The 63819-nt window shown below is 40.0% G+C and overlaps 6 protein-coding genes across 11 annotated transcripts; 2 read left to right on the top strand and 4 right to left on the bottom strand.

The window, feature by feature from the left end:
- The first annotated feature begins 4940 nt into the window (after window positions 1–4940).
- LOC145433667 (uncharacterized) lies at window positions 4941–19435 on the top strand. Its single transcript, XM_080310829.1, has 26 exons — window positions 4941–5203; window positions 5477–5732; window positions 6640–6670; window positions 6729–6832; window positions 6901–7077; window positions 7535–7667; window positions 10428–10671; window positions 10733–10862; window positions 11269–11347; window positions 11406–11578; window positions 12258–12399; window positions 12463–12549; window positions 12844–12905; window positions 14396–14484; window positions 14570–14622; window positions 14681–14771; window positions 14843–14931; window positions 15370–15670; window positions 15961–16096; window positions 16351–16474; window positions 16536–16638; window positions 16700–16896; window positions 17465–17577; window positions 17641–17762; window positions 18670–18799; window positions 18860–19435. Exons 2-26 carry the CDS (start codon window positions 5478–5480, stop codon window positions 19337–19339), a joined length of 3645 nt encoding a protein of 1214 aa, XP_080166955.1. The 5' UTR covers window positions 4941–5203; window position 5477; the 3' UTR covers window positions 19340–19435.
- Window positions 19200–21763, bottom strand: LOC145433674 (HAUS augmin-like complex subunit 7). The gene has a single exon (XM_080310839.1). The coding sequence runs from the start codon at window positions 20397–20399 to the stop codon at window positions 19344–19346; it is 1056 nt and encodes a 351-aa protein (XP_080166965.1). The 5' UTR covers window positions 20400–21763; the 3' UTR covers window positions 19200–19343.
- A 1158-nt stretch (window positions 21764–22921) lies between these two features.
- On the bottom strand, window positions 22922–24503 carry LOC145433672 (aminoacylase-1-like). Its single transcript, XM_080310837.1, has one exon. It carries the CDS (start codon window positions 24444–24446, stop codon window positions 23247–23249), a length of 1200 nt encoding a protein of 399 aa, XP_080166963.1. The 5' UTR covers window positions 24447–24503; the 3' UTR covers window positions 22922–23246.
- A 785-nt stretch (window positions 24504–25288) lies between these two features.
- Window positions 25289–30491, top strand: LOC145433670 (carboxylesterase 5A-like). 2 transcript variants are annotated; one of them, XM_080310833.1, is made up of 9 exons: window positions 25289–25471; window positions 25805–26000; window positions 26695–26891; window positions 27000–27163; window positions 27224–27369; window positions 28235–28459; window positions 29403–29553; window positions 29616–29862; window positions 30167–30491. In XM_080310833.1, exons 1-9 carry the CDS (start codon window positions 25323–25325, stop codon window positions 30351–30353), a joined length of 1662 nt encoding a protein of 553 aa, XP_080166959.1. In that variant the 5' UTR covers window positions 25289–25322; the 3' UTR covers window positions 30354–30491. The 2 variants fall into 2 exon arrangements, with proteins under 2 accessions (XP_080166959.1, XP_080166960.1); XM_080310834.1 differs by lacking the exon at window positions 25805–26000 and having other exon boundaries at window positions 25336–25471.
- Window positions 30492–31023: 532 nt separating this feature from the next.
- LOC145433669 (condensin-2 complex subunit H2-like) lies at window positions 31024–33210 on the bottom strand. The gene has a single exon (XM_080310831.1). The coding sequence runs from the start codon at window positions 33110–33112 to the stop codon at window positions 31433–31435; it is 1680 nt and encodes a 559-aa protein (XP_080166957.1). The 5' UTR covers window positions 33113–33210; the 3' UTR covers window positions 31024–31432.
- A 4682-nt stretch (window positions 33211–37892) lies between these two features.
- Window positions 37893–63184, bottom strand: LOC145433676 (tetraspanin-18-like). 5 transcript variants are annotated; one of them, XM_080310840.1, is made up of 9 exons: window positions 62831–63114; window positions 62648–62765; window positions 62305–62514; window positions 62171–62245; window positions 61991–62098; window positions 54541–54655; window positions 54356–54459; window positions 54201–54284; window positions 37893–38081 (listed from the first exon to the last, which is right to left on the bottom strand). In XM_080310840.1, the coding sequence occupies exons 1-9, from the start codon at window positions 62887–62889 to the stop codon at window positions 38025–38027; spliced, it is 930 nt and encodes a 309-aa protein (XP_080166966.1). In that variant the 5' UTR covers window positions 62890–63114; the 3' UTR covers window positions 37893–38024. The 5 variants fall into 5 exon arrangements, with proteins under 5 accessions (XP_080166966.1, XP_080166967.1, XP_080166968.1 ...); XM_080310841.1 differs by having other exon boundaries at window positions 62669–62765; XM_080310842.1 differs by lacking the exons at window positions 54356–54459; window positions 54541–54655 and having other exon boundaries at window positions 62831–63184.
- Between the last annotated feature and the right edge of the window lie 635 nt (window positions 63185–63819).

The following is a 63819-nucleotide window of genomic DNA, read 5'->3' as shown; positions in this document are numbered from 1 at the left end:
TTGCTGTTTTCTGTCGTCTGGTATTTATTAAAATGTAATTAAAAATTTTACCACCTATATTCTACCTGGGCGGCCCGGTCCGCGTAGGAGGTTTATCTGAGCTCCTCTTCCTCCGCGTCGCTGTTTTAACGGCGACAAAAAAGACCCGATGGAAAGAGCAAGAAAGAGCCGCCATGTGTCGGTAGGCGATATGTAGGGTAGGTCGATATGTCAAGTTGTGGTCCAGTAATCTTGAGGGTTGAGTAGTATTTGATATAGAATGCTCGACTTTCCAGTTCTTTGCTAGATACTGACGACTAGGGCTTGGCACAATGATTCGAGTACTCGAATCTGAATCGAGTAATTATTTTAATGATTCGAGTCGAGTAGCAAAATACGATTTTTTCGAGTACTGAAAATATACGCTCCTCGCCACTGAGAGCTATTTTATCGCCGAAAATTACGGTTTTGATACTATTTTCCACTGTGGAAGCCTTGGAACCTTGATAGGCCGTATAGCAGCATACGACTCATAGTACAAAGCTACGAACGTTACTGGAAACAACATAGTTCCGAAGTCATGATCCTCCCACAACATTGTCACAAAGTGAAATGAAATCGGCTGAGTCGAAATAATACGAAAGTATAAGTAATGTGACGAATAGCTGGCATTATATTCTTTGTCGTGGCATAAAAGGTAGGCCTAAATATTTGAAGCATGACATTTTATATGCTGTTATTATGTCATAATCAGTGATACTGTAATACTCACTCGAAGTATAATACGTGATTTAGAATCGAATCACTCAGGTACTCGATTTTGGCCAGCCCTACTGACGACAACCCATGACGAGGTGTCAGCCGAAAAAAGTCGTGTTCAGTTTTGTATACTGAATTTCTGTACCTCCAAGAAGTTCTTGAGTTATATATTAGGGTTGCCATATTTTTGTGAAGCAAATTCCCGACACTCTTTAGCGCCCACTAGCGGGTTTTAAAATGAGGTGTCACACATTGACCGTCAATATGACGTCACACTAGCAAAGCATTGCTCATCGACTGCATACACTATACAGTATACAGGAATGAAGTGAAATATAGGTCTTGAATTGGGCCATCTGTAATGTGAGCTCTGGTGATTGCTACTTGCTAGGGTTTGTAATAGATTCTTCCACGGGCCGGATGAAATCACCTGGCAGGCCGTGTCTGGCCTGTCAGGATTGTGTTTGACAGCCCTGCTATACAGTTAGGTCGGTGCGGCTATCTATTTATGTGTTTTAATCAGATCCGAAACAACACCCCCCCCCCCCCCCCCTTTTACCAAAAAAACACTGATCTTGGGTCCACCATAGGGTAGTCCATAACTTCTTCGGCACTTACTATATGCATTTGGCTGTTAAATTTTATGTTTGCATTCTGTCAATAATATTGATTCTTTGATATATTAGGCTTCTATAAAATGTACCAGCAGGTTGCACATCAGGTGATTTCCAACCTTTTATGCTCGCGACCTCATTTCCCACTTGAAAATGTTCCGTGGCAAAGCTCAAAACTTGATAAGCTGATTATTAAAAAAAATGAGCTTGCTCAAACTTACTCACGGCCTAGGAAGCTGATTACGTCCAACATCATCGCGATCTCCAGATTAAGGCGGACGACCCCAAAATTTGGAACCACTGTCTGTGATTGAAGCATCCAATCGGCCTTAACCAACTTTAGGAATATACCGTGTTAGCTTATAATTGCGATTACAATCAGACTTATGTCAGTAAATGATGGTTAATTATATTTATTTTGATTGCATTTTTTAGCGAGGGTGGTGCCTGGAGCCCATACTAATATCATTATACGTTGCATTAACTCGCGCGCGGCGCGAAGAACAATTTTGAATAGCATAAATCTGCTTGAAAATAATATTGTTTATGTTGATTTGCGAAAAACTTTTGAGCCTGCTTCAAGCCCTCAAAATTCCGGACATTTAGGCATATTTTAGAAATTCCTCCCGGACGCAGATTTTTCAGTGAAATTCCGGACATGTCCGGAAAATTCCGGACGTATGGCAACCCTATTATATATATAATAGGCCTACATGTCGAGTAGGGCTCGGCAAAATCGAGTACCTTATAGTGATTCGATTCTGAATCATGTATTACGCTTCGAGTCGAGTCGAGTATCACTCATTATGACGTCACAACGGAATGTATTATGTCAAAGTTCAAATTTGCACCTTTTATGGCACCATAAAGAACATAATGCCTGTTATCCGTCACATTAAAGATACTTTGGTATTTTGTCGACCATATACCGATTTCATTGCCCTTGTTGACAATGTTGTTAGATCAGTGGTTCTCAACCTGGGGGGCGCGCCCCCCTGGGGGGGTATGGGGTATGAAAGCATCTGAAGGGGGCGCGAAGAAGCGGTCAACTGACAATTTTTTTCGCGCTCTGCGCGATTTACCTCCAATTCACGCGTGTTTCTCCATAGACTGAATTTCATACTTTTGAATTCTCTCATCAGCAGTCATAACCTTCCATGCCATTCAACAATCTGTTGGGGTTGCTAGCATCCCGGTTGGATTTTGTGATATGACGATAAGGGGGGGGGGGCGAAATTTTTCCCTATCATAAAGGGGGGCGTGTCTAAAAAAAGGTTGAGAACCACTGTGTTAGATGATCATGACTTCGGAAATGTGTTATTTCCTGTAACGTTCGTAGATTTGTACTTGTCTGGTATGCTGCGAGACGGCCAATCAAGGTTTCAGTGGAAAATAGTATCAAAACTATAATTCTCGGAATTTCAGTTGCGAGGAGCGTATAATTTCAGTACTTGAAAAAATCTTCTTTTACTACTCGTCTCGAATCATGAAAATTAATACTCGATTCAGATTCGAGTACTCGAATCCATTGTGCCCAGCCCTATTTGCGATGGGCCGATGCCCCAAATGTAATGCAAAGCAAATTCATTCCTCTACTGATCATAGCTGTTATGTATTGTAGGGATGGTGTGAACGTGAGGTTCACGTTCGTGTTCTGTGTGTGAACCTCGGAAATTTAGAGGTTCGCGTTCACAACAGAACCTTGGTAGGTTCTGCACTGTGAATCATAGCTAGGGCCCCAAAGGGGCCTGGCTGCACATCCAATAAGTCGCTGCTGAAGAGATTCGGCGTCCTAAACTTAGAAGATATGCAGAAACTAGAAATCGCCAAGTTTATGTATCAGTTTCACTGCGGTCGTTGCCCCGAATATTTCAATGACTTCTTTACCTCTGAATCAAAAGCGCACAAGTACAACACACGCGCGTCCACGTCGTCCAAATATCATATGATCGACCGAAAAGATCATCGCTCCATCAAATATGCCGGACCTGATGTGTGGAACAGTATCCCGCCGGCCATCCGACAGTCGACGAGCATGTCCACATTCAAGTCGAAATACAAGCAATTACTACTAAATAAATACAGTCCATCCTCAAGATTACCGGACCACGACTGACCTATCGATCTCGCTTCCCATGACATGCCGCCCTATTTCTTGTCGCATTCTTTTTCTATACTATCTTCTTTACTTTCATTCAGTGTGCATGCCTCCTCTTTACATCGCCTAGGCCAAGGTGGGTGTCAGATTCCATAGACTACTCCTTGTCGCTTCGACATCTTCCTGTCTTTTCATTGTATCGCATTTTTGTGGTGTATTGAACTGATAAAATTGCTAATAAACCAATGATGATGATGAACCTTTTTGGTAAATTGTAATTTGCACTTCGTTATAAGATCTCTTTGGTTCAAGTTTATTGCATTTCAACTGCGGGTCACTCTATGCATGGCGCTGGCAGCATAAAAAATAAACACTAAACGAGCATGCACCATGACAACCTTAAAAGTTTTACTTGCTTTTTTGTTACCAAAAATGTCTCGAAATATTTAGCGTTCCGTTTTGAATATTTAGTGACTCTCCGCTGTGAACTTGACCCGCAATCACACAACGTCACGAGCGATATACGTAGTCAGCGAATGATGCTTATTCAACCAATCAATGACATTGATATCGTTTTCTGATGTAAAATATCGAATGGGCGTACGGGGTCAATCTTGACCAAATATCTTAACTGTATCATTAAAACCAAATCCGTGCGATTAAGGTGCTGGCTACTGCTATATAACTTGTTGTTTATGGTATCGGTAGCGAGTATAGAAACCCGTTTTACACTCTGCTCAACATCAATGTAGCAATACTCAGACTCCGAACACATTGTCCGGTCTGGCTAAGACCATTGAGGCGTAAGCTTATATTTCATGGTAAGTCCTCGTCGAAATTGTTGGCAAAGCGACAGAATGTATTGATTTTATGAGATTATTATATCCTTTGATAACCGCGGTTGATACATTAAGCGACGTTTATAACGCCAATATGTAGCCTACTACAGCAATGCGACATTATGTGGCCCGAGTCTTCGCTAGGTATCGTGTACATTAATATAGGCTATCACTTCATTGAAAGATAGGGTTGGAATTAGCAATATGGCGTCACGAGGTTCACGTTCGTGTTCACACAGAACCTTTCAAAAAGGTACGCGTTCACACGAACCCGAACCTTTCAGAGGTTCACACCATCCCTAATGTATTGTGCCCAGCCCTAATGCCGAGTGATTCAAATTTATGCATAGCGTCATCTAGCGGATGCAGTTGGGTAAATGAGTGTGTAAAGTGGAAAAAGTAACCGCTCGGTTTCAATAACCTATTTGCTTTTTGTATATAATCGTCATATCCGCAAGCTGTTGTCAATAAATGGTTATATACTGTTATTCTTCTATCATACGTGTGGCCTTTTGTAAACCTGTATGCTTCAGGTACGAGTGAGATTCCTTCCGGAACCTATGTGCTTAAGTAAGACGAAAACTTTCAAAATAAAAAAAAATGTATCAACACATTGATAGCTATATTGAGTTTATCTCAATGCTGGCGATGGCTGCACTCGGTTTCTCATTCTTAGCGGTTCATATCATTTCTTCGCGGTCCGTTATCGTGTCGCCTGGTTCCGTGCTTTATAGTTTACTTGGAAGATAATTTATTATTATTATCCTGATCCTGTGAAGGGTAATCGTGACTTTTTGAATGCATATTTTGAAATGGAAATCCTCTTTCGGCGTGACAGGATATGAAGTGAACGTTCACCTGAAAGTATAACTCAAGGTTCCTTCTACAGCTGTACCAAGTCGGAAGCACCCGAGGTACCGCTAACGTAACCGTTTATTTGGTGAATCAAAAATATATAGCTGCAAACGGTAACGACTAGCGAACAATTTTATTTCTGCAATCTATCCAGTCTGTCTCTGCATTCCTATAATGTGGGTGAAACCGTGCATTGCGCAGCCGAGTTTTCGGGCTTTAGCTGAATTCATTGCGCATATAAACATACAAATTCATTTTATTCTATGCATTGCTAACGGACTACTATATTAGCAACAGGAGCACATTTTCATGATATCAAATGATTAATTTAGAATGTCCCAGCAAAAGCACATCAAACGATGCCTTGAAAGCCTTTCAACTTGTGACTCTGGGAATGACTCAAAAATTTGTGAAGCTCTATTGAAGATAAGACCTTACTCGAAGAAATGGACAGGCATCAAAACGATTATCGAAAATGATGGGATAGAGGTGCTGATACCATTCTTGCAAAAAACGAACCAAAGGATTATTGACATGACGATAAGTATTCTCGCAAACTGTGTCACGCAGGATGCTGCACGGCAAAAGGTGAGTCAATGAATATTGTGATTTGATTTGAAGTTTCACTAACAAAGATTTAGATGCAATCGTTGTAGTAGAAGTACAACTACGCGATTTACCTCGAATTCATAGTTACTGCTCTGCGTACAGTCCGATTTTCATATTTGAGAATTCTCTCATCAACAGTCATAACCTTCCATGCCATCAAGCTATCCGTTGGGATTGTCAGCATCCTGATTGCATTTTGTAAAATGACGATAAGAGGGGGCACAATTTTCACTATCATAAAGCGGAGCGTGTCTTAAAAAGTTAGAGAACCACTGGTCTAAAATATTTCCGGAGTGCAGCAGTCATTAATCTGAGTACGGTTGGTGTCATTTTAAAGAAGTCACTGATGACGATGTGACTGCAGTGAAATGTCCTATCATGATCTTGTAACAACTTGTTCATAAATTCTGTACAAAGGCCCTTATTTGCATCCACTATTGCTGGGCTGCTCATAGGATCCTTGAAGCTCAGGAACAATATTTCACTTTAAAATTCTGATAATTTCAAAAAATGTTCACAGTGTAGAACCTACCACGGTTCTTTTGCGAACGTGAACCTATGAATTATCAAGATACCGACACTGTGTAGATAGCCAAGTAGTATTGCAAGATTTTCAATCTCTGATCGACTGGGTATTTTTATCGCGTCAGCATCATTTGATATCTTCTGATATAGATTGATTTGAATACGCCTACTGACGATGAAGTTGTGTACCATACCATATTTTCTGCATTCCATCTTTGCTACTATCCAGTTCAATGAAATATATGCACTAGTGACTCTCGGTCATCCAATCAAGTCTCTGCCAAAGCTACATCGGAAACACCCTTAAAAGATGTATCTATCCACCCTGATTTATAACAAATTGAATTTCATGTTTTTGCAGATATGCGATGGCAACGCAATATCTCATATAGGTATGAATCCGTGGTATTTGACTTGGGTGCTTATTTCACTCTTAACATTTTACTCTAGTATGGATCCTACAGTATATAAAATGCCCAAGCATAACGTCAAGAGTTTGTCGTGCTATCGCAAATCTTGCTTACAACGAAGAATGCGCCGAGGCTCTGCATAAGGTGAGCTGATTCGGTTAATGAGAAGTTATTTATAGTGAGAATATAATATGTATATTATACGATTTCAGGCTGCAACTGTAAGACTACTTGTTCACCTGGTAAAAAATTCATCAACCTTGCCCCACTGCATATGTAGCGCATTCCGTGCATTCAAGAACTTGGCAAATAATCCATCTCATCGTAAAAAATTAGTGCAGCACGGAGCAGTAGCAGCTATCAACGGATTGATGCCGTTCGAGTCAGATGTGAGTGTGAATGCTGTGGTCAAAGATTTTAATTGCAGAGTCGTTTGTTTTATGTGATGTCGTCCTATTTAATAGCCTATTTTGCGCCATTACTTTTTGAATATTGCCTATGTGGTTAGGCTACAATTGTACTGCGCTTGGCTAATACCTGAAATTTTAGACAATATTGCATCTGCTTGCCGTCAAAGCCAGTATTTTCTACCGAAATAGAGATGTGACGTCATTGGACCGGCTGATAAAAATTGACCGTATTATCCATTTTTCTAAGGACAGATATCGGAAGGGCTCGAATTGCAATGACACTGCTATCCAATTGCTACCATTCGAAAGTTGGCATATCTTGATGCCTAGTTTGAGAAATATGACGGCTGAATTGCCTGGCCAGAATTTCTGTTCTCATTTGTCAAGCCTGATTCCCATGCATCATATTCTCTTCTGAAAATGATCACTGTTTTAGGAAATAGCCTCGTCGGCTGTTAAAGCGTTGAGTGCGATCAGTCTTTCGAAGAGTATCGAGTTTGCGGATCATATGCTCGCGAATGACGGTGCGGCTATCGGGGAACTCGTGAAGATAGCCAGCGAAAGCGCAGGTGGCATTTTCTCTTTCAAATAGGCTTTTAGTGATACGAACTGATGATATAGCGGTGAGGAATAATATCAATTGCCACAACGCGCATCTATCATCCCGAAACGGACGTTGGGGCGATGTTCTGCAGAATTATTTTTTCGGAATTGGAAGGGTGCAAAATGTCCAACATTGCCATGTGCAGGCCCAAACATGGGTCATGGGTTTGTCTCCTGGCTTTTTAGATAATTAAACCTCCAAGACTACTTGTATTTAACAAAATCCATAGAGTAGAGACCGAATAGTTTTACTCTGAAAGTTGCTGAAATAGAATGGGAGTCATAATAATCGTCAGATTACATATTTTCATCTGATAAAGATAATATGATTCATAAGACACAATGCGGTGTAATGAACAGACAAGATAATTTGAAACGACCAGTTGTGGTCTCTTAACTGGCATCCACCTTGGCCTAGTGCCCAAAGTCTCATTTTTTTTATGTTAGTCATTATTCGGCGATATTTTAGACCAATGGTTCTCAATCTTTTTGACGTCGCGTACCGGTAAAACTTCAGAACAAATGTTTCGGACCAGTGAATCTTCAAAAATCAAAATGAACTCTAAATTTAATCACGACTGATGTATCCAACCCAAATGTAATATTGGAAACTTCATTTAATGCCGCATTTTTTATGTTATACGTGGTTTTATTGAAGTTTCTGCAAGGCGAAGGTCACGAAGTCCAGTAAAAAAACACTAGCTTGATTTTGATTGCTCGGTTTCCATTGAAAGAAACATGACTTTGTTTGTTGCTATGACCTCTATTATTCTCCCAAGTGTCGCACTGTCAAAAAGTCTCCATAGCTTTCACAGATAACATCTCCTAAACAAATTGTGCGCTACTTTCAAACAGTTCAACAATTGCACTAATGTGACGTACGCCCAAGTAGACCACAATCTCTATTACGACACCATACAGAAAATTCATTCCAAATTCCTGAATCAATTTGAAAGTAGATGTTGTATTTCTTAAATTCGAAACAGTTTTTTTTTGCTCGTCCATTCACTTCTTTTAGAGTACGCACTTCATCGGGTCTGTGCTTTTATTGTTGCCGTAAGAACGGCGACACAGGAATGAGGAGCCCAGATAGCCTCTGACGTTGAATTGAACCCGAGCTGCCTGCGTAGCTAGTGCTCTCTGAAGTCGTTTAAATCACTGCTATCCAACCTTTCTCGGAATGGTACAGCCTTTTAACATTTTCACAAAAGTTATACACCTCAGTTATGATGAGTAAAAAACAGATCAACATCAGTTGCAAGTTGCATTGGGTCCTAATCAGCGTATCTGGTGCAAGGTGCAACCCTTGAAAATTTCTGGTACACGCTAGGGAAGGTGTGGGCAAACTACGGCCTGGAACACCGTTTAGTGCGACTCGCGAAAGCCTCGAAAATACGATGAGTAGTAAAATGTAATTTTTGCAGCGACTTCGCAATACTTTTTCTCAATACATTTACCCATGGCAATGATAATAATTTATAGACTTACTATGATGGTTATTTTATTGCTGGCGTAGTAGCTTGATCTCAAGGCCTACGCATTTTCAAAGGGTTCAGTTGGTAAACATCACAGAAATTTAAAACGGAAATAACATAATTGACTCCAGTAATTCTATTACTTTTGTTACCGTATTTGTGACACCGCTTCGCACGTGTGTTAGGTATAGATATGTTCTCGATATGTGTAGAAGTATTTTAGTCTTGCCAGAACGATAGGCAGCGAGAAAACCTTGGCCGAAAAGGACTGCTGTTATGCTGACCAAAAACTTTGATATGTTAAAATGTCCCTAAGAGCCTATAAATGGCTGGCGTCAAATGTTCCTGTCCTGGCGATCTACAAGACAATAAATGCCATTCCGCAGAGACAAATTATTTCCCAGTGAAGAAATACCAATTTGAAATCGTGTAACGAAGTCAGTATACCGTCGGGGACACCCGAATATGTTAATTATTATTAACAAGCCCAACATTTTCCAAGGAAACACCTCACCCAGCGCTTCCGGTAAATCTGATTACGTGGACAGAGAAAGAGTATAATAAATGTATAGCAATATATATACGATTCCCGATATTATTGACCGATTCAATCATGATGGCGCATGGCGCGATCGAAACTGACATAAGTTTATCACCCTATGGGGCCTTGTAGAAGCGTAAATTGAAGGTAGCATGGTTATGATGCTGTCAGGATTGTCTGTCCGGAGGTAAACCAAAAGTAGTATCTGCAAATCTGTGAAGAGGTCGTTCCTCAGATTCAAATTTACATCCGCTTATAAGAATCGGCACAGCAGCCTTTCATCCCAAATTTTACCAAATTGGTTATTGAGGATGACCAGCTTAGAAAATCTTGTCATTATTTTTGACGCGTGTACGTTATCATTAAATTATTGTTAGATTTTTAAAAATACCGTATATACATAGATGTCATCTCCATAATTCCCCGGTCCCCATACAATTACATAATAATATTGCGCTTTAGCTAATAATCCCAATTTGAATAGTGTGACCCAAACCCGCGGATGGATTCAGATGTCGAATGTGGCCCGAGAGCTGAAAAGTTTGCCCACCCCTGCGCTAGAATGTATGGCGTATCATACACCTAGTAGAAGACTACTGGTCTAAAATCATAACTATTTGAGCATAGAAGTACAAAAGCGAGGATAAGTATACTTGAGTGCTCAAGTAAAAAATAAAAGTAGGCCTACTCTACTCTATTCTCCATTTCAGATCCAGTGCCTTCGGTCAAGGGCGATGTGTTGACAATACTTCAAAACCTGACTTGGCAAGCTTGCGCGAGACCCACTCTTGGGACGCTTGGGGGAATCGAAATGATAGTCGGAGAAATGAAAACAATTCTATATCCGTATACTGGTGTGAAAACATCCCAAGTACTCTATGAAGGGCCGCTGCCCGAGGCCGCGCTATCGCTGATCAGCTCGTTATGCTACTGTTGCAGAGAGGCTATCAATAGGTGATTGCAGAAAATTGTACTTTGACTTCTCTTCTTTTTATACCCCGTATTTCATCCGTAGGGCTCGTTTGCGATCTCTTGACGCTCTGCCTATTTTAATCTACGTTCTAAACGATGCGCGGTGGAATGGCGTTCATTTGTTTCTGATTGGATCTTTATTAAGCTTTGTGTATGATGAAGAGGGCTTGAAGGTATGTATTTGATTCTTTATTGACGCCAATAACTCCAATCTAGTATTATTGGGGGAGGGGTCGTAACAATTTAAATTCGAATTGCAAATTACCAACGGTTTGATTTATTAATTAGTAGTTTGGCCAAATCTACCTGGTGTTCATTAATTTCCGATGCACGAGCGACGTCTTGCATAATGGCGGGTTGAGTCAAGTTGAGTCAAGTTCCAAAACTCGAGGCAGACGAATGGGAAATCGCCGCATAACGAACTATGCGAAGTCTGTATTGTATCGCAATACCGCAGGGTTTTGAAATGAAGAAATTATTAATAAACTGAACAGAGCCAACAGGATCTAATATACGTACAACAGCTATTGTGAGCAAAATAAGAGAATGATCGATCCAGCCTAACTGTTATTTCCTCAGATTCTTCACGAAAACGGGATTTTCGCGGCTTTGCTCGACAAACTGACGGAATACTGCATTCTTGAAGCCAATTCACGAGGTCGTACAAATCTCCGAGCAACGGCAGCAACATTTATAAAGAGTTTTTTTCTCAATAGGAGACGACGACAATCACATGGTGTGGGATAGCCAAGGCGCAGAAGAGGGAGAAGGTTTCGATCGAAGGCAGTCTCTCTCCTACGATATTCCCACCAAATTTAATGAGAGGCCGCAACTGAAAACAGATGACACGGGAAGAGGAACTTCTTTGTCCAGACTCGGAAACTCTTCGGTACGCAATTGCGTTGTAAACATTCGTAATGATTTCACAATGTGCACAATGTAACGCGACGCGATCTCCGTATTTGATTTCCACTTATACTTACACGTAACGATCAGAACATGTGTGTCAAGGCTTGAGGTATAAAAGATGAGAAAGGTTTGAACCACCTGAAATCGGTGCCATTATAGAACAGATTCTATAATATATTGGACATCCTGACTAGTACAATCGTCGCCGAGGTTATGAAATACGCGTTGATAAGCGCGTGCATTTAATTGTTTGCGAGAGATCAGGTACTCGCTAAGTGATAGCACTTCCGTACTCGTTGGCAAGCTTATCATACGTGTAAGTTATTCAACATGGGGAGATTGTATAATCGGCATTTACGTATGTACTTTACCCTAATTATCAATTTTGTCACATTATGACGTCATCGAACCCGCATACCTAAGGAAAATTAGCGTCCGATGCCTACGCCTGCCAGTGTATGCCGATATTGTAAAACTTCACGGTCTGCCTCCATCATTGTTATCACTCGGATTTCTCGGACCATAGCCGCTTTTTATGTTCTGATACAATTTTCATCACGGTAAAGAGTACACTTACCGATCAATCTACTGTATGTCTTGCCGTCATGCTTTGCGGAATTTAGTTCCTTGCTATTTTAACAAACCTTGGTATTGAATAGGTATTTCATGAAGACACACCAGTCTATTCCCCTCAGTGGTCGCCAATAAACTCGGATTCTCTTTTGGATGAACTGGCAACATTTGCTTCAGACTGTTATGATGACTCGACCAAGACAGCTCAGACACCAGTCGTCAGCCACTGTAGGGATTGATTTGTAATAATTGCGGCGTTTTCCCTGTCACTCTTCACCGTTGTTTTTATAGTGTTACCCGACGATGTTCATGACGATAGTTCTTCCTCCAGGGATGGCTTTGATCTCATGTTCTCTCCTGCATTGCTGCCTGCGACAGGTATGCGCATTACGTATATTGATAAGCAGCTAATTTCCTATACAAAGTTATGTGATGCATGGATTTGAGTAGAATTTTGATGTGCAGACATTGAAGTTCTAGAGATACTCGCCGTTGAGTCTAGTTTGTCTTATATGCAGTAATCATGAATAATCTCAACTACTTTTCCAATTGTTTCCATATTGGATTCTACTGAAGTAGTCGTAACCACTTAAACTGATACTCTAAGATCCCAGCGTCAACAAGTACTGAGAATGCTTCGAGAATCTATTCTCAAATCCGGTTCCTTTCCAGGAAAACAACATTCTGGTCTAATCAAACGAGGGTGTGAGGATTCTCCGGGATCAGATGAAAAGGTGACTGTGTTTATGTGGCTTGTGATGGTGGCAGCAGAAGTCATTGTCTAGCGCAGACCTGGGCAAAGTGCGGCCCGCTGAGCTATTCTGTGCAGGCCGCGAAAAGTTGCTTGAAATTCAAAACAAAACCTACTTTTTAATGTTACTGCGTTGACTAAAACCATGGGCTGTATAAACTGTACCGAAAATTCGCTTACTTTCAAGCCTGTTCAATAATATGGTGCGATTACACATGCGTAATCCAGATAGAAAATAAAGTCAACATAGCAAATTATGTCGTAACAATTAAAGTCGCAAGAAGTCACCAAACCTTCTTTGCTGCCATTGTCGCATTAGGCTACAGATTACGCGGTCAGTCCGTGCTTCAACATTGTTATGGGATACATTTCCAAATCCCTAATTCATGAAACAAGTCATTCAGTGCCCGCGATTACCATGTGTCGTCATCACTGATAAAGGATAAACGAGCATGTCAAAAGAAGAAAGCCGAAATTCAAAGATGGATTTGAGCACTAAATATTTGCTCACTAAAGTCAGGGATAAACCCGTCGGCCGTCATTTTACTAGTTAGTGCCGAGCAGGTCGTTGCGTTTAAGGAGTATAATTCAAGTCGGTCTTATAACAAAAACACGAAGACATGAGTTCGGTCAACGTAGGGCGAATTTCAAAGGAATTGCAAGCTTCGCTCAACAACAAGCCTATTTTGCCAAGCTGCAAACTACTTGGAAGGCAGCGACCAAGACAAAAAGCTTTATAGTATCCCAAAGACATTTTAATGTCTTCATAGAAAAACGCAGATAAGGGTTTAGAGAAAGTTCCAAATGTATCATGTTTAACATTGTATTGAAATATAACATCAAATAACTACTATGTTTTGCTAATCACCCGTCACTATCTGATTCCCTAATATCAATACATCCACTGTGGCGACTGTGCAGCATTTCTTAGCTAACAGCGTAATTCACTGCTTTCAATTTAAAAATAAAAATAAAATGCTTAAGGATACATGGCTAAAATTATTACTTGGCCCACCAACGTATTTTCTGCTTCTCATATGGCCCGCAGAGAAAAATAATTGCCCGCCCCTGATCTAGCGCGCGTGTCCTAATTTGATAGACTATGTGCTCTATCAGTTTATTCTGCGTAATTTGCCAGAGCAAATTCGGGACCGAAAAGCCTGTAGAGGCCTTTTTATTTGGTGACAATGTCAAGCACGGATCCTTGAATAGGTTATGGATTTCCAGCTCTCTTCTAGTTCAGGGGTTCTTCACCTTTTTTGAGCGCGGACCCTTTAATTTTGTGGGCGGTTGCGCGTATCCCTAAATTTTAGAAGCCGATGACAAAATAGAAGAAAAAGGTCCCACGTCAAGCTCTCCTCTATTTAGGCCATTCCATGCCTAAAAAATAAGATAACTATAATTATAACAGTCCCCCTTGTGGCGTCATTGTCGTTGACACTCGTTCACAACAACTTTTATTTGTGCGCTTAGCATGAAGTTGAGCAAGCGGATACACGAATGCAGAACCCATTGAAAAAAGCCAAGCTCAATAGCCAGAACTGTGAAAAGACCAACTCCAGGTTAATAGCATTGTGTTACTATTGTATAGCACCAAATCGTAACGGGTATTGCATGGGCGCACAACCAACTAAATCTTCTCTCTAGATCTCGCTCAACGGAGGATGTCAAAGACAAAGAAATTTCAGGTGTCAATACAGGTAAGAAAATTTTTGTTGGGCGTTATCTTTTATCTACTCAAGAATTATTTTGTTGAAGCATTTCAAACGCCACCTAGAGAGAGTTTTCTTCAAGCAATTGCCGGGAATTGCAGTCCCAGTTTCTTAAGATTTGTGAACGAAACTTGCAGGTTGGCCATTACGCTGCTGTTATCTGCCATTTCATAATATACATTATGCAACGTTACGTTCATGTGTTTAGTGATGAATCAAGTGTTTTGCTGCATGCCGGGTCCAGTACGGCAGCTTCAAAGCAACCAAAGAGGAAACTGTCGGCAATCACAGCTACAGGTGGGTCAACTGTTCTTTACAACGTTTATGTAATTAGTCTAACATGCCAAGACTTTATCACACACTTGCAATCGCTAAAACACCGAGCAGTCTTCAAACATAATCCATTTCCATGTAAGGTATTCACAATAAAATTTGTCAAACATCATTTTGATGCTCAATTGCACAAGGACAATGCATATGCCCTCGGCGCATTAGAGAATATCATGCATATGATGGGCACTGGGCAGTAGCAGTGTAAGAATTATGGCACCATTTAGAAATATATATCTTTCACTTGACCGTGCATGGCCAAACAGTCGACCTTCCTCCTTAAAAACACACTATGTATAACGAACCTATGCAAGACACAAAGTACCGTATGCTGCGGTTTTTGCTCTGTGTAGCATCATCTCTACTGACCATCATTAAATTCTATGACGCCTTCAAAATTTTTAGACAAAGCCGAAGCTGTTGAAGGCATATCGTCTGGTCTGAAAGATGTGTCTGCGACTCTTCAAATTTCGGTATCATCCCCAGTTACCGAATTAGTTCATAAGACACTGTCGCGAGAACGACATCTCGACGAAGAAATCGACAGCGCAACTTTAGAGCGACCAACCCCGACTCAGGTTGTTCTGTTGATACTTTGTCATTACTGTGAAGTATCGGATAGCTATGTCGTCTCGCTGTGCCAGCAAGATAATTGCGTAAAAGCCATTACTACTTACTTGCGTTATTGCAAGTCGTTGGATAACAAGTGAGTAGACCCTGGATTTTGAGCGTGTGAACCTTGATCTCTGATTATGACACCCTATATTTTTGCACTGTGGAATTCTGTGGTGGTAATATCATTATCAAAACAAGAAACGTTTCGTAGGCATCAATTTGCAACTGCAACGCAGCGTTTTTTATTTCATCTTTGAATAGAATCTGATCCATTGAATATTCAGTCAACTTTTTTTCGCTAAAACTGTATGCTGCTGTCATCATATTTTCTTATCTGCAGCCACTTATACTTTTCCAAATCATTTGGAACGTTTGTTTCAGAATCGAACGAATCGTCGAGAAAATGACGTCTTGTCCCGAATGTTTCAATCTCAATAACACGAGTTGCCTTGTGTCGACAATAGCATCTGTTTGCTGTACGAGAAAGGAAGACGCGGCTTCGGACCTCGATTCCAAAGTGAGTTGGAACTTTCTTTGGTGCTCACAAAGCAAGTTTAATATTTTCAAATTCAAATGGTTTTGGGGTTGAGATTAAAGAAGATAGTAAATTACTAAAAATTTCATGTCTAAGTCATAATCCAGCTTAAAAAATCTTAGAATCCCAATTCTAACCTATTCCGCCCAAATTTTCAAATTAGTTTTTTACTAATCGAAACCGGCGTTCCTCTCACTGCTCTAAAGCCACATATTCTCATAATCTTTCAAATTCAGGAGACTGGGAACCGTGAAATATCAATCAATTGGAAAGATTTGCTCGATACGATGTGGCGTAACGTAGCGCTTGTGCAGTCTTCGACATACGGATCCAATTTGATCGATTTCAATTTGTCTAAGTGTAAGCTTTTTCCCTGGTGACCGTCCAATTACCACTAGAAACAGTGTTTGCTTCAACACAGGGAAGCTGCCAGACTCGAGATCTACTACCGTGATGACCCTGTTGCTGGCCATTTGGTACGATGAGACGGAGAAGCTGTACAGTGTTTCCGGGCATTTCCGGAGGTAGGAATGTCCAGTGATTTTGAGTATTGACTTCGCAACAAACACGCTTTCATTTTCCCAGAAAACTCTACGCACACACAGAAACTATTGCAAAACGAAAATTCCTTTTACACATTCTTCAATGCTTATCAAGCGATGATGTGGATTCCGAAATCTTCAACGCTACCTCATACCTTTTCCACAAGTTAGCATCAAGAGTAGATCCAAATTCTCCAGGGAAGTGTTATGAGACTGATGCAAATGCAAAATCTCGCAAAGGTGTGATGTGTTCATTGAAGGGGCACTGCACTCTAAAAATGATGTGGTCTCAAATGGAAGGGCGAAACGAAAAAAAAATTTTGGCCGCAGCCGTTTTCTCCAGAACGCCACCGTAATGGAGCTGCAATGAACTGAAATTTCCACAAACACATTACGCTCCAGCAGTCACGCAGAGATTGAACTCTATATAGTTGTCAGCCGATGTTATGAAGGAAATATGTCGGACACGCCAAGGCGGTTTAGATACAGCGTTCAACGGAAGATGTTCAGTCAGGAGATTTATGTCAAAATCGGGCCTAGTGTATTCTATTTCTGTCGTGTACGACATATTTCCTTCATAACATCGGCTGACAACTATATAAAGTTCGATCTCTGCGTGACTGCAGGAGCGTGATGTGTTTGTGGAAATTTCAATACAATGCAGCTCCATTACGCTGGCGTTCTGAAGAAAACGGCTGCGGCCAAAATTTTTTTTCGTTTTGCCCTTCGATTTGAGACCACATCATTTTTAGAGTGCAGAGCCCCTTTAACTTTTGTGACTGTGGTTTAATTCATAACCAACACACAGGAAAAGGCTACCTCGGGGGTATAAAGAAATGCTATTACGAGGACTTACGCAAATCTCGGGTGCCAGACAAGGAATTGCTCCCAGATGCAGATATTTCATCGGAAACCATTACGGTGTGTTTGTTGTTTGCTGTAATTCTGATTTAGGTCACATTTCAATTCGCTGAACTTTTTCAGCATTCATCGGATATTGGGAACGAAGGTGAGCCATCCATTGAGGAAAAGACGATACCAGTTCACAGCGATATGTTAGTTTCAAAGTCGCCGATGTTTGAAGCTATGTTTCTTGGGAAATATAGGTATGTTTAACTGCGTAAACGATGCTGCATTGTTTGTGGTCGCTGGTCAGTTTTCGACTTTCATTGTTTCTCTTACTTGTGATCCATTTATTATGATAACGAAATAAACTATAGAGCAGTGGTTCCTAACCTTTTTCGACTCATCGCCCCATTTTCAACCTCCACACCGATCATCGCCCCCCTCCCAAATATTGGGAACCGAAAAATGCGCATGCAAACTGTAATCACCGGCGAGTTGACTAAAAAAAATCATCTTTTCGGCTCGACCTCAAAATTACACTTTTACAGCTAAATTTGCAAGAGTTGACTAAAAAAAGGTCATTTCTCCGACTTGACTCAAATATAGCCGTTTTAACGCGCCATAGCTCCCTTCGTCCGTTTTCACTCCCCTATCGCCTCCTTTGTTATTTTCACCCCTCTAGACCGCCAAATCGCCCACGTTGAGAACCACTGCTATAGAGTGATTGAAAATTTATTCATGTCTGACCAAGCATTTTCCGGATGTGCCGATGGCTCACATTCGATTAAGAAATTGACTTGGATATCCAAGTATCTAGATTACTAACGTAAAAAATGTAGCAGCCTACAAGGTCATGCCCTCAGTTCAATCATGTGGCAGGCAGTGGCACCATTTATAAAGATTTCAAGTAACACTCTGTTCATGAGGTATCAGTATGATCCTAACAAGATAACATAGGCCATATCACAAACCAGTATCCTAATATTTAAATACTTCTTAGTTTTATGTAGAGTCCTTGGTTAACTATGTTTGTACGGATGCTCATTCCGAATTGAGGAGCGAGGACCCGAAGATTATTCCTCTGATCTCTTGTTGCGGCAATAAGACCGCACAATGCTCCTTTGACATTTCTAATCCAGTGGCGGTCATCATCATATATATATTTAGGGAGTCAAACGAAAGGATCGTGAGACTGATGGATACATCACACTGTTGCTGCATGTTCCTTGTGCATTTAATGTACGGTTGTGACATGAGAGTCTGTCCATATCTGAGCAAAAAGATATCTGAGATGCAGGTACATTTCATTAAACGCATCATCTTTAGTACTCTGATACCCATCCGATTGTCTTTACAGATTAATGACAATACGGGCCCTACCACGAACACCGGCTCGGTCGTGAATCAGAAACTTGAACTTGAACTATTAAAGACAATGGACTTGTGGCTTCTGCGTGTCGAGAAAGCTACTTTTTTGGACTATTTCAAGAATTTCTTCATGGAAAATTATGTCAAGTCCGAGATCTTGCAACACGAGAATGTTACCTCTCATCACGTGAACGCCACCGAGCAAGACACCCGGAGGGGAGACCATTCCTCCTATTTCTGGGACTACATTTGTATGCACAAGTACGCCGATATCGTTGAAAACTACACTCGACTATTCTGCACATCTCGTTCGTTTCAAAATAATCATATCATGCACGCAATCGCTTTTGTTCGGCTCTGCGGTAAATTTAAAGAGCATCTCCTGTTTTCACAAATTGTGTGCGAACGGTTGAATTCGGTAATAGAAGACGATTTACTGCCAAAAATTTTAAGTTCAAAGCAAGAGTGAAAATTTACAAAGTCATTAACGTAACTGGTGACCTTTTCAAGTCGACCGCCTCACTGTCATATTTCTGTTTTTCTAATACACATGATAAAGATTCTAGGCGCTTCGTTGCTTCGGAGAGAAATGGTTTGGAAGCGAGGAGGCCTATACTTCCCAAATCTTTTGAGCATTTATCAATGATGTCACGAGACTCGGTAACAGCAAGAAGGTCATCGAGAGTTTTTGTGACATAAGAAAACTGCTTCATGACAATTTGAAACAAGGGTCCAACGTTACCAAATTCTTCCTTCTCTTTATCACAGTAGGGCAGGTAACTGTTGATAAACACTTGCTCGAAGGTTGTGATCATTTGATCGAGGTCAGCAAATGTCAAATTCAGTTTGCGAGCGACGCTTTTGGCTGCGACCTCATCGTCCGCGGTAGTGTACATCGAGTCTCCTTTTAGCATATTTAGACGTGACGTGTCCGTAGCCAGGCACTTAGATAGTTCTTCCAACTCTGACTGAATGTGATCAATAATATTCGTTGACTTACGAGGGAGCTGCATCTTGCTAATTTCCTCATCCAGATTTGGCGGTAATAGGTTGGTCACGACTGTACTGACCTGTTTCGGTACATTGCTGTCCGTTGCATTCACTTTGTTTAAGATTAGGCAGTCATTGATGAATGAGCTGCGGAAGTGCTTGTTCGAGAATTTCAATATTCTTGTGATCGTTCTCCAGAATGAAAATTGAGAACTGGCTTGTGCTTTTCCTCTTATAAGATCCAAGTCAACGGCGCGACACAATCCTATCGTGGAAGCCAGACTCGTCAGTACTTGAACTCTTTTATCAATTATGGTACCTGTCAAACTGATAGTTCTCTCCTCCAAGGATCCGATCACCTTTTCTGCACTTGTGTCAATTTGACTAAATATCCACATGAGAATTCGGAGTCTGTGATCGCCCGGCTCCATCAATAGGTCGCCGAGGTATGTGCTATCGATATCAGTGGTGTAAGGGCATCCACAGTCTTCGAGAATCTGGTGAACTTCGGAGAAAATCCTTGACTTCTTATCACTCATTATATATCAATTTTGGTCAGGACTTGAAAAAAGGCACCGTCAACGCAAACACTGATCTTGAAAAAACATTGCCAAAATTTGAATGGATCAGTACAAGTAGTTACTATATTACAATCTAATCTATCCAATAGATATTAACAGCGCACTGGCATCAGGCTATCTGATCTTGAGTAGGCCCAGATTCAAAACAATAATGTAGAAATACAAGGAAATGACTGAAATTCCATTTCCTGTCTATTTATCAAGACATTCAAGAAGGGTTGGTGTGATGGAGTGCACAAAATCCATATCTGAAGTTTAAATCCAAATTTAAGTTTTTGCCATCATTCGTAAGTTTGATTTTTAGAGTAGAATCAACGATTTCAAGACATGATTGGTAGAAAAGTAGGGTTCAATCTTTTTCATCAATTTCTCGGGTATTTTCCAGACAATTCGTTCACAACTACTTTTTACGTCTTTAAATTAGGTGATGTTAATCTTCAGACCTGAGGTTTCTTAGTCAATCAAAAGAGCATTGAAAATAAAAAATATGCCTTCGTGATAAACGCACAATGACTACAGTTCCATATATGTGGAAATTGTAGTCAGTTATTGCAAGCCAGTGGTGCAAACTCATGATATTACTAATATCCAAAGAGCACCGTGCACCGTAGCAATGGTGGCAACGTCACATACAACTTTCTGTTCACTTGTTCAATGCAAGAAACCATTCTGTCACATACAACTTATGTAGAAGTAGTTTGGCTTCGAAAACTGCTGATATATGGCACTCTCCTATCTTTTCATTATCGCAGTCATGTGGTGTTATGATTTGATGAAAATTTTAATGACATGATGATAGAAGTGGAATTGTTAGTCTAAAATACCTCCCACTTAAATGAGTCAGCACTACAATTTTCAGGTATGCCATAATCACTGGCCTGATTGTACACGGCGAGGGCGCGAGACTACGTTTAATTTTACACGTATACTGAGATACTGTCCCTACTGGAATCTCGGTACGATTTGCCTGATATATCAGGTGAGCAGCTATGATTCTCAAAGTTAAAGTAATCTAATATAAAGTAATATATAGTGTGAGCACATGACACCGATTCCATACATGTATACTGTATGCTTATTGTTATTGCAAGTCTAGACTGGAAACAGTGGTTGTTTTCGGCAATAAGTTACGCGTGACACTGGTGACAGAAGGGTTTCTTGCATAGAATAATAGCGTAAAGTTCCCCGTGCCGTTTTCACCAATTCGTCATTAGCGAATAGAGATGCGATAGGCAGACGACACCGACCAAATCGATTAACATTACAGTTCGGCGATCGTCCGCGTCCGCGGCGTTATTTCGTAAAGATAACAAACGTAATGCAGCGAAACGTGACCAACCATTGCACACTTATTGCTCAAGCTGCAAAAATTGGCGTGCAAGTGCATTATGGCCTTATATAGAGACCTATCGTCTCTATTCTACCCTCTACCGTGCAATCCTGAACCTGGAAATAGGCCACAGTTCAATAAACGGCATGATTAATATGGTTATTGGTTATGCAATAGGGTGGAGTGAAAATGACTTTTTTTTTCAAATCAAAAAAAGGGCTTCCTCAATCCTGACAAATGACCTAAAACTTCAATAAAAAGTGACTTCAGGGTATTACCCCCATTTTCCAGCCGGCAACCCCCCAATTTCTGCGTGTGGAGGGTAAAATGGCCCATCTCGGCAACCGCTGGTCGTAGAGTCATGATATATAGCTCAAACTCTGCGGAAGCATCATGTTTCTATCTGTCTTAAGAAGAAAGTTTTCTCTATTGTGAACACAAAATGAGTTATAGCCAAAAAACAATATATACGCACATTTTTGTTGAAATTCAGCATTTATTCTGACGAATTGTGATCGGTCATCAGTTTTTTTTTAATCTAAAAGTAACACACTGACAATACCGAATATTGGGCCCATAATACAAATTTATTCACAACACAGTCCTTTTAAAATCGGTTCAGAACATCATAATGAAACACTCACATTTAATGACTTATTGAAAATGCATTCTTGTGTCAAATTTATTCATCAGTTTACGAGACTTAATTTTGTGGCAATTGAGAGGCCATCTCGTCTTTCAAATCCCGAAACTTGTGCTGATGCTTCTGTTACGAGCTTTACATGTCGTTCCACTGTTTGATTGTGGCATGGATGAAACAAAATCAGAGGCATTTTGAAAGGCGTCAATGACGATTAACTCCAAAAGACTGGTGCCCTGTCTTAATCTCTTGTGACAGCAGTACTAGTCATTCCTTCTGTTCATACTTCTACTTGAAATATGAACAACTTGAAAATTGCTACTTCTACTTGTTAATAAGTCCAAATTGTACTTCAAGATATAATACAGATTAACATCACAGACATGGCTATTGCCTATATATGGAACATGAAAACGATATTAACGCAGTATCCTGAAGCCTAATCAACAGGATTTAGTCACCACATAATATCCCTATTGATAACACTCTGAAAAATATGATCACTAGTGCTTCAGAAAAACAAAATATTTAATTGGCATAAGACATCAGATTACATTGATTCACCATAATTATATCATGGAATGAAAGCAATGATACAGTGGAAATGCCAAAATCTAGTCTGCACAATTGCAATTACCCAGTGAGATATAAGGACATCAGCATCCTTATATCAATACCATGACGTTTCCTAGCCAAAACACCGAACTCGAAGGCTTGTATACAATGAAGTCAGTCTACCTTCATGCTTAAATATTCATGTAGGCCTACACATGTACGGTACCAATGATTAGAGGAAAATTTATATTTGTTTCTTAAATCACGTTTATGAGGTTTATCAAAATTGAAGATTGGCTAGTGCTGGAATCAGTTCTGAATAAACTTCAATTCCCTCCAAGAAGATATCTCTGTGGATGAACTCATCATTGTCATGTAGTAGAACAGGAGTTTTACGCATAGGGCTGAAGCCAATCACTGGGTAACCAGCATCTCGTAGGAATCGCCCATCGGTGGCAGCAGAAAATATCTCCTTCACAACTTCAACGTTGCGCTGTTCCAACACACTTTTGAGCGTTACCCACCAAGGATTTTGCTCGTCGGTCGACGTAATGCTCTGTTTCATTCCCTTTTGCAGAAATTCATAGGTAACACTGGATCCAGCATTCTTACACCAACCATCAACCATGTCCCCAAATTCAGATAAGTCAACAGTCGGAGGAATGCGGATGTCAAACGTTGCCGTAAACTCTTGCGGAACTACATTTGGTTGGACACCGCCACTCAACATGGTTAAATTTACAGAGGTCACATCACCAAGATGCATGCAAGTGTTTTTCTTGAGCCTTTGCTCTTGCTGTCTTCTAAAGCTCAGAAAAGAATCCATTACTTTCTGCAATTTCTCGACAGCGGTATTCTTAATGAACCTGGACCCGTGTCCTGGTGACCCTTCGCATTTCACACGTACCCACCAGACGCCTCTTTCCGCATAGAAAACCGAATATTTATTTTCTGGATTAGCTAATCCTTCATCCAACGCAAATCCAACGTTCAATGCTTTGAATTCTGGGGTATCGACAAAAGTCCCCATGCCCTTGACTCCCCCAATTTCTTCATCCGGAACGAAAGTGATATAAATGTCACGCTCAAACTGCTGATTTTTACTTTTCAGCATTCGTATTGCTTCCAAGTATTGAATGCCAACGCACTTCATATCTTGAGTTCCTCTACCATAAATTTCTCCAGATTCTGCAATATCAGCAGTCCAGGGATCATGTGTCCACTTTTCAGGATAAACTGGAACAACATCGGTATGGGAGTTTAGCAGTATTGAAGGCAAAGATGGATTTTTTCCAGGGTATTTCATCACCACAACTGTATAGTTTTTACATACTTCATGGCAGGTAGTTTCCAAATCCAATTCTCTGCCATAGTTGACCAAAAATTTTACAGCTGATTCATAATCCGGCTCGGGGTGGACAGTTTTTATTCGCAGATACTCTTGAAACCTTTTCACCGACAGATCTTTATCAAAATTCATTCCGCCACCTAAATTTGTCAACCGTTTCTGTTCTAATCAAAATATAGTAAACGATCTTGTTATTATTGCATTTTTATACAGGTAGATTATAATGGGGATTACACTGCATGAAAAGGAGATCACTATTGCTCTGCTCATCACGATGGTTTCTGGCCATGTGTATAAATAAGAAATTATATAGGCTACATATCAACAATATTTCATCACATTAATCGAAAAATTGACTAGTGAGAGGAAATCAGCGAACAAACAACAGAATATTGTCGATACAACGCAAGGTACACGGACTTCGTCAGTACTGTATCAACGTACATCAATAACACGCACATAATAGAAGAAATGAAGCAATGTAGAGTTCAGTATGTCGTTGCAACTTGCAACACTCAGTTTATTCAGTCTGCACTTCTACATTGCAACTTGATGAGCATCATGCATGCTCAGATGTTGCATGGCACTAATACAGAGAGTTTTCTCAATTCTCAGTAACTCCGGTTTTCAACGCAGTGGAGTCGAACAAGCTAATAACTGAACGAATCTCACAAAAGCCAGCAGTACAATCCAAATATCATAACACTGCAAAAATTACTCAACCATGCAGTATGTGTGCGATCATGATTGCCGATCTTCGGCAATGACTTCGTCGCTTTGTGCAGACGGTAGAAAGTATCATTGCAGCGTAATCTATAGATACATATCAATCAGAAGTCTTCTGCAACCGAGTGTTGTGTTAATGATTTACTCCCTTTTCGGCTTTGTTCGTGTCACACAGTAAAGTGAGTTGTTTGTAAATACGAGATACTTAGTAAAGATAGCTTAACAAGATACTTTTATAGTGTTTTTCATAAATCTGCAATATATTTGTAGACATTTTGCAATATGATTCCTGCAAAGGCAGTGATAAACATCAGTGACGGATCAGTATCGGGACTTATCTCCAAGGTACTTGGTACTAAAGTTCTTTCTTTCCGGAATTTACCGTATGGGAAACCGCCAACAGGAACTAGAAGGTTTATGCCCCCAGAACCGTAAGTAATTTACGATGTACTTGTACACATTAGCAGCCTTATTTTGGCGTAGTCCTACAATAGATCAATTCATCTAGGTCGCGTGCACAATGCACATACAACTACTGGTAGGTCTTAGGTATATATATTGTTCTGTCATTAGTCCCCATTGACCATTACTATGTCAACCACTTCGACCAACTAACTATCGACTACTTTAATCAGTTCTACACATCAGTAGCTTCGTTCTTTATTGATTAATAATATTGGTGTTCATGTTTTACGCAACACCGATTTATTCCCGCAGAGTACATAGATAAATAATATGTAATAACTTTATCTTCCATCAATCAGAGTTTCACCCTGGAATGGAGTCATTGATTGTACACATCCGACAAACTATCCAATGCAAAATCTGAATGAGGCTGATGAAATGAGCTATTATACGCCTTTTGTTGGGGATCTGAAAAATATTTCCAAAAGAATGACAGAGGATTGCCTGCGTCTGTCAGTATACACACCTCAAAATTACACGAACGGAAAGCATCCAGTCAGTACTGCACTTTACCGTTAATAACAGTATCAAGTATTCTTAATGCAATATTGCTGAAAACCCATTCTACGCCTAAATAAAACCTGGGTCTACATAATTTACACAATGGTGGGAATAACCCATTACTTGAACAATGTGCTGTTTACTGTTAAATCTAGATCAGTGGTTCTCAAACTTCTTTAGACAATCCCCGCTTTATGATAGTGAAAAAGTTGGCATCCCCCTTATCGTCCTATCACAAATTGCAACCAGAATGCTAACAATCCTAACGGATAGTTTGGTGGCATGGAAGGTTATCACTGTTGAAGAGAGAATTCTCAAATATGAAATTCGGACTATACACAGAGCAACAACTATGAATCGGGGGTAAATTGCGTTGAGTGCAAAAATAAAATTCAGTTGAACTCAGCTTCGCGCCCCCCAGTTTGAGAACCACTGATCTAGATGAAAACTACATTTGTAGTGTCTAACTTGAACATACGGATTTGGGTTAGTTGAACTTTGGAAGCGGGATCGAATAGAACTTCAACTGACTGAGTGACATTTCATTACCGTAGTTCATTGTGCTTAACAGTGAACATGATATGATATGATCTGACAACGCACAATAATAACTTGATTGTTGTCATCTGTTTTGGAAGTTTCAAATGCTACACGACATACTGAATTCAATTATTCATGCATTTTACAGGTAATGGTTTGGTTTTACGGAGGTGCATTTCAAATGGGATCTGCGGATATGTATGACGGAAGCATACTTGCAGCAAAGCACGATGTTGTTGTGGTCATACCAAATTATCGAGTTGGTGTGTTCGGTTTTTTTTCCTTAGGACCGAACTCCCCTTGCACAGGCAATGCTGGATTATTTGATCAACGCTTGGCATTGAAGTGAGTCTCATGCATATTATCTAGTCAATTTATGAATTGTGTTTCATCTCGGGGATCTTCAACGTCTTCAAATGTCAAATGCTCATCCATAGAAATTTTCATTTATAGATGGGTTCAAAATAACATTGAGGCATTTGGTGGGGATTCATCTAATGTCACTATTTTTGGAGAAAGTGCAGGAGGCGTATCTGTTAATCACCACGTGAACTCGTCCTTTTCATCTGGACTATTTCATAAGGCAATTAGCCAAAGTGGCCAGTCTTCCCTTGCAAGTATGAGATTACTGTAATGTTGCAGATTCATCATATCATTAAAGCTATGAACCTGTTCAGAATTATATAAGCGAGATTTCACCAGGGCAAGAGAAAACTTTTTTGAGATACTAAACATTGATGAACGAGATCCTTCAAGAGTATTGGAAATATTGCAGCATCTACCAGCGAAGGATGTTGCTGAAGCTAACCAGAAAATGCTAACGGTATGGTGTGGTAGTAGTGAATGTTCTGCAGTTATGCCAAGGGGATACTGCAATACTACACTCATTTAGTCGGACATGAGCCACATTTTACAAATCATTAAAAAAATGGAAATTACCAGCTGACTCAACCCTATCGATTCCTGTCTTGCTCAAGCTGGTGTCAGCTGGCAGTGACACTAATAAAACTTGGACCTTCTCAAACTATGTAGCGACGGCCTTATTTCACAAGTTAGCTTCTGAAGGTAATCTTGATACCCGGTACGATGTAGTAAACATGGGTGTCTGATTTCAAAGGTTACTCCCAAGTCGTTCCAACAACTTCGCATCATTTCATTGTATCTCAATCTTGTGGTGTAGTAATCTCATGAACTTGTAAACAAATGACTGAACAGGAGGATCAAGTATGGTCTATCAATCAAACATTCACTACAGACTAGTGGTATGGGACGGTATTCTAATTGACCGTTTAGCGACCGTTCTTTTGACTCTTTTCTCACTTATTTACTTCTCTGTCTGGTATTTGACCTCCTGTGGGTCGTTCATTTATGGGCTGGAGAGTTATCAGTCCCGACTTTTATCAATGGCGTTGACTCATGGCAATAATGCCATCATATATATATATAATATGGTTTTCCCCAAGCCTTGCGAGTCCATTTAGCAATGAGAGACTCGCGGTTCAAACTGCAGAAATATACTATATTTGCTGTAACAATAGAAGCTCCACACTCCACAGGTATGATGCAGGAACAGGTCAACAACGATAAGCTTCTGAAATCATAATGCTGGTCAGGGTGAAACAGCTCAGGACCACTGGCATTGATATGTTGAAGTAATTGAATTTCTCAGCTATTACCTGTTTTAACAGAGACTTATGGCATTTGACCCCACGTTTGATGGAAAGTTCATAGAAACGCACCCGACTCAGGCACTAGTCGATGGACCTCGTAATAAAGTTCCATACATAATAGGATGCAACGATTCGGAAGGACAAGGAATGCTTACGCTGCTTGCACGCATTCCTGAATTTGAGACAGGAATGTCAGAAGATACCATGAAATATCTTATCACAAATTTTTTGCCAAGGATGGATGTAAGTTGACTACAGTATTGACCTGGGGTGGGAATTATTTCACACTGCGGGCCAAATGTGAAGCAGAAAGACGTCGGTGGACTGAGACAAAGTTTAGACTAGGTATACTCAGCGACGTGCAGTTTGATTTCTAAATTTAAAGCAGTGAATTTCATGGTTAACACATGCTGTTAAGTGGGTGAGCTAATATTAGGCTGCACTTGGAAATGGGTGGCTTGGCAAATAGCCTTGCTGTTTTGCTAACAGGTCTTCCTCCTCAGTCAATCAAGTGTATTTCACTTCACTGCCAACTCAAATTATTTTCGTGCATGGGGCTCATCATAAACCTTAAACACGGGTTCACAGGTGACTTCAGTAAACAAATATTTAGTGCTCCAAATCTCGTTGAAATATCTTCCTTCAGCCTCCACCTTTCATTGTTTGACATAAAGTTGTTTACGAGTTAGAATGACCATTAATCATGTACGTGCACTGATTATTAAAATTTGGAGACATGAAGCAACAGTTTAAAGCACATACCTTACAATTCATAGTGTAACAATGGCAACAAAGAAGATTTGAACTTGAATATGAAAACAGTGACTTTTAACCTAAATTGTTACGGCATGCTTACCTATAGGTTTTATTTTGAATCTGGATTACTCATAGGCCTACATAGATTACGTAATGGTACAGAAATAAACTAGACTTCAAAGTAAATGCATTTCCGGTTCAGTACAACCTGCAGTTTTAGCCCGTGACGCATTAACCCTTATAAATGAATTTTATGGTTTAAATATCAAGCAAGTCTTCATGGGCCGGCCAGAGTCACATCGCAGGCCGTAAAAAGCCCAGGTCTGGCATTGACGGTATTCCCAAAACGTTGATAGATTTGCCTAGGTACATATTGAGGAAATATATTTGCACAATCATTGGGTGACGGGTGTAACTACATCTTTTACAGCCAACAGCCTTGGAGAAATCTCAACAAGCTTGTCTTGATTTCTACGTAAATGATGCAAATGACAAGTTTCGGTTTAGTAAAGCATATGGCAACGTGTACAGAGATTCCATGTTCCTCAACCCAGCAATAAAAACAGCTGAATCCCATACAAGTATGATTTGTCTTGGAACGCATTGGTACTGTTATTGATTCCGGTACATATTTGTATTTTAGGAGCCGGATGCCCAGTATATTTCTATTATGGCCGATATCAGTTAAAGATGAATCATGATTCCGCATTCGGTCCGCGGGTTGGGAAAAAACCGGATTGGTGTTTTTGTGATCACTCGGATGATATTTTTATGATGTTTGGAGCACCTTTTGCTCCCGAGCGACTTTCTGGAGGTGCGAGGTTCAGTCAAGAAGAAGTTGAACTCAGCGAATGCTGTATGAAGTACATCAGCAACTTTGCAAAGACCGGGTATGTACCACACTACAACGGCAATTGCAGTGAAAATGGCCAGGTAGTCCTGGTTTTGAATCTAGTTTCTTTTCAACTCTTCCTCCCTAAACCCCGTAGGTTGTGATTATGTCATCAATTGATTATTATTTATCTACAACTATTGCTATACGTTTCTGGTTCAAAATTATTTACCTGGCTACATCCCTGCTTCTACCTCTGGTTGGTCAATACTTTTGACTTCTCAAGATCAGTGGAATATGATGCGATATATCGATAATCTAGTATTTTTCTACTACAATTGTTATATTCACTATTTAATCAGGAATCCTAACGTTGGAAGTTCAGTGGATTTTGATTGGCCTTTGTATACACTGAAAGGAAACTACATAGAGTTGGATTACAAACTGAGAACATCTAGCAACTTGCTACCTGAGCACGTGGATTTCTGGAGCCGAACTATATTCGAAATTGCTAAAGGAAAGAATTACAACTTCCACTCAAAGCTATGATATATATTAGCTGAACTAAAACGATGTTCGCAGTATGTCTTTTATCACTAATTTTACCAATTTATTTATCAGTCATTATCACATTGCTATGCATTGAGTATAAAGCAATATATTGAATAAAAATATGTCATTCTCGAAGTGGAGTCGGAATCTTTCTTGTAGCAGCAATGGACTATTTTTATTGACAGTGCCCTATTAAAACATTCACGGATAGTCCTATATATATTTTTCACAAAACCATGACGCAAAGTTTGCTGTCTCAATACACATCTCACGATGTCATTTAATGATCACGGAAAGAATTTAGTTTATTTTAATCTCCACCATTCAGTGCGCTGATGCAGGCACGTAGCCGGCCGAGAAAAAAGAGAGGGGTTTGAATTTTTTTTCATTTTACCAATATAGCATCAATTCATTACGGTTATGTAAATGCGGGAATGACGATTATACAAGCTTCTTGTGTTGACGAACTTTCGCGTATACGTTTGCCAGCGAGGCTGGCAATGCTGTCAATTAGCGAGTTCCTGATCTCTCGTGAACAATTCAATACGCTTTGCGTAAAAGGCAACCACGCTAGCGAATTTCGCTATTCTCAATGTCAAGTCTGGTGTGGAATCTGTTCTGAAATGGTACCGATTGTCCTACTTCATTGTGCAGGCCAGTGTAGATATTTTGCGGAAACCAGGTCTATTACGGATGCGATTGTTCAGGACAGTGGTGATATCATGCGTAGAGATGAAAAACAATCCGAATGGGAGATCGTGTACCGTTCTGCACAGTCAGTTCTTGCTAATTGGCAACTGGCAACGCACTTCTAGCTAATATGAATAACTGATTTGCAACTGAATATTGGCGATAGAATGGGGATTTCAATAGGACAGGGTTTCGAGTTTCAAAAGGGAGGGGTTTCAAGCACCAAAATTCCCCTCTTGCTACGCGCCTGCGTTGATGCATGCTAAGAAACCACCACTTAATTGATTGAGCCCTGCCATCCTCTCCACACAATCCAGAAGTGCCGAGAACCACGCTAGGATGGCGACACGGCGTAGACGCATGTTTCAACAGTATTTTAGCAGCGCTCAAGTTTCTCCCGCATAGTTGTCAAAGCGATCGCGAAGCCGATGCTTTGTCAATAAAGTCAATTTTATAGAATTAAGAGAGTTCTGAAAATCTTCACTTTTACTGATAAGGAAGTTTTGGTCATTAACAAGTTGCAGCGTAGCAGAAAACAGTCTACAAACATCCCATCTGTTCTCGGACCGGCAAATATCCGTAAACGCTTTCGTTTCGTTGACATCGGTGAACTTCTTCAAGACTTTGTCTCCATAAGTGTGGATATCAAATACAGGCATTTGATTCTGTTTTTCCAGGTGTTGGGACACGACACCCTCCCATCGCTTTACTCGCTGAGCTAATTCCGTTTCTTCTTTAAATTTCTGCGCGCCACTGTAAAATTTCTCGACATGCTGACGCACCAAGTCTTCGTACGATAGTACAGCTTGATCATTCGGGTGTATATTTTCTGCTTGTCCTGGAAAATCGTGCTCTATCTGTTCCTCGTTGTCACCAAATATCGAGCAATCTTCATCAGATTCCGGATAGTCATGTTCAATGCCATTATCGATCGGCTGTTCTGATAATAAAGCCTTACTCTTAATCAGCTTCCATATATTATTCCTACTCTTTTGCTCCACCTGCATGATAAGAGAAAGCGGATTTTGTTCATTTGCGTCTACGTTTCGCTTTGTGAACTTGTCCATAAAATCACTAATTGGTTCCACGGCCGACTCCTGCGTTCCATCATGCTTTCTCTTCTGAGACTTCGAACGAGGCGGTTTGTAACATTTCAATTTCCGGTGTGACTTATTCGTCCAGGATGATATTACACATTCTTCGTAAGGGTCTAACCTTTTTACAACCTCTTCATCTTGTACCACAGGTGTTTTCGGCACCCTTAATCTCTGTCTCATATTAATTTCCGTGTTAACAATCTCTTGGTTTACTTCTGGAAATACGTCATCTACCAATGGAGCTGAGATATCCATACTCTTATCACTTTCAGTAGGATCTTGATCTTCGCAATCCCATTCGTCTGGTTGCACATCGTCAAACGATGGTGATTCACAGCTAACCGACGGTGTCGCAACATGCATTCTATGAAGAGCACCATTGGTGTCTCTATCAAGCACACTCACATCATCATCAAACGGTACATAGTGGTTCACCCAAAAATCATTAGAGTAACAAACAGCGTCACTTTTCTCTTCCATGATAACGACCCGACCTTTTTCATCGGAATGGACCTCTAACATGGACGGTGGTGGGAGAGGAAAGGGGGTGACCAGATCGTACTGACCTTTCATAAGTCTTTGAGAAGTTATTGAAACGTCGTCCAATTTAATTAATTTCTCCTCGTCATCACAGAAATTACCGTCTTCAACTGTTGAATTTCCCGGTCCCAAAGATATTTGACCAGGTGAAGACTGTTTACTTCCGATCATATCCAAAGACTTTTTGATCAAAGTGTAGAGATATTCGACCTTACGACCCCATACACATGCCGTGCCTTGAATCAGTAGCGACGCTTCAGCAAAATTTATGACGGCACCATCGTGATTCACTGTGAATGAAAGCTTCTCAATTTCGCCCATATATTGTTCTAATATATGGCTGACGTCGATTTCCCAATTCTTTGTCAGATCTTTGATTGGTCGCATGATGAAGTCATACTTTTTTCGAAGTTCCTCTTCGAGGGCCATTGCACTGTGTGGCCGAAAATTACCGTCACTGAATTGCTTCGATCAGTTTAATTCTACATGAACTAGGTATATACTGGGGAATCTTATATAGCTGGCGACCAGACTCCAGAGTACAAAAATTTAATCAAACTAAACCGGTCACAATTAAAAGCAACATTTGCATCGTTTCTGAAAATTCAAAGACAAATCTGGTCCGAACCACGACACGACGACACCAAATACTCTTGCATTCATGTTAGAGCAATTGTTGTGACGCAAAATGGCTTGTAAGTGCAAAGAAGTAAGTATTGATACTTGATAGAATGATAGTGAATTCTACGATATGCGTATAGGCTTCTGTGCTGAGTGCTACCGTTTGTATTTGGTTCGGTTTAGTTTATTAGCATTTTCATCAGTTCAATACACCACAGAAATTTATCCAAATACGGAAAGTAAGATAAATCATCGCTCGATCAAGATCAAGTAACGGAAAAAGCTTTTCGCCCGCAATCTTACTGTAGTCGGGCATACTAGACAGCACTCGAGATTACCGGGCTACGACGTGACATAACGATCTCACCCCCCAACACCAACACGACGATACCGCTCATTTATATACATTGCTTGTCCTTTTTAGGGTATGGTATGCTATATCTTCTGTTACTTTCATCGGTGTGTATGCCTATTATTTACATATTCTAGGCCAAGGTGGGTGCTTGATTGAAAAATAACTGTAAGTCGTCGCAACTCCTTCCTAACTTTTCATTTTATCACCATCTTGTACTTCTGACAGGTGACAGATATTAATAACAAACGAATGAACGATTCAACTCAATAATAGTGCAGTGACGCAATTATGTATTTTCCCGCCAATATAAACCGGATGCAATAGTATATCAGGAGACCAGAGATGAGCATGGATTAGGATTAGGATTTGAAAAAACAGGATTTGTGAAAAATTTTAGGATTTGGATTGGATTAGGATTAGAGATTTTTTTCTGAACGGATTAGGATTTGGATTGGATTTACCGATTTTCTGGGAGATTGATTTGTTGTGTGGCGAATGGCGACAAACTTTATTTAAATCAGCTATTAGTTTACTCATGGTTACTAAGTTATCTTGAATCGAGGGGATCGTTGGTAGTGAAAGAAAAATTCCCAAATTCCCTTCCGTAAATTAGCATTTTTTCTGAATTTCCAGTTGGAATCGGATTAGGATTGGACATGGACTTGAATATGAAAAAGTTATGGATTAGGATTTGGATTTGAAGGTTCGGATTTGGATTGGATTAGGACATAGACATAGAGATTCCAAATCCGCTCATCTCTACAGGAGACAAGGTTTCCAGTAAATTTGGCCACCGCTAAATTCGGCCAGTAAATTCGGCCACAGGTCACTTCGGCCCTCGGTAAATTCGGCTCTCGGTAAATTCGACCCTCGGTAAATTCGGCCTGGACCGGGGTAACAATAACAGTTACAATAACATTACCTAACCTTAACCCTAATCCTAACCTTAATCCTAATCCAAACCCTAATCCGAATCCTAACCGTAACTCTAACCCCTACATTACCTAACCCTAACCCCTAACCTCCAAATCACTTGATAATAATATAATTATATAATTAATTCATGCTAACGGTTGGTAATACATTTTTACACAAAATTCTCCGAGGGCCGAATTTACCGATTAAATTCGGCCCTCGCTAAATTCGGCCCCGCAAACATCCGCGTTATCTGCGGTGTCTGCGTGATATACGCACACCCTGTCCTCCAAATCACGTGATAATGATATTATTATGTAATTTATTCACATTAATAGTTTTATTAACGGTTTTATACAAAATTCTCCCAGGGCCGAACATATCAGGTAAATTCGGCCAACGGTAAATTCGGCCCCGTATCCGCGCTAACTCCCGTGATTACGCGATCTACGCATACCCTGACCTCCAAATCACTTGATCATGGTATGTAATTAATTCATGTTAGCAGTTGGTAATGCATCTTAATGCAATATTATCGGAGGGCCGAATTTACCGAGAGCCGAAGTGACCTACGGCCGAATTTACTGGCCGAATTTACCGGTGGCCGAATTTACTGGCAACCAGGAGACACAATGAGGACCGGTGGTCTGGAATTTGCAAGATAAAGATCGTTTGTTTCCGCTCACTGTTTTGCAAGTACTCTTTACGCCAAGGCCAATATATACGTAGCGTAGCTCAGAAGAACCTACAAGGTTGGCGTGATTGCATGCAGAATAAGGTCAGCTTCATGGAGGTACCGAACTTCAATATACAATCAATCAATCAGGTTTATTAATATTTTCATCGTTTCAAAACATCACAAGACTGCGATACAATGAAAAGATAGGAAGGTGTCGAAACAACTTGGAGTAGCCGTTAAGATCAGCCACCCACCTTAGCCTAGGCGAAGTAAATAAGAGGCATGCACACTGAATGAAAAGTAATGCAGAGAATATAAGACGCAAGCGACTAAATGGGGTGGCATGTGGCGGAGGGCGAGGTCGATGTTAGGTCGTGGTCCGGTAATCATGAAGACTGGCTAGTATTGAACAGTATATTCATATTGAATGAACCCGAATATTTTCGGCTGACACTCGTCAGGGGTAATCGTTAGCATTTATAGTAGAGAATTCAGAAGAAAGTCGTATATCAATAATCATATCACAAAATATGACGTCACCAGCACGAAATGTCGAATACTAGAGCGTTCAATGTACTATTTTTAGATGGTACACGAACTCTTTTTGTTGACACAGCCTTGGCTGGTGTATTTTGATAGAAGTCACCTCCAAGGCACACAAATGAAAGTGTGAACGGCCCATTCCGACCGCTTCCGACGACGCGAAACCTGCCATCCCGATAACGGTTTCGTGCCGGCGGGATTATCGAACGAGTGTTTGCCAATTGCAGAATTTATGGCCTTTGTTTGTTCCGCATCAATCTTGAGCGGATGAGCTTTTCACTGAGCGTGATATGCGTGTTCAAATAAATCTTAGGACATGCTGATTTATGTGTTCCTGCATATCATTGGTTCCTGCAAACGCTTTGACGTTATTCCCAGTAGCTACGTGCCAAATAAGGTCAGTCCACGCATAAAGCCAAATTTGACATCTAACTTGTTTCTTCTGGAATCAAATTTGAAGTAGGCCTACGTTTCCTAACTTTAAATCCAAAATTTACTTACTCATTTCAACATTGAAATTTCATATCCAAATATTTATATCTTTCTAGATCAAACCTAGGAAATGTGCGGCCAGCGACGCCATTATGAGCGACCCGCGAGATGTTACCTGGAATCCAGAAGTAAAACCTACTTTTGAATGTTAATCATATAGGCTATAACGCTATATAATAGGGTTACCATATTTTGGAAATCTAAAAAGAGGACACTTTTTCAGAATTTTCAGACTTGCAAAACCGCAGGAGAGTTCTCAAAAAATGGTAAGTTTTACCCACTCCGTGGTCGGTTGACTAGAAAAAAGGTCAACTTTCGGTGCCCAAAATACAGTTTTTCCACTCGCATTGCATGTCGGGTGGTTGACTAAAAAAAAAGGTCAACTTTACGCTCCGCTCCCGAAATAGTCGCCAGAGCGTCACTTCGGTGCTGATTTACGGCATCTCAGTCGGATTTTGCTATATATATGACCAAAATTCTCAAAAAAGAGGACAAAAGGGCGTCCTCCGAGGACACTTTGAAAAAAGTCAAAAAAGAGGCCAAATCCTATTAAAAGAAGACGTATGGTAACCCTAATATATGAACTGAACCGGACACTCGTTCACTGCGAAGCCTGTTTATTTATGTGCCGCAATACGTAGCCTCCCGTACGTCCTATGAGCAATCCAGATTCAAAATATAGTCAATCAATGATATATATATCAATGAGCCGAATGTAACAAAGTGTGTCACTGTTTCCATAAGTTTCGTTCAAGCCTTTTTATGTTGCCATTGTCACATTTACAAAGTCTGTGCTTGTTGTTTATGATATTCATGGTGTTTCGACTACATTGGTCATCTCATTTTACACAAGGCCGATATTTACCGACTTGTAGCACGGCCCACTTCTAGGCTTTTCTAAGACACCGCTTGCGCGGATCACGTGGAGTCGAGGAGCCTACGAGCCCGTGCTTCAAATTGTTGCGTGATATAAGTGTTTAAACCCCTAATTTGTAAAACAAGACAATCAGTGCTCGTGACTAAATGAAGAAAAAAAAGAAAGATGCCTCTATTTTGCGAAAATAAGCTACACTATATGGCATTTTTATGATCAGCCATATTTTTTATTATCGTTTACTAATCGCGCAAAGTATGACACAACTTCTCCGTATTGCTCTTCGACCAAACTACCGGCACGTACAATAGCTGGGGGAGGCAGTACAGTAGTTGTCCAAAACGTAACATTATCAGATTTAAATTGTGCCGATTAAAATATACATTTGGATATAACCACCCCTTACGGAAGAGTGTTTGAAATAGCATTGTAACGTCAGATGTTAGTATTCACGTCGAACCTCTTGTTGAAGTTCGTGTACAAACGAACCGGAACCTGATGTAATCACAAACAATGTGAATTTGCCTGGTTCGATTATCGACAGTGAATGACGAAGATATCGTCCTAATGCAACACCAAGAATGTCAAAATGCATGTGAGTTTCACACCCGTGAATTAAATGGTATAATCTAGCTCAGATCGTTCGCTTGGCCACAAAAGAGAGAGAGAGAGAGAGAGGGGCCGCCTTCAGCTACTTTCAATGCGTTACAACTTGTACAGAGAACATGAAAACAGTCCAAAAATACATTTAATGACGAAACAATTGTTATATATCAACTATATATCCCAGATAATACTTTGTATAATATGAAGATAGTAAAGATAAATATAATGGCCTGTAAGAGAAACGTGCAAATTCTCGTTAAGAACCATCATTTAAGGCTCCCTCCAATTTCTTCACGGTGGCGAAATGTACTACCTGAGAGTATACAATTATACATGTAAGAGATAAAAGAAAGTGTGGAATATTTCACTTCAACCAGGTAATGGAACCGGTATATCGACAGACCATAAGGGCTCTCTCAAGACCAAGTGAATCGCGACTGCGACCAGGGCATGGTATGGTACGGTATGGAAGTATGGTATGGAACGGAATTTCAGTGTGGAATATGGAAGAGTGCAAGTATGGTATGGTATGGAAATTTCCCAAGTATGGTATGGAACGTGTTTTCCATACTTCCATACTTTTCCATACTTTGCCAGTTTTGCCAGAATCATGACAATGGTCCTTCTTTCGATTTGTCAAATTGATTGCATACCTTAGAAAATCACTCACTGTCTACGTTCAATTGTTCATATCTCAAATTGTGATTCATGACTCACCCAGCCAGGCCGACATCTATTTAAAGACAACAAAGTTGCGCAATGCGCGTATATGAAGGAAAATAATAATGATTATTCCAATCTAAATATCCTAAAAACGAATACTATTCTATCGCAGTCGCGTTGTTACAACTACTTGCATTTCGCTTATCGTAATCGTAACTTCAACTCCGTAAACTACCAAGGGAGTTTTAAAATCGTAGACTCTGAGAATGTAGGTAGAAGTTATATGAATATTTTTATCAATTTGTTGAACCTGGAAATAATTTTCTGCTCTTTAGTAGGATGATCATCACGCAATATCTATTCGACATAACGATCATTGTAATTCAATAATATGTAGCTTGTCTTGGAGCGACGCTAGTAGTATAGTCGATCGCTCGCACATTGGCGTTGGTTCTTATGGCGGGGGTGGCGAACTAACGTTTCGTCTTATGGCGGGGGTGGCGAACTAACGTTTTCGTCTTATGGGCGGGGTGGCGAGCTAACGAGAAACCGGGGGTGGCGAACTAACGTTTTCGTCTTATGGCGGGGGTGGCGAACTAACGTTTTCGTCTTATGGCGGGAGTGGTGAGCGGCTCTTATTTCTTATGGTGGGGGTGGTGAGCGGCTATTGCGTCTCATGGCGGGGTTGGTGAGCGGCTATTGCGTCTTATGGGTGCGGTCGTGATTCGCCTTTTCGGGTATAGGCTGCGGCGGTGAGGTGCCTGAAAACCCGGGGTGGTGACTCGCCTTTTTTGCTATAGGCGGGGGCGGTGATTCGCCTGTCGTGTATTCTTACGGGTTCTGTGGTGATTTACCATGTGTTCTTACGGGCGTGGCGGTGATTCGCACTTTCAGGTATCTCTCGCGTGGTGTTGAATATGCACGAGTCACCAACAATAACCGCACAAACGGAAACGTGGCTTGTAAGAGGATTTATGCAGTGCGTGCGACCTATATTTCGAATGACCTGCGTGCGGAATTGTTTCCCGGCCAAATGCGTGCTACTATCGATTATTACACTAATCCATTCAGTGCGAAATAGTTTGCTAAATCTAGGAGTCACTTCCAAGGTAATATTTTGGTAATTAGTTTACCACAGAGCCGGCGTAGACGGCGATTCGAATATCAGCAATAACCGCGTTCACAAACTAACACTTCAAAAATGTGTGAAATAGTTTGCAAAACCCCGCGATCGCTGACAAGATAATGTCTCGGACATAACCATCTTTCGCGACTTGGTGTTACAGGCACATCGATCGCTCACGCGGTGAAATATTCGTAAGCATCACTCGCAGAATTATATTTTGGTAATTATTTTGTCACAGAGCCGTCGCAGGGGGTGGTTCGAAAACCGACAATTTGTCACTCGCCCGCGATCGCTATATGTTTCACGCCTCCAGAATAGTGGCTGACTTTAGTTGCGTGATAAGATCCATGAAAATATTCAATCAATGTGTTAGTTTATCAACTTGAAATGAAACTCACTACACAAATCAAGTCGATTCGTATCTGAATGTTTTAAATCGGTACAACTCTAATCCTTTGACAAATCCCTTAACGCGTTTTTGTTGAATCGAACGTAACCCGAATATTACTGACGCGGACTTTCAGCCGCATCGAATTATTCGCGCATTCCGCGCCACTGTTTTCACACTTATAGAATCAATACCAACTATAACTCTACAAGAATCAAGAATCACAAGTATGTGCATTACACAGTTATTGTCTTTATTAACTTGAAATCAAACACTTAACAAAAACACGCAACTAATCATTTGGCAACTCTAGCATCACCAAAAAATTCCAGTATTGTTGATTGAAAATCCTTGAGTCATTATTATCAAAAATGTTATAGTACCGCATCGGAATCCATTCGCGGGATGTACTAAAGGTAAATCCAGATAATCCAAAATGAAATATTTGGACTTTGACAAACATGACTACCAACTTTGATCCAGTCACATTTCAAGATCATACTTTGAAACAATCCTTGAAACTTACAACTCTATTCACGACCGAGTTTTCCGTTTATCAAATAGAGTTTCAGTAAATACTATCGCGATATTTTAATGTGTTACTACACACAATAGAATCAATCAATGAAATAGCACCTGTTGTAAATATTTCTAACTTGACAACCACTTGTGCATACCGCGATCGACTTGTGACGCGATGAGTTAAATCGGAATATTTCAATCTATTTGTCGAAACCTTGAACAAACTAGCAGGTTATTTTTTGTTGCAATCGAGAGAACGGAAATAGTATTATGTCTCAACATTTTAACATCTTCCCATACACAAAAGAGTAAAATACAAAAAAGCCTTGTCAAGTCAATCCGTTTGTAACTTACCCAACCAAAGCAAAAAGTATCCTTATGAAAAGTAGACAAGACTACGCGAGTAATCACCATAATCCAAAATCCATAGCAAGTTCGGTTGTACTCATAGTCCACCAAATCGTATTTTTGTTCAACTTCAAAAGTCGTTACTATTCTGTAAGATAAAGTAATTACTACTCGGTATATTTCATAAACCAAAGTAAATACTACTCGGTGTATGGTTTGAGATTAACATATTACATTTGAGTATACCGGATTTGAATATCCGACCCATGTAGTTGAGAATTCATTTCTTACAATCGAACGCAGGCGTTATATTGAAAATTTTCACGATGTAAACATATGAATTGACACATTGATTTTGACATATGAGATTTTGTAATAGTCGATCATGACTTGATTATTAAATTATGACATTATTAGACCAGGCTGTGTTGAAGGCTATTACGATACCAACAAACTTTTCAGAAACATTGTTATTAACACATCGATTTGTGAAACTAGATTAACATATCTGAAATGTTTTGATGAGGAGGTTTAACCCATGTTCGTAAAAACCACGCAGCGTATTGTGGATATCAGGAAATATTTTACAAATGTAATTGCCTCCAGTAACCAAGACTAAAGATGAAACAACAATTTCCTTTGTTGAACAATAACCGGCACAATACTTTATCATCGTAATCTGTGGTGAGAATTGAAACACTTTCGCACATTACCCGGTGTCAAGATATCACTCTAGGTGAATTGACATACCACCGCTTGATTAATACCTACTCCGTTCGCACCATTTCACATACTTTGATCATTACAAAAGTAAATTGGAATATGTTTGCTAGATGCATTCAATTCAGTTAGAAATGTCTGGTGCACAACAATCGTAATATCGAAAAAGTACTTGCTACACTATAATTCACTAAACGTGTTTTGTATTGTTGTTCATTTGTAGTATTGATTGAAATTGTTTTTGAACCCTCAAATAATAATTCCCGACATGAAACTAAGCCGCCGAAAGTCGTTACCATCACAAAGAAACAATTTGCACGATGTTTACTAAATGTGTCCTATAGTTAGGTGTACTGGAATTATTTGTAAAACACACACACACACACGATCAGAGAAATTGGAAATTTTTCCGTTGTCATTCGCTAAAGTAAATGTCATCACAATACTCTGTCACTAAAAGACGTTACTTGGACGTGCTTGAATTCTAGACATAATTCTGATTTACCCAACACAAGACCCAAGGACAACCCTAGTTTCAGCCGAACACAGATATCCAAAATATCACACACTTCGCTATTCCTAAAGCACAAACACCCGATACAAAATAATACTTGTTGTGTTGTTGCGGCATCATCACTCAACAATATCACCCTCAATACAAATGATGTTTATGTGTAACATGCTATTGATTTGAACCACACCCACCTGACGGAAGAGGATTTACTCAATCTTTACAAAATGGATATTAACCAACATCACATCACCGGATTGTATCTGTTTCGCTGGATACGAGTTATGTTAGTTTAACAGTAAACAAATTTCACCCTCTTGGATTATGAACTCAATGCGTTAGCAGTCATTCAATATTTTGTTTGTGTCAACTAGTTACTTGGTATGTTACTCCACAACTCTTACAAAAGTACGAAGGATATTAACATCGCACTAAGTAATTAACTTTACTCGATATTCTCGCATTACGAAACTAAAGAATGGTTGGTTAGACTCTACAAACTGTTTCGATATCACAAGACCTTTATTGTCTGAATGGGTGTTCATGTGTCTTAAGAACCAAATAGTTCAACACAGCACTAGTACCAACAGAAACATCAGAGTTGTTTACACAAAAGTTTGTATGCGTGCAGTATGCGAATACCATGTGTAAGTCCAGCACAATTGTGGTATCCATCCGGGTTTAGTTAACACAATTTACGACACCGAGGTCACCTCATCTTTCGTAAGACAACAAACCAACCAAGGTTTCAGGATATGTCCATGTCATAGCAATAAATCAGCTACTCCAACAACAGAGTACATATGTTTTCTAGTTACGGTGCTTACATCTTACACACAAATCAATCTACTTTGCTAACAAAAAGTGCTGGGTCATCAAGTGATTGCCCTAGCAACAAAACAGCTAAACGTACTATCATACAAAATGACCGTTATAGTCACCAACGGTACATGGTACAAGTAACAAGTCTCGAGAATCCAGTTATTGAAAAAACATGAAAGTGTTTCTCCTGCGCCAAGTCGTTATGTTGACGAAAGCGTATATTGTAATATCATGATCGATTTGCATTCGTTGGTCACAAAATGTCACAACTCTAAATAATTATTTTTCACTCAAACACAAACGCATACTTGTCGCCAATCGTTTTCATCAAGCACGAGTTCAAGAAACCTGCTACGACATGAATTCCGATTTAGTTTTACAAATATTTTATAATTGTTTTTAGTAACACTATATCAATGTCATCAAGTTGAGTGTTTACGATATTGGTGTGTAGGTGTGTGTCATACTTGGGGGATCCGTATTACAATTGACTCGAATTGACTAAATGTAAGAAGGGTTGAAATGTTTCGAATCGATTCATAAGTGGTCTTCGTTGTGGTTTTCGTCGGACATACAGCACGAACTAACTGTAGACTCCTCTCTGTTGTACAGCTACTCGGTAATCGAAATGCATTAACATGTAAACAACGATCTTGTTTCGTCACACCAAAAATATGTTCACTGTCGCGATACTCTGCACAAGACGTGCATAGCCTTTTCACACTCGTAATAGTATACCAACGTCAAGCGATAACGTTTAACAAGACCAACGACACTGAACCCACGACGTTTACCTATGTAAAATTACCACTTTCACTTGCCAGTCCATCGTTTACCTGACTAAACATATTATTTTCCTTTGGAGATCTGACGTTTACCCAGAGTAAGAAACCATTTTCACTTGTAAATATATTTTTTCCCCGGCTAACAAACCTTTTTTCACTTGGAAATATATTTTTTTCCTGAGCAACAAACCTTTTTCACTTGGAAATATATTTTTTCTCTGGTTAACAAACCTTTTTCACTTGGAAATATATTTTTTCTCTGGGCAACAAACCTTTTTCACTTGGAAATATATTTTTTCCCCGGGTAACAAACCTTTTTCCCTGAGCAACAAACCATTTTCACTTGGTGGTCCGTCGTTTACCCGAGTAAAAATATCATTCTCCTTTGGAGATCCGGCGTTTACCCAGTGTAACAATACATTTTCACTTGGAAAAATACTTTTACCTAGAGTAACTAATCATTTTCTCCTGGGTAACAAACCCTTTTCGTCTGGAAACTATCATTTAACTGAGTACCAATACCGTTTTCACTTGGAAACACATTTTTTACCTGGGTAACAATACCATTTTCGTTTTGAAAACTGACAACCACACCGGCCAATTTGATATTTTTGTATATTGTTACATCGGTCAGTGACAAAATATACACCAACAACGACTCCGATACATTTGTGTAATCGCATACTCATTTGCTCTGGCGCAGTCCCATCAAAATCGACGGTTAGCCACACACACACACAAACACAATAACAACGCGCTATTTCGATATGACTGCGATGTCCGGGTTCATGCTTTAGATTTTCCAGAACCAATCCGTCTAAAGTTGTAATCCCCCACCTTTGTTAACTGGTTGATACACGGATAACAATCTTCGGAAAATGTAGGAACGCATACTACCCATCGTGCTAACGATTCCAGGTTACTTGTGATTAATTTCCTTGCTCACCCTATACAGATTATACGTACAGCGATATGTAGTGGTAATCGGTTTGGTCAATACATATCGCCCCATTCAGTATGGAATTACAAACCCAATACAGGTCAGTTCATAACCGGATCCGGATATTCAATGCAAAGCGATAAAGCAGAACCAATGACCAAATGTAATTAAACATGTAGATTCACAACCCTTGATTTTTTTTTCGTGAAAAATGACAATACATATCGAATATATATTTTACGATGGTTCAACCCTGCCAAGTATTCACGTAAATGTGGTTTGTGACATTACATACAATGTATCAGTGTATCAATGTTGGGTGTTTATGCACACATCGGTATGACCCATAGACAACATCATCATACCCTCCAGGACTTCGTTATTGCATCGTGAGGTCAATAAAATCAATCGGTGGCATAGACGACAGAAGGCTTGGAGATCCAATGTAAAATTCAGACAAACAAACGGATATATTTGTCCATCTTGGTTATTCACTCAACTACCATTGGTGCTCTCGATACAGCGAACGGTATAGTATGCAACGCATATCATTACAGTGATATATCCACAGATAAATATGGGGCCTGGCCACAATAATTGTACGACGCCGACAAATCGATGCACGCAAGGTGTGGTTGATAATAATTGTTTCATGTGTCAAAGAGACAGTACTCTCTCGTAAAGGTTAGCAGATCCCACAGAAACACACCTTGGATTACATTATCAAATCGATTTTAAACTTAAACCGAATCACTTGTGTTGAGAGTAGTGATATCCGATTTTTCGAATATTCATATCGACTTAGTGAACGATCGGTAACGACACTTATCATAAACATTATGAATATTAGTAATTCCAGTCGTATCTATCTTGTGTTGTTACAAGTTGCTAAAACCATCGAGTGAATCAGTGAACGGAGAGTAATCTGGGTTAAATCTCGATACAATTATTGTGGCCAGGCCCCATATTTATCTGTGGATATATCACTGTAATGATATGCGTTGCATACTATACCGTTCGCTGTATCGAGAGCACCAATGGTAGTTGAGTGAATAACCAAGATGGACAAATATATCCGTTTGTTTGTCTGAATTTTACATTGGATCTCCAAGCCTTCTGTCGTCTATGCCACCGATTGATTTTATTGACCTCACGATGCAATAACGAAGTCCTGGAGGGTATGATGATGTTGTCTATGGGTCATACCGATGTGTGCATAAACACCCAACATTGATACACTGATACATTGTATGTAATGTCATAAACCACATTTACGTGAATACTTGGCAGGGTTGAACCATCGTATAATATATATTCGATATGTATTGTCATTTTTCACGAAAAAAAAATCAAGGGTTGTGAATCTACATGTTTAATTACATTTGGTCATTGGTTCTGCTTTATCGCTTTGCATTGAATATCCGGATCCGGTTATGAACTGACCTGTATTGGGTTTGTAATTCCATACTGAATGGGGCGATATGTATTGACCAAACCGATTACCACTACATATCGCTGTACGTATAATCTGTATAGGGTGAGCAAGGAAATTAATCACAAGTAACCTGGAATCGTTAGCACGATGGGTAGTATGCGTTCCTACATTTTCCGAAGATTGTTATCCGTGTATCAACCAGTTAACAAAGGTGGGGGATTACAACTTTAGACGGATTGGTTCTGGAAAATCTAAAGCATGAACCCGGACATCGCAGTCATATCGAAATAGCGCGTTGTTATTGTGTTTGTGTGTGTGTGTGGCTAACCGTCGATTTTGATGGGACTGCGCCAGAGCAAATGAGTATGCGATTACACAAATGTATCGGAGTCGTTGTTGGTGTATATTTTGTCACTGACCGATGTAACAATATACAAAAATATCAAATTGGCCGGTGTGGTTGTCAGTTTTCAAAACAAAAATGGTATTGTTACCCAGGTAAAAAATGTGTTTCCAAGTGAAAACGGTATTGGTACTCAGTTAAATGATAGTTTCCAGACGAAAAGGGTTTGTTACCCAGGAGAAAATGATTAGTTACTCTAGGTAAAAGTATTTTTCCAAGTGAAAATGTATTGTTACACTGGGTAAACGCCGGATCTCCAAAGGAGAATGATATTTTTACTCGGGTAAACGACGGACCACCAAGTGAAAATGGTTTGTTGCTCAGGGAAAAAGGTTTGTTACCCGGGGAAAAAATATATTTCCAAGTGAAAAAGGTTTGTTGCCCAGAGAAAAAATATATTTCCAAGTGAAAAAGGTTTGTTAACCAGAGAAAAAATATATTTCCAAGTGAAAAAGGTTTGTTGCTCAGGAAAAAAATATATTTCCAAGTGAAAAAAGGTTTGTTAGCCGGGGAAAAAATATATTTACAAGTGAAAATGGTTTCTTACTCTGGGTAAACGTCAGATCTCCAAAGGAAAATAATATGTTTAGTCAGGTAAACGATGGACTGGCAAGTGAAAGTGGTAATTTTACATAGGTAAACGTCGTGGGTTCAGTGTCGTTGGTCTTGTTAAACGTTATCGCTTGACGTTGGTATACTATTACGAGTGTGAAAAGGCTATGCACGTCTTGTGCAGAGTATCGCGACAGTGAACATATTTTTGGTGTGACGAAACAAGATCGTTGTTTACATGTTAATGCATTTCGATTACCGAGTAGCTGTACAACAGAGAGGAGTCTACAGTTAGTTCGTGCTGTATGTCCGACGAAAACCACAACGAAGACCACTTATGAATCGATTCGAAACATTTCAACCCTTCTTACATTTAGTCAATTCGAGTCAATTGTAATACGGATCCCCCAAGTATGACACACACCTACACACCAATATCGTAAACACTCAACTTGATGACATTGATATAGTGTTACTAAAAACAATTATAAAATATTTGTAAAACTAAATCGGAATTCATGTCGTAGCAGGTTTCTTGAACTCGTGCTTGATGAAAACGATTGGCGACAAGTATGCGTTTGTGTTTGAGTGAAAAATAATTATTTAGAGTTGTGACATTTTGTGACCAACGAATGCAAATCGATCATGATATTACAATATACGCTTTCGTCAACATAACGACTTGGCGCAGGAGAAACACTTTCATGTTTTTTCAATAACTGGATTCTCGAGACTTGTTACTTGTACCATGTACCGTTGGTGACTATAACGGTCATTTTGTATGATAGTACGTTTAGCTGTTTTGTTGCTAGGGCAATCACTTGATGACCCAGCACTTTTTGTTAGCAAAGTAGATTGATTTGTGTGTAAGATGTAAGCACCGTAACTAGAAAACATATGTACTCTGTTGTTGGAGTAGCTGATTTATTGCTATGACATGGACATATCCTGAAACCTTGGTTGGTTTGTTGTCTTACGAAAGATGAGGTGACCTCGGTGTCGTAAATTGTGTTAACTAAACCCGGATGGATACCACAATTGTGCTGGACTTACACATGGTATTCGCATACTGCACGCATACAAACTTTTGTGTAAACAACTCTGATGTTTCTGTTGGTACTAGTGCTGTGTTGAACTATTTGGTTCTTAAGACACATGAACACCCATTCAGACAATAAAGGTCTTGTGATATCGAAACAGTTTGTAGAGTCTAACCAACCATTCTTTAGTTTCGTAATGCGAGAATATCGAGTAAAGTTAATTACTTAGTGCGATGTTAATATCCTTCGTACTTTTGTAAGAGTTGTGGAGTAACATACCAAGTAACTAGTTGACACAAACAAAATATTGAATGACTGCTAACGCATTGAGTTCATAATCCAAGAGGGTGAAATTTGTTTACTGTTAAACTAACATAACTCGTATCCAGCGAAACAGATACAATCCGGTGATGTGATGTTGGTTAATATCCATTTTGTAAAGATTGAGTAAATCCTCTTCCGTCAGGTGGGTGTGGTTCAAATCAATAGCATGTTACACATAAACATCATTTGTATTGAGGGTGATATTGTTGAGTGATGATGCCGCAACAACACAACAAGTATTATTTTGTATCGGGTGTTTGTGCTTTAGGAATAGCGAAGTGTGTGATATTTTGGATATCTGTGTTCGGCTGAAACTAGGGTTGTCCTTGGGTCTTGTGTTGGGTAAATCAGAATTATGTCTAGAATTCAAGCACGTCCAAGTAACGTCTTTTAGTGACAGAGTATTGTGATGACATTTACTTTAGCGAATGACAACGGAAAAATTTCCAATTTCTCTGATCGTGTGTGTGTGTGTGTTTTACAAATAATTCCAGTACACCTAACTATAGGACACATTTAGTAAACATCGTGCAAATTGTTTCTTTGTGATGGTAACGACTTTCGGCGGCTTAGTTTCATGTCGGGAATTATTATTTGAGGGTTCAAAAACAATTTCAATCAATACTACAAATGAACAACAATACAAAACACGTTTAGTGAATTATAGTGTAGCAAGTACTTTTTCGATATTACGATTGTTGTGCACCAGACATTTCTAACTGAATTGAATGCATCTAGCAAACATATTCCAATTTACTTTTGTAATGATCAAAGTATGTGAAATGGTGCGAACGGAGTAGGTATTAATCAAGCGGTGGTATGTCAATTCACCTAGAGTGATATCTTGACACCGGGTAATGTGCGAAAGTGTTTCAATTCTCACCACAGATTACGATGATAAAGTATTGTGCCGGTTATTGTTCAACAAAGGAAATTGTTGTTTCATCTTTAGTCTTGGTTACTGGAGGCAATTACATTTGTAAAATATTTCCTGATATCCACAATACGCTGCGTGGTTTTTACGAACATGGGTTAAACCTCCTCATCAAAACATTTCAGATATGTTAATCTAGTTTCACAAATCGATGTGTTAATAACAATGTTTCTGAAAAGTTTGTTGGTATCGTAATAGCCTTCAACACAGCCTGGTCTAATAATGTCATAATTTAATAATCAAGTCATGATCGACTATTACAAAATCTCATATGTCAAAATCAATGTGTCAATTCATATGTTTACATCGTGAAAATTTTCAATATAACGCCTGCGTTCGATTGTAAGAAATGAATTCTCAACTACATTGGTCGGATATTCAAATCCGGTATACTCAAATGTAATATGTTAATCTCAAACCATACACCGAGTAGTATTTACTTTGGTTTATGAAATATACCGAGTAGTAATTACTTTATCTTACAGAATAGTAACGACTTTTGAAGTTGAACAAAAATACGATTTGGTGGACTATGAGTACAACCGAACTTGCTATGGATTTTGGATTATGGTGATTACTCGCGTAGTCTTGTCTACTTTTCATAAGGATACTTTTTGCTTTGGTTGGGTAAGTTACAAACGGATTGACTTGACAAGGCTTTTTTGTATTTTACTCTTTTGTGTATGGGAAGATGTTAAAATGTTGAGACATAATACTATTTCCGTTCTCTCGATTGCAACAAAAAATAACCTGCTAGTTTGTTCAAGGTTTCGACAAATAGATTGAAATATTCCGATTTAACTCATCGCGTCACAAGTCGATCGCGGTATGCACAAGTGGTTGTCAAGTTAGAAATATTTACAACAGGTGCTATTTCATTGATTGATTCTATTGTGTGTAGTAACACATTAAAATATCGCGATAGTATTTACTGAAACTCTATTTGATAAACGGAAAACTCGGTCGTGAATAGAGTTGTAAGTTTCAAGGATTGTTTCAAAGTATGATCTTGAAATGTGACTGGATCAAAGTTGGTAGTCATGTTTGTCAAAGTCCAAATATTTCATTTTGGATTATCTGGATTTACCTTTAGTACATCCCGCGAATGGATTCCGATGCGGTACTATAACATTTTTGATAATAATGACTCAAGGATTTTCAATCAACAATACTGGAATTTTTTGGTAATGCTAGAGTTGCCAAATGATTAGTTGCGTGTTTTTGTTAAGTGTTTGATTTCAAGTTAATAAAGACAATAACTGTGTAATGCACATACTTGTGATTCTTGATTCTTGTAGAGTTATAGTTGGTATTGATTCTATAAGTGTGAAAACAGTGGCGCGGAATGCGCGAATAATTCGATGCGGCTGAAAGTCCGCGTCAGTAATATTCGGGTTACGTTCGATTCAACAAAAACGCGTTAAGGGATTTGTCAAAGGATTAGAGTTGTACCGATTTAAAACATTCAGATACGAATCGACTTGATTTGTGTAGTGAGTTTCATTTCAAGTTGATAAACTAACACATTGATTGAATATTTTCATGGATCTTATCACGCAACTAAAGTCAGCCACTATTCTGGAGGCGTGAAACATATAGCGATCGCGGGCGAGTGACAAATTGTCGGTTTTCGAACCACCCCCTGCGACGGCTCTGTGACAAAATAATTACCAAAATATAATTCTGCGAGTGATGCTTACGAATATTTCACCGCGTGAGCGATCGATGTGCCTGTAACACCAAGTCGCGAAAGATGGTTATGTCCGAGACATTATCTTGTCAGCGATCGCGGGGTTTTGCAAACTATTTCACACATTTTTGAAGTGTTAGTTTGTGAACGCGGTTATTGCTGATATTCGAATCGCCGTCTACGCCGGCTCTGTGGTAAACTAATTACCAAAATATTACCTTGGAAGTGACTCCTAGATTTAGCAAACTATTTCGCACTGAATGGATTAGTGTAATAATCGATAGTAGCACGCATTTGGCCGGGAAACAATTCCGCACGCAGGTCATTCGAAATATAGGTCGCACGCACTGCATAAATCCTCTTACAAGCCACGTTTCCGTTTGTGCGGTTATTGTTGGTGACTCGTGCATATTCAACACCACGCGAGAGATACCTGAAAGTGCGAATCACCACCACGCCCGTAAGAACACATGGTAAATCACCACAGAACCCGTAAGAATACACGACAGGCGAATCACCGCCCCCGCCTATAGCAAAAAAGGCGAGTCACCACCCCGGGTTTTCAGGCACCTCACCGCCGCAGCCTATACCCGAAAAGGCGAATCACGACCGCACCCATAAGACGCAATAGCCGCTCACCAACCCCGCCATGAGACGCAATAGCCGCTCACCACCCCCACCATAAGAAATAAGAGCCGCTCACCACTCCCGCCATAAGACGAAAACGTTAGTTCGCCACCCCCGCCATAAGACGAAAACGTTAGTTCGCCACCCCCGGTTTCTCGTTAGCTCGCCACCCCGCCCATAAGACGAAAACGTTAGTTCGCCACCCCCGCCATAAGACGAAACGTTAGTTCGCCACCCCCGCCATAAGACGAAAACGTTAGTTCGCCACCCCCGGTTTCTCGTTAGCTCGCCACCCCGCCCATAAGAACCAACGCCAATGTGCGAGCGATCGACTATACTACTGACGCTATATGATATGCCGGCCTCCAACACGCATTAAAATTCATGAAATTTGGTTATCTCTGATAGAAGAATGAGCACTCTGATGTTGGCTTCCGAATCTAATGTGTGACCCACAGATTGGCGGGGAAAATGGACATTTGATCCGCTGTACCAAAATGATTGTAGTGATGTAAATTTATATTCTAAGATGTATTCTAATGCAGGGGTTTCTAACCGGTGGAGAATTTGGTGGTTTCTGGTAGGGAATGGACTCACTTGTATTAACCTCGTTTATTACGTCTGTATGAAATGCCGATCGTATCTCTAATATTCAGGCCTATTAGCTCATCTGCAATTCAGTAATTCGTATTATCAGTGCCTCCAATTAGCGAGAATCGACTGGACAGTATAGGGCTCTTCAAAAATGACTTTTTTCTCAAATCGTACTGGCTACTTCTTAAAATTGTTAGGTTACGTAATTTAAGCCTACACACAAAATTTGGTTCAATTCCTGCCAGTAATCGCTTTGCTACAGGAGAAGTAAGTTTCTATTTATTATATAAAATTAAATAATAAAACATTTGAAAATTTTTTGTTCACCCCATGAAAGTGTTAGGCTGTCTATAGAAACGATGCTCACCAAATTTTGTTCAATTCCAACCAGTGGAAGCGGAGTTATTGCCGTCGAAAAATTTGGATTTGAATAAAATAGTATTTACGGTGACCGGTTCTTTGTTTATTTATTATAGTTGTGCTCACCGTAAATACTATTTTATTCAAATCCAAATTTTTCGACGGCAATAACTCCGCTTCCACTGGTTGGAATTGAACCAAATTTGGTGAGCATCGTTTCTATAGACAGCCTAACACTTTCATGGGGTGAACAAAAAATTTTCAAATTTTTTAATATTTATTTTTATATAATAAATAGAAACTTACTTCTCCTGTAGCAAAGCGGTTACTGGCTGGAATTGAACCAAATTTTGTGTGTAGGCTTAAATTAGGTAACCTAACAATTTTATTAAGTAGCAAGTACGATTTGAGAAAAAAAGTCATTTTTGAAGAGCCCTACTGGACAGCGGCAGGCGATCTCACGCATAAGGTTGTTGATGCGTATGCGAAATGGTGTGATTGAAATCACCTGATTCGTTATAATGAGAGTTCATATGTATACGAATATGTATCCACGGCAGATCGGAGACTCGCTAATTGTGCAGATGAAATGACATATTTCTTTTCGAGTTAGCATGCGAAAGTGTAGCTTATGGCGGCTTATATCTACCATAGCCTACGCATAAGTTCGTCAACAGCAGGACTTTTATCTGACCCATGCATTATCTGGCATTTACACATGTAAATTGATGCTACCTCGGTATACATTTGGAAATATTTCAAACCCTTCCTGTTTTTCTGTCGGCTCACATATACATTTTACGGAGGCACAACATTGCGTTTACGGCTACCAGTTCACTGCTCATTAATTTTATTGCGTGCTGTTCAATTCTGGGGGTCTTGACTTTCACTAATAGCGAGTCTTTACAAAACAAAGTCAGGCCAAATTTTATTGGAGGGAGCAATTTTAAAGGGTGGAAATATAGATTTCAGGTTGTGGCCTATGGGAATAAAGAAAAAAAAGGTTGGGATTTGGGAATCAATCTTCTGATTTCACGATATATACCTTTGGTTTATGTGATTTTCTAGATGGTGATACTGCTAGCAGTGAGTTACCACATTAGATTTACATGTCATGAGATTTTGTTGCGATTGTCAAATAATCCCGTGTGTATAACTGTATATATTATACGTTCGGTCTTCGACGATTGGGCAACATACATTGCTAACGACAAATGATATAAAGAAACTGGGGCTATATCATTGGTGGATCATAGGGCTGTTTAAATGGATAATTCCGTAAATAATTAGAATAAAAACGCTGGAACATTTCCACATATCAAAATTAGAACATCACTTGAGAGGTTGGGCAAGTTGAGAAAGTATGTAAAAAGTATCAAATATGGTATGGAAGAAGGTTGCTATGGTATGGAAAATTGTTAAGTATGGTATGGAACGATTGGGACGGGTATGGAGTATGGAAAATTCCCATTCCATTCCATATGCCCTGACTTCGACACGGGAGGAACAGTGCCATTAGAGGAAGTAAAATATGAAACTAACCATTGAACATCGCATTTTACACGGCAATAAGGCAAGTCGAAGGCGCAATCATACAACCTTAATATATCATCATGCACAATTAGCAACAGCAATTCGCAAAAGTTACCTCGATTAACACAAGCGTGGCTGCTATGATCGACGCTTGAAGAAGGCTGTCGTTAACGAATGATTCGACTTTCGGTTTGCAGCCCTATAATTAAAAGGCTCGAATGAGTTACATGATGCAACTACAATAGTATTTATTCGCAGTTTTACGGATACCCCGGTGTATATCAATTTTTCAGGTGGTTTCTGTTGGTCATGGCATGCCGAATTCTCGGCCGTGATAACCAATTCCCCCCGACAGCATGACGAAGGCCACAGTTCTAGGAAAAAAAGATGGTTGGCAGCTTGGCACAGTCAATGGATCTATGAGCTTAACTATAGCTGAATCATTCGGTGATTACCTGGTTTATCTTTTCCTAATTCTGCCATATACCAACGTGAGCCGTCAGGATATTTCTCCGAAGTCCTCGTGTAATCGAGAAAGCCGTCAGTTGCAGAAACTCCACAACACTCAAACTAGAAAGACGTAGTTTTACAAGATGGCGTAGTGGTGAGCGTCGGCGCCATCTACGCAAGCGGCCCGGGATTAAGTCCCGTCGTCGGAAGTTATTTTGGGCTCCTCGTCCCCGTGTCGCTGTTATTACGGTGACAAATAAAAACAGCAAAAAGACCCGATAAAGAAAGAAAAGAGCAAGAAATAGCTTCTAAAAGGACAGACGAAGAAGGACTAACATCGAAGAAGACTGTGACATCAGGAACTTAGGCCGAGGTGGATGCCAGCATGCAACTGGTCGTTCCGGTATCCCCCTATGGCCTATCTGTTCATTACATCGCATTGTGTGTCTTGTATATCGCATTGTACATTGCGTGTCTTGGGCAGATGAAAATATAATCTGACGATTATTAAGAGCCCCGTCCTACGTCGTTCCATCTTTGATAAACTATCTTCTTAACAATTACTAATCAAATGGTCTCTGATTAGGGTTGCATTTAAAACAAATCATGCTTGAGAACACTTTTTACCACGTTTTCAACAGTGATTAAAAATGCCACAAAAGCAAAATCGATTATATTTTCAAAAGTTGTATAATTATGCCATGATTGTGTACATACTTTTGAAAAAAACATAAAAAATCAGCAATTATTACGTACATGATAGCTCTGGTGCGGTCGCGACTCAAATTTATACCCTTCGCGACCCATACTTTCAGAACCGCTGTTTTAAGGCAGGTACTCCTGGTTTGTCAAGCAAGCCTGCGACTGAGAGGAATATGCACCGGGGCCCTATTATATATTACTTTTCGAACAGTGCGTTATCAAGATATTGGCTGTCACTCAGCGAACCCGTGACCTCGCCACTCGTTCCTTGCCTCGTCCCACACTCTTATTATATATAGTCTGACTATATGCCCGAGAGTAATAACGTGTTTATGTAAATTGCATAACGCATAGCCTCGTAGGATGGGCAGACCTGCTTCATGCGCGAGCCGCATACCAAAAATCTTAGCCATGCACAACACAAGAATGCAAAAATACGAATTTGAGACGTCACAATGAGATGTAGGCTAGCGAATGAAGTTTACTCCGTAAATCTGCAAATTTACTCCGTAAGTCGGTCTTCGTTGGGTAACACGTAGCGAAGTTGCGGTGTTTGGTTTCGTAATAATGACGTTTCAAGTTACTGTTCTATTTTCTGGTCATACTTTCTTTTCTTGCGATCATCGCTCAACGAAATTTTCTTGGCCAAACTCTGCAGTTATTGCTAGCCTTTTCTATACAAATGGAAGAGCCGTATTCACGGCAGTGCTAGCCCGGAGACGATTGTGACCTGCGCTGGCGTGATTAATTATCTAGTTCATTGTTGAACACAATGATTCGTCATTGATTGATGACCAGGCACCTGTTGCGGGGAAACGTTTATGTGAAGTCGATTCGAGAATTCATTCGCAATTTTCTAACCGTAGTGCCCCTACAGGCCTACAGTCTCTATAGCGCCACCCTCCCCTAAATTTTACAAGTCTTGAGCGCAATCCATAAGAAAATAAACAACACGAAAACAATACGCATATCGTTAATTCGCGATAGAATGTATCAATTTATAATCAGGTTCCACCACTCATAGGCGTCGACATTTATTTTTGCATGGGGTGGCGGTCGGCTCGTAGCCATAAGGGGTATCGAAACCCATCTTTTTGAAACGCAAAACACCGTCCTTTTGAAATGACCATTCTGATGCTATTATTCAGTTGCAATTCAACAAGTCGTATTGTCAGTGTTACGCGCAGCCACGACCAATTAGCGAGATTCGTCGGTGCAATGTAACGCGACGCGACGCGACAATGTAACGCGACGCGATCTGCCGCTGAGATGATTTGCGAAGTTAGGTCATTGATTGCCGAGCTTGGCAATCATCGCTGAACTGAGCAGTGAGCAGTAATACGGCGCGACAATTCTGGAATACGAAAGACAGACAAGAAATATGAATATAAACCTTGCCGCCAACACAATGGGTTTTTACTTAGTATTGAGTAGCTCGCATCGCGACAATTGGTTGCTGATTAAAACATTGATTTTGACTGCATTCCAGCGTTTCCCGATTTACGTTCGCAAAGCATAATTGGATTAAAGTTATGGGCACTGGAATAAATTCCAACAAGCAGACACACACAATAAAACACTGTTCAACTTTGCGCTCCGAGAATATTGATCTCAAAAATGTTTCACAAAATATCTTACACGCGGATTGCGCCCGCATAGATGCCAATAATGCACTATAATTTGAAGAAGGTTGACGTATATTTGGTCGTCAAATCGCGATAGGACAGGGGTGGGCAAACTACGGCCCGCGGGCCGCATGCGGCCCGCAACACCGTTTTGTGCGGCCCGCGAGAGTCAAAAGAAACTTATTAAAAATATTAATAAAATGCGTACTAAATATCGAATTAATGCAGGGATTAATTAAACTTTCTCTTAGTATATTTCTTAACTTATTAAAAATATTAATAAAATGCGTACTAAATATCGAATTAATGCAGGGATTAATTAAACTTTCTCTTAGTATAATTCTAAGGCAGTGGTTCTCAAACTGGGGAGCGTGCTCCACTTGAGGGCGTGAAAGCATCTGAATGGGGGCGAAGCTGAGCTCAACTGAAAAAATTTTTCGCGCTACGCGCGATTTACCCCCAATTCATATTTAGTGCTCTGTAAGTCTGCATTTCATATCTAAAAATCTCTCATCCACAGTCGTAACCTTCCATACCATCAAATTATCCGTTGGGTTTTCTAGCATCCTGGTTAAGTTTTGTGATATGGCGATAAGGGGGCGCGAAATCTTTCACCATCACAAGAGGAACGTGTCTTAAAAAGTTCGAGAACCACTGTTCTAAGTTAAATATTTCCTATATTAGTTTTATGTTTAATTTCTGGCTCGACCATCTCAAGACCCACAGAGTTTGAAAGGTTTCAACTGCTAAAAATCACAGAAATCCTAAACGAGATTGACATAATTCTGATCACGAGTGTGATTTCAGATTGGCCACTCCAGTTTTAACTATTTTAGTGATGCGCTTATAGATTCGTTCTATGCGTAGACTTAGGGTATTTATATTTTATCTGCAAATAGTAGAAGCGTGTTTGAATCTAACATGGTTATGATGCTGTCAGCATTGTGTGTCCTCGAACTGAACCAAAAGTGGAATTAGTAAATCTATAAACAGATCGCTGCTAACAGATTTCAATTTCAATCCTGTTCTAAGAATCGGGACAACCGACTTTCATCTCTATAGTTTTGGCAAATTGGTCATTGAGGTCGAACAGCCTATGAAATCACGTCACTGCTTCTGACGCGTGTATGATATCATCAAAGCAATGTTTTGTTTGTTTTAAATAAGCATATATATTATATCCATGTCCTCACTGTAATCCAGTGGTTCTTAACCTTTTTCATATCGTTACCCCCGAGAAGAAAATGATGGGATGCAATTACCCCTTTTCAGAAAATAACGTGACGTCATCATAATATTACATCATAACGTGACGTCATAATGTACACTGAAATGCCTGTTGAAAATATCATGTCAATGGGAAAGCTGTGGCTGTTTTTGTGTTATCCAGTGGTCACATCTGGACAAAGGGGAGGATAATAGACATCATCTCCTGTAATTGTCGATCGCAAACTTATTTTGATATTTCGTTTTGATAGATACCATTGCAGAAAATCCTATTTCACGGCAATAAGTTCAATGAAATTCAATCAGAAAGTTCAATCCCAAGATGACGAAGATTGGTTATTCATTTTGAAGGCGAACCCAAAAGGTTCCAATATCTTGCCTCGTTTCTTCGAAGGCATTGTGATGATGTTAGACTTAATTTCTTTGACTAGACTAGACCACTACACTTTTCAATACTGATAACTCTATTTCTATGATATTGTTACTGTATTATAGGTGAAAAGCTGAACTTAGACGACCCCCGTTGTCTTTCAATTTGCCAGCATGCGTAACAATAAATGATCCCCACTACTGCAAAATAAATAGGACTTACCTAGCACTATACTAAACGACATTCGATCCTTTTATTCATAATCACTAGTGGTTAATATGATATCACAGCAGGCATGGTGTGTTAAAGTGAAACAAAATATATACAAGCGCGCAGAAATATAAGCTAGCCTACATTCATATTTACGTTTCAAAATATTTCAGTGCAGCGTTACAAGTTTTTAAAAAATGTCTATTACCCCCCAAAAATTGGTAAATTACCCCTTTGGGGGTAATTACCCCCAGGTTAAGAACCACTGCTGTAATCAAATACCAATATTGCATTTTGGTTTATAATCCCAATTATATATAGTGCGGCCCGCGAATGTATTAAGATGTTGAATGCGGCCCGCGAGCTGAAAAGTTTGCCCACCCCTGCGATAGGACATGGTGTTTCTCAGAGCGCGCGATGAAATCTACGTTTCTGACGATGAGGTCGAATTTGTACATCTAATAACGATCGTTAGTTGGCTGAAATCAGCATCAGTACGCTGTGCGAAATACATAGTAGTGATCAATTTTATCGGACTGTACAATCGGCCGGCAAAGTTGCGGTTATAACGAAATTGCAGACATGCCGCAAACCAGCAATAATTACAATTACAGGGTGCGTTAGTCATACCAAAATACCCAGATTCGGCAAAGGCAACGAGCACAATTTGTTCAGACGCGGTCACAAGTTTTAATCAAAAAGATACATAAACACAAACAGTATTACACTCGGAGATTGTTACTGTTTGGCGAAAGTGTTTCTGCGGACGGTAGTAGGCCTGCAAATGGACGCGCTAAATGAAACCACCGACGATAGTGCACACTGCACATAAGATATCGATGACCCATTTCGCATACACATGATTCTCGCTAATTTGCAGTACGCAGCATCGATAATACGAATTAGTGAATTGGCATTTCAAAAGGACGGGATTTCAAGTTATGAATGAGAAACTCCCTGGCTACGCACCTGGGGTTTTTATGCCGACAACGCGCTGGTTAATATCAGCCCGGGGCCTAAGGCCTATACGTGGGCCCCGATCAGCCAGTCGAATTTGATCGTAAAAAGGTGCGCTTTTAATTACCCACGTGTTATTGCAGTAAGAGCAATAGGGGCGCATGCCGCGACCTTGTGAATAGAAAAACATATCCTAAAGGTTTGAAATTCGATGCGCGATATGGCTGCGCTCGATAGAGTCCGCCCAGCAAAGTTTATTGGAACACAGAAGGTTCCCGTTCAAACTAACCGAATAAATTCAGAATTTGCGCCACCGAGAATCTCGTGTTGCATCAATTTTTGACATCGTAATTCAACGTCGTGCACTGCACAAAGCGCAGCATTAATAACAAATCCAACACTGACAAGCTACACCGAGGGAGTACAAGTGTATAAAGCAGACAAGATAGCATGTAATCAGTAATTCTTCAACTTGCGTACAGCACAACGGGGTTCCAAGTCTGACATCGCGACAATTGTTTGCTCATTTTAACGACGTTTGAGCAGCATTGTTGCATTTCCTGATAAAAGTTGGCAAAGCCTTGTTAGACTAATGAATATGCGCACTTTGCGCAGGAATGACTTTCAATTCGCAGGCGTGCACAAACACACTGTCCTATTTCGCGCTTCAAAACATCCAATTAAAGAGACTATCTCGGAACTAAAGAATTATTTTGTAAACGAATATGATCGCACACAATTTAATCAAGAGAAAGAGAGCGCGAATTCGCTCGTCTGGTCGAGAGAGAAGATTGGGTTTCTCAGCGTAAGCGTGTCGAAACGGACGTCGTAAACGAGGTTGCTTCGACTGTCTGATTATGATTACTAATCAGTAATCACGGATTACAATTTATTGGGGCTTGTTAAGCACTAGTTCGTCGTCGCCAACGAAGCTGCGCATTCAATTATTTCCGCGCGTATCGGTTATTGGTGAATAATTGGCATTTACGCGCTATCACGGACTCGATAATTTACAGAGCTGATGATTTGAAATCACAGACGGCGGGCGTTTAATCTTATTGTATGGGGTGGCCGCCACCCCGCCACCCCGTAACTCGGCGCCTTTCAAGACCTGGGCAAAGTGCGGCCCGCGACGCGATTTTCAGTGGCTCGCGAAAAGTTGCCGTGAATTAAGTACATAAAACCTACTTTTGAATGATAATCCGTGGACTAGAATAGTAGGCTGTATAAACTGAAGCGGACATTCGTTCACTCTTAAGCCTGTTTATTTATTTGTCGCGATTACGCAGCCTACATACGTCATAAGAGTAACAGAGGGTCAAAATAAAGCGAATGTAGTAAAGTGCGCCGTGACAAATGAAGACGCAAAAAGTCGCTCTTCCCATAGTGTTGTCCTAACCTTCTTTGTTGCCAGTGTCACATTTACACAATCCGTGCTTCGAATTGCTACGCTTTCACACCCCTAATTCATAAAACAAGTCAATCAGTGCTCGTGATGAAACGATGAACGGGCCCCGGGCAGGCATGTCAAAAAGTGAAAGCGTGTCTCTGGGTTACAAAAGAGTTTAAAATGTATCATGCCTACCATTGTTTTGAATTATGACGGCGAATAAATATTATTTTTGTTAATTAATCGTCACTTTCTCATTGCCTGAAATTCAATACATCCACTGAGCGCATGTATTAACAACGTGATTCACTGCTTTCAATTTAGAAATACAATTATTACGTGGAAGAATATAGTTAAAATGTTGACTCGGCTCGTCAATGTATTTTCTACTTTCATTTGGCCCGCGGTGAAAAATAATTGCCCACCCCTGAGTTAGACCTCTCCAGCAAAATGGTGAAAAGTATGCGCATTTGCGCAATCATTAAAGAGGCACAATCAAAGGCCGAAAGAGACGCATATGGCTCGCGAGCCGCAGTTTGCCCACTCTGATATATATACAGAGGTCGTCACTGGTCAGTGACGAAGTACTTCTACTTTTTGAAGTACTTGAAGTAGATTTGGCGTAATCCTACTTACACTACTTATTAATATTAAGTAGTTATGATTTTAGACTACTTCTACTTGACAGTTTTCAGTTTTTTAGGTAAAAATAGGCGTAAAATATACCTACTTACTTACTCGTGAACCCCCACTCCTACTTCTACTTGAGTAGAAATTCCGGCGATACTTTTACTTCTACTTGAGTAGCGACGGTGACTACTTTGACCACCTCTCGGGTTATCGGTTTTACCGGTATCGGCCCAAAAATCCTATATCGGTCTGGCTCTAGTCTTGAGCGGACGAAAACAATAGAAGCGCTGATTTATCATTACGGTCACAAACGGTATCCGCACCAAGCACGGAGCTTTACTTACGCTGCGTTGCAAGGCGTTCCAGGCTACGGATTCTTGATTAACAGCATTGTATCCTTCGTATGATTCCATTAGGGTTTTAGACATATTATCCTGAATGTCGGCCGCTATCTGTTCAATGCATGAGAAACTCACAATCAAACCAGTATCAAATTTGATATCATAAATGTGCTAACCAGCTACCTCAAAGCGTAACCATACCGTCAATCCAATCACCGTGATAAGTCCCATTAAGAGAACGATCAGCAGCAGAAAAAACTAGGAATTAAATTAATTTTAATCGATGAATATTTCCGTACATTCCCTTAACAACTTACGACTCCAAGGATGCATTTGCTATTTGAAGCTGCACCACAGCATCCAACGTTGGCGAATATCATAGTGCATACTCCAATCGCGATGATTACGTACATAGATATATTACAGTGGTATCTTGTTGATGCAGAAGCAACCAAGAGCATGAGGTTTTGGTTTGCTGGTACCAGAAGAAACCAGATTCCGTAGCCTATAAGCAGCGCACCCAAGACCTAAAAATCGTGTATAGATCAATTTCGTAAAATCCGGGGGAAAATTACCGAATTGTGTATTACTGGTTGACTTAACGAGGCGTTTCTAATACGCGCCGAGGGAACATAGTTTTTCTATAGTCACCTCACCTACCAGCAACAAAATTTCGCTTACGAAGAAGAAAACATTGAGAATGACCAGTAGGTATCTTCCACAATACAACCATCCATTCGAGCGCTTTCCTTCTTCTGATTCGTCGGACCATATGATACTTGAATAATAAAAAATTACATTATGATATGCTACCTGTACAATTGCTCCTACGTGGCACAGTACCTGGACGGGGTGACGGTCGTAAGCGATGTCATGTCTCTGGTTTTCGTTTCAGTACACATGCAGTATCACTCTATCTTTCCAGCTATAGGATAGTAGTCAGTTAAGTGAAAACGTTTGGTCACGAACGAAGCGAAGTATGGTACATATACAATTAATACATTCGAGAATTGGTAAAAATGAATGGGGTCGTGATCCGAATATGACGACACAAACAGTAAACTTGAGTGAGAGACATTCATTCCAATGGTAAGGTCACTAGAGGCGCACAAGTTCAGTCCTATTTTCATCAATGATATAATATTATAATATATACTATAGAGACTGTAGACATTGTTAAGCTTTATATTTGTATTCAATGATGATACATGCCTTCTGAGTTCGTTCACCACTTGCATAAGCGCCTTTGCTTTCACTCGATGAAAACAAGGCATGTAGGGTACAGCGTTAATGCTTTAGATGTTGGTGTGAAGCAGCTGTTGTTTGTTCATCATGTATTTCGTACCTTAACATGCCCTGAATTAATCCTAAATCATCATCTGTCAACCTACCTACAATGTGCTTTCAGAATCATCGCCGGTAGCCAATGATATATATGTCATTGCCGGTAGCAGACTCCTTGTTAATCACCTAATCAGAAAAGCTGGTGCTGTCGTGATCATGAAAGCATAGCCGATCAGCCAATCAAGAGCCGTGGTTTCGTGATTACTAGTCTTCTCGCCGTTCTATGGTCGGTGGCTCGCCTATTCTTCAGCCGCTACTTTCAAACGCTTCGCACGAAATCTTAACGGCTTTCCTGTGAACTTCTTTTGGCCCATTGTTGTTTTTGATCAATAAGCTATAGAATAAGACATTACAACGGGGCATTTTAAAGATTTTCTAAATTTTGGACAACCCTAACGTTCACACTAATACAATGATGAAGGTTACAAAATGATTTCCTAACCTTTCAATGAATAAGATGCCATAGAATGCAGTGTTGGGATGACTCG

The sequence above is a fragment of the Botryllus schlosseri genome, chromosome 2, assembly GCF_051294905.1.
Source record: "Botryllus schlosseri isolate E-star chromosome 2, Bs_hap1, whole genome shotgun sequence".
Classification (NCBI taxonomy): domain Eukaryota; kingdom Metazoa; phylum Chordata; class Ascidiacea; order Stolidobranchia; family Styelidae; genus Botryllus; species Botryllus schlosseri.
Note: the sequence above shows the minus strand (reverse complement) of the source record. Positions and strands in the feature narration are given on the sequence as shown.

Bases quoted from the DNA above. Each gene is read 5' to 3' on its own strand.
- LOC145433674 (XM_080310839.1), bottom strand. From the start codon at position 20,399: ATGAGTGATAAGAAGTCAAGGATTTTCTCCGAAGTTCACCAGATTCTC.
- LOC145433676 (XM_080310840.1), bottom strand. From the start codon at position 62,889: ATGTGTACTGAAACGAAAACCAGAGACATGACATCGCTTACGACCGTC. The intron at 62,246-62,304 runs GTAAGTTGTTAA...TTTAATTCCTAG, and splicing joins GCAAATGCATCCTTGGAGTC to TTTTTTCTGCTGCTGATCGT. The intron at 54,656-61,990 runs GTAAGTAAAGCT...ACGTCTTTCTAG, and splicing joins GGAACGCCTTGCAACGCAGC to TTTGAGTGTTGTGGAGTTTC.
- LOC145433672 (XM_080310837.1), bottom strand. From the start codon at position 24,446: ATGAATTTTGATAAAGATCTGTCGGTGAAAAGGTTTCAAGAGTATCTG.
- LOC145433669 (XM_080310831.1), bottom strand. From the start codon at position 33,112: ATGGCCCTCGAAGAGGAACTTCGAAAAAAGTATGACTTCATCATGCGA.
- LOC145433670 (XM_080310833.1), top strand. From the start codon at position 25,323: ATGATTCCTGCAAAGGCAGTGATAAACATCAGTGACGGATCAGTATCG. The intron at 26,001-26,694 runs GTCAGTACTGCA...TGCATTTTACAG, and splicing joins ACACGAACGGAAAGCATCCA to GTAATGGTTTGGTTTTACGG. The intron at 27,370-28,234 runs GTATGGTGTGGT...CTGTTTTAACAG, and splicing joins CTAACCAGAAAATGCTAACG to AGACTTATGGCATTTGACCC.
- LOC145433667 (XM_080310829.1), top strand. From the start codon at position 5,478: ATGTCCCAGCAAAAGCACATCAAACGATGCCTTGAAAGCCTTTCAACT. The intron at 6,671-6,728 runs GTATGAATCCGT...ATTTTACTCTAG, and splicing joins CAACGCAATATCTCATATAG to TATGGATCCTACAGTATATA. The intron at 14,772-14,842 runs GTTGGCCATTAC...TCATGTGTTTAG, and splicing joins TTTGTGAACGAAACTTGCAG to TGATGAATCAAGTGTTTTGC.